The 72089-nt window shown below is 41.8% G+C and overlaps 2 protein-coding genes across 2 annotated transcripts; both read left to right on the top strand.

Annotated features, from left to right (window-relative positions):
* Positions 1-25014: 25014 nt before the first annotated feature.
* Positions 25015-46647, top strand: LOC127444231 (putative uncharacterized protein DDB_G0286901). The gene is made up of 13 exons (XM_051703505.1): positions 25015-25055; positions 37641-38287; positions 39516-39652; positions 39864-39952; positions 40044-40318; positions 40416-40507; positions 41054-41476; positions 41571-41659; positions 41751-42214; positions 42507-42645; positions 43734-44497; positions 44970-45165; positions 45969-46647. The coding sequence occupies exons 1-13, from the start codon at positions 25015-25017 to the stop codon at positions 46645-46647; spliced, it is 4035 nt and encodes a 1344-aa protein (XP_051559465.1).
* Positions 46648-46903: 256 nt separating this feature from the next.
* Positions 46904-62944, top strand: LOC127444230 (mucin-17-like). Its single transcript, XM_051703504.1, has 18 exons — positions 46904-47025; positions 47250-47488; positions 47553-47888; positions 48136-48292; positions 48367-48830; positions 49023-49286; positions 49411-49463; positions 50246-51047; positions 51094-51173; positions 53468-53666; positions 53758-53956; positions 54064-54635; positions 55450-55708; positions 56209-56645; positions 56779-60269; positions 60379-60443; positions 60538-60734; positions 62588-62944. Exons 1-18 carry the CDS (start codon positions 46904-46906, stop codon positions 62743-62745), a joined length of 8094 nt encoding a protein of 2697 aa, XP_051559464.1. The 3' UTR covers positions 62746-62944.
* The last annotated feature ends 9145 nt before the right edge of the window (positions 62945-72089 follow it).

The raw sequence follows: 72089 nt of genomic DNA, 5'->3' as shown, positions 1-72089 counted from the left end.
ATATAAAATATAAGTAACTGTATTCCACTACAGTTACAATTTAAATAATTGGTAATTAGAATAGTTACATTCAAAAAGTATTTTGATTACGGAAGAGATTACTTTGTGTTTTATTGTCATTTGTTTCATTTAATATTTAGTCCATTCAGATGGAAAACATTTATACATATAAATGATACGATCCAAAGTGCATTTGAACAGCGGTGAAACACTTTCTTATGATGTGTTACATTCATACGAGCAGACAGAGAAGTAAGTTTGAAGTAAGTTTGGAGCAGAAGAAATAAACCTTGTGTAAATTGCCAGCTTTATTTCTAGCTTTATTTCTTTATTTCAATGTTATTTCTAGCCATATTACATGCACATGTTACCAGACACGATCATATTTTTTTATCAAGAAAATTAATATTAGATCATAATTTCTTTTTTCTAGTAAGATCTTTGATATTAGGGCAAAAATCATATTCTTGATAATTTTTGGATTGTTTTCCTGTAAAAATATCTAAAAATCCTTAAAACAAGATCAGTTAGATTTATCTTGTTTTAGAAACAACACTGCATGAGATATTTCGGTTTTTCAGAGAATGTATTTTTAACGTGTATTTTGTCTTACTGTACTGGCAGAGTTTTTATAGTCAAAACAAGTGAAAAAATCTACCAGTGCTGAAGAAGTAATCCAAAGTATTTAGATTACATTACTGACCTTGAGTAATCTAAAGGATTACATTAAAAACTACATTTTACAGCATGTATTCTGTAATCTGTAATGGAATACATTTCAAAAGTAACCCTCCCAACCCTGTACACACACACTCACACATACACACTCTCAAACACACACTCTCTCTCTCTCACACACACATGTTGGTGCAGCTATCATTATGAGGACTCTCCATAGACATAATGATTTCTATACTGTATGAACTATAGATTCTATCCCCTAACCCTAACCCTACCCCTAAACCTAACCCTCACAAAAACCTTCTGTATTTTTACATTTTCAAAAAACATTTAGTATGATTTATAAGCTTTTTAACTCATGGGGACCGACTGATTGTCCCCATAACATCAAACATTTCCCACAATGTAGGGAACACCTGGACACACACTCACACACACTGCACGCACTGACACCATCACACAAACTTCCTGCACAACAAGATTTCAAAATAAAAGTTGGATTTATGAAGTGAGAAACATCCAGCTTTAATAACATGCTATTTCACTTTACTATTTTGTTCAAATACAATATAAAAACAAATTTTACTCAAGTAGTGAGTCATTTGTTTAAATCTTGTAACATGATTATTCAAGAGTTTTATCCATCACATATTAATGTTAAAGAGGATCCATAAAAATAGCAGAAATGTATGAGGTGAGACACATTATATGGCTGATAAACGTTTAATTGAAAACCCTTTAATGTTTTAATATTACATTTTTCAGCCTTTGCAGACAATGCAAGTAAACATTAGTAAAATAGCAGGCTACAATACAATTATAAAGTAAAAACACAAAGAATGAGGACTAAAGGTGGGACTGTTTTTTGTGTGACAAATTGCATGTTCACAAAATTTCAGATACATACCAGTAGAAAAGACCTTCTTTTAAAGGTTGGACTGTTGTCTGTCAACAGGTTTCATGATGATGTAATAAATATATAAAACCAGGTATTATCTGTTCAGTGATACTGAGATCTTATATCTAACTTTTTATTATTAGTAATTGTTTACAGTTTACAATTTTACCTGGTAAGTTTATACTTTGAACTTTGACATTATTTGGTGGGAAATAAATTCATGTTATTCAATGAAATACTTTTTAAATGTACAATATATAAATATTAATTTTGTAATGGACCTATATATATTAGAAATACTTTATGTCTGATAACATCAGTTTTTGTAAGGTTACTGAACTAATGTTGGGCAAATTAGTTGTTCCTAATGAGTTATAGTTAAATCAAAGATTAGTAGCTGACATCACCTCAGTTAAATAACCACTTTGGCCAAATTAATATGTTTGTAGTCTTGTAGTACATTGCTTGATTATAAGCTACATTTAGGCTGACATTTTAAACATTATTATAAATATTTTCAGATGCAAACGCATGCACAAAATAACTAAATTTTTCAGAAAACAGATAGTAAATCAGGAGGAGATTTAGCGCTGAAGAGATCTGACATGACACATAATACACCAGTAAATGAGAAGAAGATTAATTTATGCAGACATTATTATTAAGGATGTGATCAGTATCCAGAAGGTAGTTCACAATTAATTCAGTACACTAAATAATGCCATCTTTTTTTCCTGTTAAAATGATTATTCCAGAGAGTGAGAAAAAAACAGTTCAGCATCACATTGTTTATTTAATTGTGTGATTGCATTAAAATGAAGAAATATTCAGAATATCAGGTGAATCTACAGAATAATCATACCTAAAGCAATAAATGCTTGTCATAACTCATTTAATTACATGATCTGATTGAACATGTTAACGAATCAAACTGAATGTCTAACTTCAGGATGAGTTCAGTTTTTCTCTTCTGAATCCTGCAGACATATTAATGGATACCAGAGTTCAGTATCGTTTAAATTTACACATGGTGGAGAACTTGTCTGTGAATTTAGAGAAGTAGAACATTGATTGAATTCACTAACATGAACTGCAGCTGGTAAAAGCGGCGGTTATTTATACACACTGTGTAATATCTTTGACGAACTAACTGGTAGGTATGGGCGGATCGATTCTAAAGTATCGAAACTTCCAATACTGGTGTTGTATCAAAAATATCGATCCTCACACAAAAATATTGATTCTAACCATTTTTTTAAACTAGAGATGTTAATATTTGGTTACCATGAACATGAACAATAATAATAAGCTTCAAATTGAAATAAAAAGGATTAGGCTTATTAGCAAATACTTGTGCAGGATGGGAACTATTTCTTCTTCCACTCATCTTAACATGCTGAAAGACACAAGCAGACAAGTGCTTGCACTGTCACAAGACTCAAAAAAGAGGGATCAGTGTCTTATAGAAGTGATGATAGAAAATCAGAGAAACAGCTTCTGGAGTAAATTTACACTAAAATAACTTATCTAAAGGTGACATTTCTTATAACGAGTTTGTGGGTAAATGTTGTCAATAAATAATTAAATAAAATAGATAACCATGGTTCTTCTAAAGTAATATTGTAGTAAGGGTAAACAAAATAGAAGTCTAATAATTTTCTGTTTAGGCTCACAAATGTAAAAAAAATAAAAATGACGAATTATGACTAAAAATAATATTTTAAATTATCCATTAAATCCCAAGAAATAAAAAATAAATAAAGAAATTTAAGAAAAGTATCGGTATGGGTATCGGTATTGACGATATTGGACTTGAAATTATTGGTATCGGATTGAAAAGAAAATAAGTGGTATCGCCCGTCCCTACTAACTGGAACATGCTGGTCTGTAACACATCCTGGCTAACAAGCCTTCATCAGCCAACTAACAAAGGACAATGCGAACTTCTGCAGTTAATCCAGGATGAACTTCAAAGACATTAGTCATTAATCTTACAGTTAAAAAAAAAAAAAAAATATATATATATATATATATATATATATATATATATATATATATATATATATTTAACACTGTCCCTTAACACACTTAATTTACTAATTGTAAACCATGACTTGCACTGCATATAAATAACTAATATTGGCATTATATTCATGTTGTTTAGTCAGAGGGGAACTGGCCCCCACAGTGAGTCTGGTTTCTCCCAAGGTTATTTTTCTCCATTAACCAACAGTCACCTTCAGCTTGCTCACAGGGGTTCTAAATACAATTATTATTTTATTAATTAATTTTTATACACAATTTACAATCATATTTAATCAAACTGCACAATGATCACTCTAAGACTTTATAAATATTACAGTTTCATTTTTTGTTAATGCATGATTTTCTGTAAAGCTGCTTTGAAACAATGTGTGTTGTGAAAAGTGCTATACAAATAAAAATGACTTGACTTGGGGCACTTCCCACTAAACTAAGTATAGTCTCTCATATAGGCTGTAGGTTTTTTGCTTCTTGAGGACTTCCGTAACTCAGGTGTTGTTGTTACCTCTGCTGACACTGATCCACTCTGATCTGGTACCTCTGTTTTCTTGGGGCTGAAGTTCTCTGAAGGTGTAATGACAGAGCCTTCTGGTAGAATTGGCATAAACTTATTCTCCACAGGTAAGGAATCAGAGCAGTTCACGGGTACTGAATCACAACCAGCATCTGATCAAGATGTCTCCTCACCACCTTTTGATTCCCTACCATCACAGTCCAGGATACCGGACTAGTCCTCTACTCCACTTTTGCAGGGATCCATGGAGGACCCTGGCCAAAGTTGCGAGTGTAAACCAGGTCACCTTCCAAAACACCCCTTGCCTTGGCATGTTGATCATGATAGTGTTTCTGTTGTAGTTGTTTGGCTTTTACATGACCTCCCAAATCTGGGTGAAGAGATCAAGGGTGAATCTTAATTTCCTGCCACACAGCAGCTCAGCTGGAGATTTGCCTGTGGTTGACAGAGAGGTGATTCTGTAACTGAACAAATACCTGACAACCTTGATCTCCAAACTCTCACCTGTACTCTTTTTCATGAGTCCTTTAAACATCTGAACCACCCACTCAGTCAGTCCGTTCGAAGACGCATGGCAAGGTACAGTGTTGATGTGTGTATTGCCATTCTTGGACATAAACTCTGCAAACTCACTGCTCATGAAACAGGTTCCGTTATCCGACACGACCATCTCTGGTATTCCATGCTGACTGAAACTTTTCCTCAAGCATTCAATCGTGATGGCAGAAGTGGAGCTATTTAGTGGATAAGCATGAATCCATTTTGAGTGGGCATCCACTAAGATGAAAAACATCTTTCCATTAAACACTCTGGACACTTTTGTCCATACCGAGTGTAAACGCGAGATAACGGGGTGTAACTTCTCCAATTAGTTTGATAGAAAGACTTTGCAATGGCGAAATAGGGGCAAGAACTTCCTGTTCAATACAAAACCAGGGAGGGGCTCTCTCAGGTGGAAGCGACCAATGAGCCAAATGTCTGAGATGAATGCATAATAATAAAACAAAATCTTGGGTAGGCCTAGCCCACCTATATCAATCGGCCTATGCAGCTTTCTGAAATGTAATCTGGGACGTTTCCCATTCCAAATGAAGGACTTTGCTATGCTATCAAATTGCTTGAAATAAGGAGGGGGAAATCTATAGGGAGTGACTGTAGCAGGTAGTTGAATTTTGGAATACAATTCATTTTAATAACATTAACCTTCCCAATCATCAATAAATGTAATGAGGCCCACCTGTCCACATGGCTCGAAAATCTTTTTATTAAGGGGTCAAAATTAACTGACAAAATCACACAAATATGCTGGAAATAAAATACCAAAATACTGAATGCCCTGTTTGGGCCACTGGAAGTTGCCTGGCTGAAAAGCCATTTTCGGGCAGTATGCTGTCAGAGCCAAAGCTTCGGATTTAGACCAATTAACTCTGTATCCCAAGAATTTAGAAAAGGAATGAATAATTCTGTGGAGGAAAGGCATAGATCTAGTAGAGTCAGAGACGAATAATAAAATATCATATGCGTAAAGCAGAAGCTTATGCGCCACATCTCCCACCATCACATGGAAAATCATCCTCCTTTCTTATCACGCCTGCTAATGGTTCCAGGGCAGGGAACCCTGACGGGTGCCCCGTCCAGAGTAAAATAATCAGAAATTAATCAATTTGTTTGTACCGCCACTACCGGGTGTCTATAAAGTAACAATCCATCCAATAGATGTAATCCCAAACCCGTACATTTCCAAAATAATCCCATTCTACCATATCAAAAGCCTTTTCGGCATCAAATTAGATGGCCGTGACCTGAGTCTGATCATTCGCTACTGACCACATGATATTGATGAAACGCCTAATGTTATCAGAAGAGCTGCAGCCCTGAATAAACCCTACCTGATCTGTATGTATGAGATGTCATAACTTAATCGATTAGCCAGAATGTTTGACAATAGTTTTACATCTAGCTGGATTAGGGAAATTGGACGCTAACTGTTATGCTCACTTGGATCTTTGTCCTTTCTAAGTATCAGACTGATCCGGGCTTGTGTCATGGTTGGTGGAAGCTTTCCGTTCTTTAATGAACTTCTAACAAAAGTGGGGCCAATTCTGTAGCATAAGATCTAAAAAATTCAGCGGCAAAGCCATCTGGCCCTGGAGACTTGCCTGTAGGCAAGGCCTTAATTACCTCATGAAGCTCTTCCAAGGTTATCTCAGAATCAAGAGAATGTTTTTGCTCAGTCGTCAGCTTAGGGAGTTCTAATGATTCCACAAAGTTTCTAATATCTTCATCGGTAGACGAAGATGTGGAACTATAGAGATCAAGATAGAATTCTTTAAAAGCATTATTAATATCAATGGCTGAGGTAAATATTTCACCACTAGCAGAGTTCACTGAGCGAATGGTAGAAAAGACTCTCTCTGCTTTATATATCTAGCCAAAAGCTTCCCTGCTTTATCCCCGACTCAAAGTATGACTGTCTTGCCCTGAATAGCCAAAACTCCACCCTCCGTGACAAAATAGTATTATATCTGTATTTAAATTGGGTAAATTCTCTGAGGCCATCAGACGACATTCAGTGCTTCAGCTCTGCCTCTGCACTTTTAATATTCCCTTCCAACTCCACGAGTTCTCGTGCTTTGGATTTTTTGATGAATGAGGCATACTGTATGATCCGACCCCTAAGAACCGCCTTAAGTGCCTCCCAAGCCACGCCCACAGAGGATACTGAGGACCAGTTGGTCTCCATATAAACATTGATTTCAGCCTTTATTTGTTGGAAATCAGGATTTTGCAAAAGGGATACATTAAAGTGCCAACTATATGATTTATTTTACTCCGTATGTGGCAACACCTCTAAACTCACCAGAGCTTGATCTGAGACTAAGATGTTTCCAATCGAGCAATCAACAACAGATGAAATGAGGGACTTGGATATTAAAATAAAAATCTATTATATAATAAATCTTATGGACTGATGAAAAAAATTATAGTCCCTCCCAGATGGGTTTAAAAGTCTCCAAATATCTGTAAAACCAAGATTTTTACACATCCTGTGTAGCGTCACTGTTGCTCTAGGGGGCTTACAACTTTTGCTTCACTATGATCAAATAATGAGTCCATCAAAAGATTAAAGTCTCCTCTCAATATTATATCATGAGGGGTGCCAGCGGCTTGCAACATCCCTTCAAGATCTACAAAAAAGCCCTGATCATCAGAGTTAGGTGTGTAAATAATTGCCAAAAATCAACCTTTGCCCCCGAATTTCTGCTAAAACAATAATAACTCTTCCTAATTTATCTTTAATCTGTTTGAGACATTTGAATTGTAAATGTTTACTTATCAATGTAATGACTGCCCTGCTCTTACTTGAGCCAGCACTAAAGAAAACATGTCCACCCCATATCTTCCCAAATTTTTCAGCTTCCTGCGGGGAAAGATACGTTTTTTGAAGAAACACTATATCATATTTCTTACGTTTAAGAAAATAAATAACCTTCCTTCTTTTTATGGGGTGCCCCAACCCATTCACATTCCATGTGGAGAAAGACAATCCACTCATATTAACATTTGACATAGATTGTTTTTTTTTGACAAAAAATAGATTGTGTCTTAAAAATAAAATTATGAAGAACACATTCCAACATTAGTGCAACAATCAAACCCCAAACTTCCCCCGAACCAAACAAACAGAAAAAAGAAAAATGTGTGCATTAACCCTACGCATGACAGTGCCAACCGGCATCCATCACTCTAAACTCAGAAAGTCCATGTACGCCTATGAGAGCCCCCGCGACAACTTTGCCGTCGGATTGCTCAAGTCCGGTGCTTCTATACAAATTTTGTGAAACAGAATTACATAAAAGAAAATAATCTATAAAACAAACTCCAGCCAATAGGCAGAATAAACACAAAGAATGTGTAGATTAATTCACAAAACTGTATCGAAGGTGTGTTCCTCCACAAAACAAACTCCAGCTGTTAGCAGAACCAGCAAAAAAATAAAAATAAATAAACGTTCAGTTTCCTCGTATAGTCAAATGATTGTTCAGTGAGCTAGCTGTTCATGAACGCAGCAGATGACCTAATCCTTCCAATGCCCTGCAAAAAATACTCCACTAAACAAACTCCAGCCAATAGGAGGCATAAGCACAAAGAATGAGCATATTCATCCACAACTTTCCCGAAGGAGTGTTATTCCACAAAACTAACTCCAGCCGCTAGGCGGAACCAGCACAAAAAGGAACAAGAAAGGTGCCCAGCTTCCTCGGACGATCAAGTGTATGTTCAGTGAGACAAGCTCACTTGGGAGCAATGTAAGAAAGACACCATGACTTCCTCAGTCCACTGATTTTATGAAAGACATCACTTGTTGTGGGCATGTAAATATTTTGTGGCCATCCTTAGGATCTATTCTCAGCGATCTTCCGTTGATGTAAGAGTTGCTTGCATTCCTTGAATCAATCACATTTCTCTCATCGAATCTGCAAAGTCTGGGAACAAGAAAATGCTGTGGAAAACCTTCCTTTACACCTTGCCTCGCGTAACACAAGATCTTTATCGGATGATCTCAGAAATTTGGTCAGAACTGATTGGGGCCTGTCTCCCTCAGCGGATCTGCGAGCTGGGACTTTGGAAGCTCACTCGATTTCTAGCTTATGGCCTGTTATGTCAAGCAGACTCAGGAAGAGCTTGTCTAGGAACTTAATATCTCAGCCTTCCTCATTCTCAGGAATTCCAACAATTCAGACATTGTTTTGCCGATTACGATTCTCAAGGTCTTCCAGCTTTTCCCAAACGCGTTCCAAATCTACTTTGGTCGCTAACATATTAGCAGCTAATTCCCTCTCTGATGACTCCAGATAATCGATCTGTTTCTCGACGTCCCTGATTCTTGTAACCAACTCAGAGAATTTCGCCTCCATCACCATAATCGATCAACGTATTACAGCAAGATCCTCCAGGTCCGCTACGACTTCCGTCAGCAACACTGACATGCTGGACAGTTGACATTGAATTTCTCCTGCCACACCATCCAAACCAAGTCCCTGGTCTGTGGCCCTGTCTGAGGTATCAGCTTGAGCACGTAAGTGTCTTTTAATATCTCCAGAACCTGAGGATTTTGAATTCTTTGACATGTTGACTTCTTAGAACAGTTATGTAGCAGGCTGTATCAAATCTCACTGGTTTATGATACAAAAAAATTTAAAAACTAGCAAAGTGCACAGAGCTTGTCGTTCATACGTTCGACACTTGCATGGCACCACGCAACTCCCTGATATGTGAGTTTTTTCACACAGCTGGGAATATTTCTCTTGGCTGATTACTGTCACGCCACAGCCTGTATCAATCTCAAAATCTACATCAGTCCCATAAACGTTTACTGATTTCACAAAAGGCAAAACTTTGGGCAGGCCTTTTTGGTTTAACTTGTAAATTGTGTGGATTTATTTTAACGTTTCATCCTCTCTTTCATCCTCCTCCTTTAAGAGGTGAGCTTGTCTGCTTTTTGTAAACAAAGCTCTCTTACTTTGTTGTCCTTCTTGTGCCACTTTTTCATCATGCCTGAAGTGACTTTAATTTTACAAGCCCTCTTTATGTGCCCAATTGTCTCACATTTGTGACACAGTTCAGTGGCAAATCTGCAATCAGCAGCAGCAAGATGTCCTTTGCATCTGTAGCACACCAGTGCCCTCTGCTGGAACTTTCTCCACAAACTCGCCTGCCACAGGGCTAAGGAGGAAAGTCATCCAGGGATCACAACTTGTGAACATGACTGGGAGTCAAAAGTGCACGTCTTCACCTCAGGGGCGGGGAAAGGCTCTATGTGCAAGTGGTACACCCGGCCAGCTGTCCTGGAACTCACCTGCTCGTACCTGACAATATACGGGATGAGACCGGCTCAACCCAGAGATTGTAGAACCTCACAAAGGTGTTGGGTGTTGCCCAGCCCGCTGCTCTGCAGATGTCTGTCAAAGAGGTGCCATTGGTCAGGGCCCAGGAGGCCGCCACATTCCTAGTAGAGTGGGCTCGTAGCCCCATGGGGGGCGGCACGTCCTGAGCATGATATGCCATCACGATGGTGTCAATGACCCAATGGACGATCCTCTGTTTGGAGACAGCGCTCCCTTTCCGCTGTCCGCCAAAGCAGACAAAGCGGACATGCACTGGACACAGCAATGCCAAGGCTGGGTCTGCCTCCTCCCGGGGCAGCGCTTGCAGGTTCACCACCTGATCCCAAAAAGGGGTAGTGGGAACCTTGGGCACATAGCCCGGTCGGGGTCTCAGGATCATGTGAGAGTAGCCCGGACCAAACTCCAGGCACGATTCGCTGACAGAGAACGCCTGCAGGTCCCCTACCCTCTTGATGGAAGTGAGCGCAGTCAGGAGGGCAGTCTTCAAAGAGAGTGCCTTAAGCTCAACTGGCTCCAGGGGCTCGAAGGGAGCTCCCCGTAGACTCCAAAGGACTACAGAGAGGTCCCACAAGGGGATGAGGCACGGTCTGGAGGGATTCAATCTCTTAGTGCCTCTCAGAAACCTGATGATCAAGTCGTGCTTCCCCAAATACTTACCATCTACTCCATCGTGATGTGCCGAAATGGCGGCTACATACACCTTCAAGGTGGAGGGGGACGCCACCCCTCCAGCCTCTCCTGCAGGAAGGAAAGCACCAATCCGACTGCGCATCTCTGGGGTATTCGCGTCGGGAAGAACACCACTTAGCGAACAGACGCCACTTCAAGGCATACAGGCACCTCGTAGAGGGAGCCCTAGCCTGAGTGATCATGTCTACCACCACGGGTGGTAGGCCACTTAGGTCTTCCGCATCCCGTCCAAGGGCCAGACGTGGAGATTCCAGAGGTCTGGTCGCGGGTGCCAGATGGTGCCCCGTCCCTGAGAAAGAAGGTCCTTCCTCAGGGGAATTTCAGGGGGGGCTGTCACAAGGAGTGTGAGGTCCGAGAACCATGTCTGGGTGGGCCAGTAGGGTGCTAATAGGATGACCTGCTCCTCATCCTCCCTGACCTTGCACAGGGTCTGTGCAAGTAGGCTCACTGGGGGGAAGGCATATTTGCGTAGTCCTGGGGGCCGGCTGTGTGCCAGCGTGTCTATACCGAGGGGTGCCTCGGTCAGGGCGTACCAAAGCGGGCAGTGGGAAGATTCCTGGGAAACAAGCAGGTCTACCAGTGCTTGACCGAATTGACTCCAAATCAGCTGGACCACCTGGGGGTGGAGTCTCACTCTCCCCTGAGTGTAACCTGTCATGACAGTGCATCCGCTGCGGTGTTGAGATCGCCCGGGATGTGAGTGGCTTGCAGTGACTTGAGGCGCTGCTGACTCCAGAGGAGGAGACGGCGGGCGAGTTGTGACATGCAACGGGAGCGTAGGCCACCTTGGCGGTTTATGTACGCTACCGTCACCATGTTTTCTGTCTGGAAAAACATATGCTTGCCCTGGATCAACAGCAGGAGCCTCCACAGGGCAAGCAGTACTGCCAACAACTCGAGGCAGTTGGTGTGCCAATGCAGCCGTGGGCCAGTCCAAGAGCCGGCGGCTGCATGCCCGTTGCATACGGTGCCCCAGCCCATCTTGGAGGCATCCGTCGTAACCACGATGTTCCTGGAGACCTGCTCTAGGGGAACCCCTGCCTGTAGAAATGCTAGGTCGGTCCAAAGGCTGAAAATGTGGCGACAGATCGGCATGATGACCACGCGATGCGTCCCATGGCACTATGCCCATTTCGGGACTCGAGTCTGAAACCAGTGCTGAAGCGGTCTCATATGCATCAACCCAAGCGGTGTGGCCACCGCTGAGGATGCCATATGCCCCAGGAGCCTCTGAAAAAGTTTCAGTGGAACCGCTGTCCTCTGTCTGAACGCCTTCAAACAGTTCAGCACCGACTGTGTGTGCTCGTTCGTGAGGCGCGCCGTCATCGAGACTGAGTCCAACTCCAAGCCGAGAAAAGAGATGATCTGAACTGGGGAGAGCTTGCTATTTTCCCAGTTGACCTGAAGCCCCAGCCGGCTGAGGTGCATGAGCACCAGGTCCCTATGCGCACACAACACATCCTGAGAGTGAACTAGGATTAGCCAGTTGTTGAGATAGTTGAGGATGCAGATGCCCACTTCCCTTAGCGGGGCAAGGACTGCCTCTGCGACCTTCATGAAGACGTGAGGGGACAAGGACAGGCCAAAGGGGAGGACCTTGTACTGGTATGCACGGCCCTCGAAAGCAAACCACAGGAAGGGTCTGTGTCGAGGTAAAACCAAGATGTGGAAGTACGTGTCCTTCAGGTCTACCTCCGCGAACCAATCTTGATGCCGGACACTTGCTAGAATGCATTTTTGCGTCAGCATCTTGAATGGTTCAGTACTTCAAATCCAAAATTGGCCGCAACCCACCACCTTTCTTCGGTACGATGAAGTAGGGGCTGTAAAACACCTTCTTCATCTCGCCAGAGGGACAGGCTCTATCGCACCATTCCGTAGAAGGGTAGCGATCTCCGCACGCAAGGTAGCGGCGTTCTCGGACGTCGCTGAACCTGGGCGGGCGCCTGGCGAACTTAATCGCGTAGCCGAGTCGGACGGTCTGGGTCAGCTATCGCGACGGGTTGGGAAGCGCAAGCCACGCGTCCAAGCTCCGGGGGAGGAGGACCAAGGGGACAATCTCGTCTGATGTACCGGCAGGTGGGGCCTCGCGGAGGGGCGGAGCCTGAGGCGCCACGTCGAGAGGGCTCAAGCCCCGTGGCCTTGCTGAGTCCAGGGACATTGAAGCACTTACCTGGCTCCTGATACCCACCCATAGGATGGGCCGGGGAAGGGGGAGGGGGTATATCGTCGCTGTAGTCTGTCGGAACCAACCTGGTGTGGGTGTGTTTTTGCCACAGCTGGGCGCGCAGGGACGGGGGGCCGCCCCTGGAGTGCCATACCTGCCATAAAGGAATGGTGGCCAGTGGTCGTGATAATGACGGCTGTGAGCACCGGATATGTAACCCAGGGAATGAGGAAACTGCTCCTTTTCTTAGCGTGTAGGTGCCGCAGCCACTCAGGCATGCGACGAATCAACAAAAAGGCAATGGATTCTCCTCCCTGCCCTCCACTGGGGGATGGAGTGGTCTGCTTACCATCTCAAGGCCTGCAACAGGTCTCCACATGCCTGGGTTGCCCATCTCAGGGGCGCTTCGAAGCCTTCCTTAGATTCTTGGTGGCCAGCTGTGAGAAGGGTGGCATCTGCTTCCTGCGAATGGCTCCACGCTGGGGCCGGGCCGTGGGGGCGGGCTGTGTCGGAGACAGGGGCTGCGGCAGAGCCGGTGTTGTTGTGGCAGGAGGATGCCCTTGGCGATGAGCAGACGAGGTGCAAGGTCTTGAATCGTGCTGATGCAGGATGTGCTGAATAGCCTCCGTCTGCTGTTTCACCGCCGAGAACTGCTGGGCAAAGTCCTCGATGGTGTCGCCGAACAGGCTGCCCTGGGAGAAGGTGGCGTCAAGGAACCGTACCTTGTCAGCTTCCCACTTCTCGACCAAGTTGAGCCATAGGTGGCGCTCCTGGACCACCAGGGTGGACATCGCCTGCCCGAGAGTCCGCGCTGTGACCTTCATTGCCCGGAGAGCAAGGTCGGTCGATGAGCGCAGCTCCTGCATCTATCCCGGGTCAGAACTACCCTCGTGCAGTTCTCTTAGCACCTTGACTTGGTGCACTTGCAGGGAGAGCCATAGCATGCAGGGAGGAGGCGGCCTGTCCAGCGGCACCGCAGGCCTTAGTCACCAGAGACGATGTAACCCTAAGGGTCCTGGACGGGGGTCTCAGCACAGGTGCACCGCAACTGCCTTATCCACCTGGGGAATTGCCGAGTACCCCCTGGCAGCCCCACCGTAGAGGGTAGTGAGAGCGGAGGAGCTCAGAGACCGGGTCTGGGCAGTGAAAGGTGCCCGCCATGACCTCGTGGGCTCCTCATGCACCTCCAGGAAGAAAGGGACTGGGGCGGGGCACGGCCGTGAGTGGCACTCCAGGCCCAGGAACCAATTGTCAGGCTGCGAGGGTTCAGGGGGGTGTGGAGGGTTCCACTCCAGCCCGACACACTCAGCCACCCGGGCAAGCATGGCTGCCAGCTGTGTTTCAGGCTGTGACTGGGTGACCGCATCTGAAGGTGGGAGCCCAGTCGAGTCCTCCGCGTCAGACTGGACAGCCTGCTCTCCGATGCTTCAATCGAGAGCTCATCCACTTCACGAGCACTGAAACGAGATCACAAACTCACCCTGAGACGAGCCGGCAGTCTCATCCCAGCGGGGCAAACGAGCGTACTGGGGAATGGGAGGTCCGTGGGGAGTTACCCGGCGGAGTGGCTCCCATTGAGGTCCCCAAATTGCCCCCAGTGCTAACCCTCTAACGAAGGAAAAACCATGACCGCAACGTTGCCATGGTCACGCTCTCACAGTGAGAACATGACCCGTCCATGAATGCTGTCTCCGCGTGGACAGCGCCCAAGCACATAAGACCGCGATCGTGGCCATCAGAAGTGGAGAGGTAACGACCGCAACCAGGAAATACACACAAAAGGAGAGGTACATTTAAAAAGATGCTCTCCATTAATGCCACTCTTTTAGAAGGGAAAATATACTCTTACAGTAGGAAGAATATACTCTTTTAGCTGCTGAAGCACCCAGGGGCGTTCTCTGCACTTCACCAGTGCAAGAGGGGGAGAAGCCGCTGTAATGCACCTTAAATCTAACAGCTTTTCGAGGTGAATGGATCGGCAGAGTAATTCAGCTCGCTGAACACAACCGCTCAGCTCCGTAGAGAAAATCTGAATGAGTGGTTGCGAGCCAGCTCCTTTTATACATGTATGTCCAGGGAAGTGGCATGCAGATTCCACTCGCCAATTCCCATTGGCCTTTTTTCAAAATCAGAGGTGTTTGGGGCTCCCAAGAGTGACCCCTAGTGTCACTCCATCGACACAACTTCGAGTGAGTGACAGATAGGGTACTACACAATATACTTCACACTGTCTGCGCTGATTTACAGCAGATTCACTAAAGAATGATGCAGATCAGGAGACGGCACAAATGTGCCCACAAAATCTGTGCTGAACGCAATTTACATGCGCAATTCTGATCTCACTGATTTCACAGGTTGTTTCTGAGTGCTATATAGTGGAGGATGACTAATATATTTATATATATATATATATATATATATATAGATAGATAGATAGATAGATAGATAGATAGATAGATAGACAGATAGATAGATAGATAGATACAGTTGTGCTCAAAAGTTTGCATACCCTGGCAGAAATGGTGACATTTTGGCATTGATTTTGAAAATAGGACTGATCATGCAAAAAAACTGTCTTTTATTTAAGGATAGTGATCATATGAAGCCATTTATTATCACATAGTTGTTTGGCTCCTTTTTAAATCATAATGATAACAGAAATCACCCAAATGGCCCTGATCAAAAGTTTACATACCCTTGAATATTTGGCCTTGTTACAGACACACAAGGTGACACACGCACAGGTTTAAATGGCAATTAAAGGTTAATTTCCCACACTTGTGGCTTTTTAAATTGCAATTAGTGTCTGTGTATAAACAGTCAATGAGTTTGTTAGCTCTCACGTGGATGCACTGAGCAGGCTAGATACTGAGCCATGGGGAGCAGAAAAGAACTGTCAAAAGACCTGCGTAACAAGGTAATGGAACTTTATAAAGATGAAAAAGGATATAAAAAGATATCCAAAGCCTTGAAAATGCCAGTCAGTACTGTTCAATCACTTTTAAGAAGTGGAAAATTCAGGATCTCTTGATACCAAGCCAAGGTCAGGTAGACCAAGAAAGACTTCAGCCACAACTGCCAGAAGAATTGTTCAGGATACAAAGAAAAACCCACAGGTAACCTCAAGAGAAATACAGGCTGCTCTGGAAAAAGATGGTGTGGTTGTTTCAAGGAACACTACCTGCAAATTCTGTATTACAGGGCGAAATGTCATTTCAGACACAACTGTTCTTCAATAGACATTTCTTCCTGAGAAAAAGGAGATAACACAGCTAAATATATAAAAACATCAAATCACAATACATACTGAATCAGCATGAAAATATCATTGCAATATTGAATCGGGAGGTCTGTGGCAATTCCCAGCCCTTATATATATGACTGTTCAGAATCACAACACTACTGTGATTAAGACACCTGAATCATCTCTTTAAAATGATGCAAATGCCCTTGAATACACAGCACATCTGAATATATACAGGTTATAATGCTCAACATCATTTGATCATTATTTGATGAATTACTGCTGATATGATCGATTAAAAAATGTACACCTCTTTTTGAAAAGAATCAAAATAAAGTACCATGTAACATTTGCAGGAATGAGACGAAAGTAAGAGGATCTAAGTGCAGGCTATTTAATATAAACTCAGACAGATATACGCCTGAAACTAAGACACACAAAAACAGATCAAACAACTACAGCCATGAAGAACTGACAATGAACAGAGGAAGACAGAGGGATTAAATACACAAGGACCTAATAAGAAAACAAGGAACACCTGGGACTAATAATCATAAGAACCAATGAAACAAAGACAATGAAGAGAACTACAAAACCCATAATCAAACACAAGACAGAGAACAATAAACATACATAAGGACCACTAATCATTACATACCATATGCTTTTCGTGGGCAATGATAGCGTGATCTACGAGTCCAATTTACACAGAAATAAGGCGTGTTTGTGCGGAAAAGAATTAAAATGACGATTAAATTCCTCAAGATGCAGCGCTATTTCAGTGCTGATTACATCTGTTAACACAATAATAAGACGTCAAGGAGAATTTGCTCCTGTATGTGTCAAAAGAGAAAAATGAGCTGCATATGATTGCTCAAGAATGATCGTTCCCTCAGATTACTGTCTAATGAGAAAAATAGTGACTTAATGTGGATTTAAATAGTTGTTAAAATTATTGTGGACATTTCTAATCATAATGTTAATGAGCAAATACTTTCATAGACTCTCCATCTATCAAAACTGTAAAAGATCCTGTTAAAGTATGTGTGCATAACCTTATCAATATTCATGAGCCAAGCCTTCACATAGCACATCTGTAACCCCAAGAGTCAAAGAAGGAAGATGGCATACAGGCTGACATCACATCAACATGCTCAACTGAAAGAACTTCTGAGATTTTTTATTTCGTGTGTCAATTGAACATTTCAAAGTTTTTCACATCAGACTCACAGCCAATAAACATTAACTTAATTAAAATCACCTGAATCATATAAAGCATAAGCATATGCTGTATATCTGCATTACTTTGTGCAATCTTTTGTATATTTTTGCACGGTTACAAAGCAGAGAAAAAAAATAGTTTTCTGTCATTTAAACTTAATATAAAAATAATTCCACTTAGTTATTATAGTTTAAGAGCCTTAACTAATAACCATTAAACAAACACATTTAGTACCATGTGACAAAACTCTCAATCTATAAGTAAAGACTTTTTTATTGATTAGTTGATGAGTTTATTTTTAATTCTTTACTGGAACAAAGTGCAACTAATGTTAATTATGGGCTTTTCACATGTTCCTCCCAAATGGCATCTGAACTATTTGTATTTATGAAAATAATATAACCAGTTTGTCAGGTGTTAGTTAGGTTTAGAGCACATCATAACACAGAAACAATGTGCTTAGATGAATAATGCCTATAGGCAATAGAAGCAGAGGTCATATACTCAAACCCATTGACTATACAACTGAAACTATTACATCAGGAAAGAGCTCTTTTGTTACTCGTCACTCAGAAGCTTTTGCCAAACTGGTTAAGTGTGTCTACTAACAGCATATGCTTTATATCTGCATTACTTTGGGCAATCTTTTGTATATTTTAGCACAGTACTTGCACAAATCCCCTCAGGAACTTTTGTACAATGTCCAGTTCTTGTATTCTTGGTTTTATTCCTAATATTTTTATTATGTACAATCCAATTTTAAGATTGTTTCAAGAATTATGTATTTCTTTCAAATTTCCAACAAACGTAATTATGTAATCTTTAATAATAATAATAATAATAATAATAATAATAATAATAATAATAATTTATATATATATATATATATATATATATAAAATACAATTCAATTCTTCAGGTCTATGCTCCAACTCGCTCACTGCGGTCTATGAATGAGCAAAGCCTGGTGGTCCCATCACAAAGAGGCTCAAAGTCTATTTCACAATCGTTCACTTTCTCTGATCCTCTGTGGTGGCATGAACTTCCAAACTCCAACTGTTCCGCAAGCACTTAACCAACCCACACTAATCGCACTTAGTGCACTTAATGTACAAAAAAATAAAAAAATAAAAAATACTTGTCTGTCTCTTTCTTCTGTGCCAGCATCTTTACTACTCCAGCCACTGTGAGAAATTGGCAGTCTTATACTGCAGATGTTGTTAAACTTTTTATGACAAATTGCTTGCTATGTGTCTCATTTGTAAGTTGCTTTGGATAAAAGCGTCTGCTAAATGACTAAATGTAAATATATATATATTTAAGTTTTATTTATAAATTTTGTTCAACTTTACACAATTCAATTTGATGGAATTTTGATATGAAATTGAAATGTGTAAATCTTAAAAATAAGCTAAATGTTTTTTTAATGTATCTAATTCAGATTTCACATGTACACTGAAGTCAACAAATGATTCACACAAACAGCGTCAGCCTCTTCAGACATCACAGAGTAAATGTTTATATGATTCTGTGTATTTAAAGAAACATTCCTTCACTTCAAAGGGAAAGTCTGGTGCAAAAATTCAAGCTTGTCAGACCTCTAAACTGATCGTTCTCTTCTCTTTAAAGCTCATATAGGACAAAACCCCCTGCAGGTTAATTCAAGCATTAACACTTTAGACATGAATACGCAAGAGGAAAGAACAATAAGCAATAAATTCAACACAATATGTACATATTGAGAGAACACAAGTAAAAATAAAAAAATAGCTGTAGTGTGAAAATTAATTATTTAGAAAAGCAGGGTACGATGAGTGGCATGGTGGCTTAGTCGTTAGCACTGTTGCCTCACAGCAAAAGGTCCCGGATTTGAGTCCCACATGTCCAAAAACCTGCAGGTTAAGTGATTTAGAGACTCTAAATTGCCCAGTATGTGTGAGTGAGAGTCCCCCAGGCACTAGGTGTTGTGTCAGAAAGTGCATCCGGTGTAAAACCTGTGCCAGGTCAAATATGTGGATCACAGATGGTCTGCTGTGGAGACCCCTAATATGAGCAGCCAAAAGAAGAAGGAAAGTAGGGTACAATGGGATTAAAAGAACTTCTGATTTTATTTTCTTCTAAAACACTAAACAGAAACCTACAGTACTTTCATAAATACCTGTTTATATCTATACACTGCAAAATATTCCTTATCCATGAAATCACTGTGTTTGATTTTTAAAGTTTGATTTTGAGATTATATAGGTTATTGCAAATTTTTTAAAGTTTTTTAAATAGCTATCCAATAAGTGAAAGGATAATATTTGGGGTAAAAAGCCTCTCACCCCCTTTAAAAAAAAATTTTTTAATCAAAACAACCTTCTGTTATTAATTCTTTTCACACAAATTATGTTGTTTCATCAATATTCAATAAAAATAAATGGATTTCTTGAATCTTGATACACTCTGTGACCAGAAAAAAGCAGGTGTGTCTTTAGCCCCGTTGTACCCTACATTGAACAAATGTGCCAAATGGAAAGGTGCTTTGTAAAAATCATGACCAAAAGAGCAGATGATTTAAAACAAGTCCATGTAATAATTATTATAATAATATAAGGCCTTTAATCTATGTGAATTCATTGAAGTTGAAAATGAGCTGTAATATTTAAACTGGCACATTTACAGAAATGTTTATTGATGGGCACTGTGACTGTAAATCTAAACTGAATAAAGAACTTAACTTGTAAATTGGTCATTATACTGTTTAATTTCTTAATATTTCAAGCACTACAGCTAATGTAAGCTTTATTCACATTTCTTAGATAATCTTCTATGATCCTGAAACCCTGAATAACTTCACTGTGACCAGATTTAATTCTTTGATGATTCCACATTAATTTCTTTTGTGTGCTGAAAAGAAGTCAAATACATTATTACTGTAAATCATTCTGTAAAATGGTTAGGTCTGTTGTTTCATAACAAAAGCACATGTACAGTGTTGTATTAGTGTTCTGCATGATCAGTCACATTTGCGTCAGTAGTGATATTTTGGGTTCTTGTCATACAGGATTCTTCACATTCTTGGCATTGGATCAGTATCTCATGAAAAAGAGTCAAAATCTCCCTGTGAAATCACACTGTATCATGTTTCCTGAACAGTTCTTTAGTAATGTCAGTGAACAGGGCATCCGCTTTATTTGATAAAGTTATTTTTTATCTGTTCTCCTGGATTGGAGGCACAAATTTACATATATAATAATACATAATACACATAATATACACATACAATAATATGATTTAGTTGCTGTGTAATTCACTTATCATTTAAAAGTAAAACCAAACAATGTCCTCTACAACAACAACATCTTTGATTTTTTTTACAGTAGTATAGTAAAGCTTTATTTATATAGCACCTTTAAAAACGGTATTTACATACATAGAATAAATACAGAGTAAAAATAAAATAGAATTTAAAAATAAAATAGAGAATAAAATGGAATTAAAAGAGTAGGAAAATGAAATACATACAAACACAGTAATAAAAACAATTAAAGAGATAATGGCATATTTTAGTGAAACAATGCAGTTTGCTACAGTCAGATGTACGGTTTAATGTGTATAATTCAGGTTCACTTCACAGAAATATTTATAAAAATAGTTTTGGATGATTCATTCTTTTTGCCAATAATTATAGTACTGTAAAACAAACTGTAAAACTCTCACCTCAACTCACTAGATATGAAAATGTGCCTTTGAATGAATATGATGATGTTTAAAAAGGTTTTAGCTGTAGGATATTTAAGTGCACTGGTTGAGCCAGTTAATTATATAAATAAAAGAATGTCTTCTGAAAGAGGGGTGTGGAGGACATGAACAATAGTTAAAATGTTCTTCTCCACTTTTCCTCTTAACCTAACACTTACTCATTATCATCTTATTATAAATAGAACAGCTGTTCTTTATTACTATTGTTTTCTTTTAATAAGAATATTATACTACAGGTTTAGTTGTTTTCTTTGTTTTAAATTGATCCAGAGATATGAATTTTTTGATGTATCAAATTCTTTTATAGTCTTTTTAAGTGGCTTTTACTTCTTATGTCAATAATTTACATTTAAACATAAAACCAACATTTGATAGAAAATAATCTCTTCCAAACTACCTGTGTTGAGAGCATAACCTCTTTTAAAGACAAACACAAAGCCTCTATTAACATTCAATAGCAAATGATGATAAATATTCATCTTATTGTTCATCCTTTTGTGTCAAGGACACCAAAACAAAGGTCACACTTGCATAGCAGAAAAAAACAGCTTTGAGCAAGTATTTTTTCAACTCCACCCTGAGAGGAATAAAATGGATGTGTTGACTCTTAAACCACAAACTCCAGCAGAAGCACCAGAAGAACTTCTGATGCTCTTCTGCGGGACCCTTGAGATTTAAACACACACAAGCTAAGGTAAGAATCTCTCAATATAACTGGAATTAAGGCCGACCCATGGGTTAGTGGGATGAAATCATGTAAATGGGGTGAATATTGTCATAATTTTAAAATATTTATAGAAAAACTGCAAACGTGATGAATAATTTATTTTATAGAGAGAAAGCATTAAAAATATAATCACTCTGTATCACAGTAGATGACAAATAACTTTTTTAACTTTTATTCTCCAACATGAAGATGTTTGATTAGAATGTACATGAATGGAATGGAAAGTGTTTTTATTAATCTTGGTTAAAGTTAACTAATAAAAATACAATTGATCATCGTTCATGTTGGTTCATATTGCATGAATTAACATTAACTTAACATTTACAACTTATAATGTTAAAAATGCATTAGAATGTAGAAATTAAAAGTAACCAATATTATTAAACTTTTTCATTGTTAGATCATGTTAAATAATGTAGTTTATGCTAACATATGCAACTGTAAAGTGTTAACAATTACACTAAGATGCTGTTTAAAACCATTTTAGATAAATAATGTCACACCGCAAGACACTGCTGGCAATGCTTGAAATTTTATGTCAGTTATGTAAATAACTGCATTAATGTTTATTTTGTAAAAAATATAATAATAAATTAAAACATCAGTGAAAAACAAGTAGCTACAGCAATGTGGAACAAATAATGAATAAATAAATTCTTCTTAAAATGTTGTTTTTGGTGATCACCAGCATTGTGATTTGTATGCTAAATGATGAGGTCTACATGCAGTGATTGCACTGATTGCATGAATTATAGCATACTTAAAGCCACAAGGAACTTCAAAATAAAAGTACCAGATGTTTCTTATAAATTACTATGGAATGTAATGAACTCTGCACTTTTCTGTGGGGGCCCCTGGGCACGTTGGTGTCCTCAGCGGCTGTCTATATCGCGGGCTGGCCCTGAATTGAATAAACTGAAGTCGCTCTGATGCAGGAAAACAAATTCAATGTGATAGATAGAAGTGAGCTTTCAATCTGATGCTACAACAGCTGCAAAACTTTTAGATGAGCAGCTGCTGTAGTCTGTAAAACGTCCTGGTTATTTTCGTAACCTCCGTTCCCTGATGGAGGAAATGAGACGTTGTTTTGATGTAGTGACACTAGGGGTCACTCTTGGGAGCCCCAAACACCTCTGCTTTTTTGAAAAAAGGCCAATAAGAATTGGCGAGTGGAATTTGCATGCCACTCCCCCGGACATACGGGTATAAAAGGAGCTGGTATGCAACCACTCATTCAGATTTTGTGCTGAGGAGCCGAGACGAGGCCATTTCAGCGGGTAGTTCAGCGTTGTGGCAAGAGGGACACAACGTCTCGTTCCCTCATCAGGGAACGGAGGTTACGAAAGTAACCAGGACGTTCCCTATCTGTCACTCACTCGACGTTGTGTCGATGTAGTGACACTAGGGGTCCCTATAAAAACTGCCACAACTATCTGAACTATGTTACGTGAACTGGTAGTGTGTGACAGGCAGACCGCTGTGTGCCTCGTAGCCAGCACACCAGGCCATCACGTAACCTCCCCCAACGCTCTTATGAGCGTCGGACGGTCCATCAGGAACAAGTCGACTGCCCAACAATAGGGACAGGCTAGCCCAGCCAAGGCCTCTTTCCCTCTCTTTTCTCCCCAGAAAGAGTGGAATTTGTTAACCAATTGGGGGCCAAAAGTGTCTACGTCGGGGGGTGTCCCTCCCAAGGGGGGGGGTATTTTGCGGAGACCACACCCCGCCCGGGGGGGGGGGGGGGGGTATTTTGAGTGGAATACGTCACATGGTTTTACCGAGTCTAGTCGGAAGTATGTCATGTGGAGAGGTCCCATGGTAGGTCCTACCCCCAAAGGGTTTCTACAGAGCATGGCGACCGGGGGCAGAGGGGCCTCTGCCCAAGGAAGACGCAGTTTGCCAACAGGGAAACGATTTTGCGGAAGATATCACATGGGGTCGCCTTTGGGGGACCAGCACATGTGGAGCACCTACCTCAGTACAGGAGCTCATTAGTGCACGTACTGTGCCGGCAGCAAGTTTCTTTCCAAACTCAACTGCCAGAGGGCTAAGGAGGAAAGTCATCCAGGGATCACAGTCTGTGAACACGTCTGGTAGTCAAGAGTGCACCTCAATGGAGAGGAAAGGTGCTATGTGCAAGCGGTACACCTGGCCAGCTGTCCCAGAACTTACCTGCTCGTGCCTGCCAATACACGGGACGAGACCGGCTCAACCCGGAGATTGTAGAACCTCGCAAAGGTATTGGGTGTTGCCCAGCCAGCGGTGCCATGCCCATCTCGGGACTCGAGTCTGAAGCCAGTGTTGAAGCAGTCTCGTATGCATCAACCCGAGCAGTGTGGCCGCCACTGAGAATGCCATATGCCCCAGGAGCCTCTGAAAAAGTTTCATTGGAAACGCTGTCCTCCATCTGAATGCCTTCAGACAGTTCAGCACCGACTGCGTGTGCTCATTCTTGAGGCGCGCTGTCATCGAGACTGAGTCCAACTCCAAACTGAGAAAAGAAATGCTCTGAACCGCAGAGAGCTTGCTCTTTTCCCAGTTGACCCGAAGCCCCAGTCGGCTGAGGTGCTGGAGAGCGAGGTCCTTGTGTGCGCACAGCAACTCTCGAGAATGAGCTAGGATTAGCCAGTCATCGAAATAGTTGAGGATGCGGATGTCCACTTCCCTTAGCAGGGCAAGGGCTGCCTCTGTGACCTTCGTGAAGACGCGAGGGGACAAGGACAGGCCGAAGAGGAGGAACTTGTACTGGTACACATGGCCTTCGAAGGCAAACCGCAGGAAGGGACTGTGTTGAGGTAAGACTGAGACGTGGAAGTATGCGTCCTTCAGGTCACCCGCTGAGAACCAATGTTGATGCCGGATGCTCGCTAGAATGCGTTTTTGTGTCAGCATCTTGAACAGGGTCTGTGCAAAGCCCAGTTCAGTACTCGCAGGTCCTGGATTGGTCGCAACCCACCACCTTTCTTCGGTACGATGAAGTAAGGGCTGAACCCTTTCTTCATCTCGGCTGGAGGGATAGGCTCTATCGCGCCCTTGCGCAGAAGGGTAGCGATCTCAACATGCAAGGTAGGGGCGTTCTCGCCCTTCACCGAGGTGAAGCGGACGCCGCTGAACCTGGGTGGGTGCCTGGCGAACTGAATCGCATAGCCGAGTCGGATGGTCCGGGTAAGCCATCATGACGGGTTGGAAAGCGCGTACCACGTGCTCAAACTCCGGGTGAGGGGGACCAAGGGAATGATCATGTTGGACGTACCAGCGGGTGGGGCAGAGCTCAAGGTGCCACGTCGAGGGGATTTGAGCCCTGTGGCCATGCTGAGTCCAGGGACATCAAAGCACTTACCTGGCTCCTGCCGCCCACCATAAGATTGGCCGAGGAGGGGGGAGGAGGAGTCTCATCCCCATAGTCCACTGGAACCAATCCCATGTGGGCATGTTTGTGCCACAGCTGGGCACACGGTGGTCATGACGATGGCCATGTGCACTGGACATGTGACCCAGGGAACAAGAAAACTGCTCTTTTGTTGAATTTTTGGGTACTGCAGCCTCTTGGACATGCAGCAAAATTAAATGAAAACGAAAAACAAAAGATTCTCCTCCTGGCCCTCTACCAAGGGATGGAGTGGTCTGCTCACCAGCTCCAGAGAAGCGGGTCTCCTCGCCCCTGGGTCGCCCATCTCAGGGGTGCTTCGAAGCCTTCCTTGGGTTCTTAGCGGCCGGCTGTGAGATGGGTGGCGTCTGCTTCCTGCATTGGGCTCCACGCTGGGGCCGGGCCAAGGGGGCGGGCTGCAGCGAAGCCAGTGTTGTTGCTGCAGGAGGACACCCTTGGCGACGAGCAGACGGGGTGTGGGGCCTTGAGCCGCGCCAGGGCAGGATGTGTTGTATGGCCTCCGTCAGCTGCTTCACCGCCGAGAACTGTTGGGCAAAGTCCTCGACGGTATTGCTGAACAGGGCAGCCTGGGAGATGGGGGCATCAAGGAACCGTGCCTTGTCATCCCCTCACATCTCAACCAAGTTGAGCCAAAGGTGGAGCTCCTGGACCACCAGGGTGGACATTGCCTGCCTGAGAAACCGCGCCATGACCTTCGTTGCCCGGAGAGCGAGGTCGGTCACCGAGTGCAGTTCCTGCATCAATCCCGGGTCAGAACCACCCTTGTGCAGTTCTTTTAGAGCAATGGCGTGCAGGGCAGAGGCGGCTTGTCCAGTGGCACCATAGGCCTTAGCCGTCAGGGACGACGTAAACCTACAGGCCATGGACAGGAGCTTTGGGCACCCGCGCCAGGTGGCGGTGCTCTGCGGACACAAGTGCACCGCGAGCGCCTTATCCACCTGGGGGATCACTGAATACCCCCTGGCCGCCATCGAGGGTAGTGAGAGCGGGGGAGCTGAAAGACCGGGGCCGGGCAGTAAAAGGTGTCTCCCATGATCCTGTCAGCTCCTCATGCACTTCCAGGAAGAAAGGAACGGGGGTGGGGCGTAGCCATGGGCGGCGCCCTGAGCCCAGGAACCAATCGTCGAGCAGCGAGGGTTCAGGGGAGAGTGGAGGGGTCCACTCTAGCCCAACGCACGTGGCCGCCCGAGAAAGCATGTCTGTCATTTCCGCATCGGCCTGGGAATGGGCGACCATTCCCAAAGGAGGAAGCCCAGTCAAAGCCTCTGCATCTGACTGGATGAGCCCGCTCTCCGATGCTGCGCTCGATAACTCATCTTCTTCCCGGGCTCCGAACAAGAGGTCGAACGAGCTGGCGATCTCGTCTGAGCACCCGACCGGGGAAGGCGAGCATGCTGGGGAATGGGAGGTCCTTGGGGGGATACCCGGTGGAGGTGGTCCCATTGATGTCCCCAAATTGCCCCCAGTGCTGACCGGCATGGCCTCATACCCGTAGGTAGAAGGACCGAGGTGGGAGCCGCTGGAGTGGCTTGCTTTCTTATGAATGCAAGCCGTGACCGCAACGTTGCCATGGTCATGTTCTCGCAATGAGGACAAGACCCATCCACGAACAATGTCTCCACGTGGCTAGTGCCCAGACACATAAGACAGCAATCGTGGCCGTCAGAAGCGGAGAGATAACGACCGCAACCAGGAATAACACACAAACGGAAAGACATCTTTAAAAAGACGTTCCATGTGTGGCGCTCATTTAGAAAGAAAATATACTCTTTTAAAATATACTCTTTTTGTTGTTCTGCCGAAGCGCCCAGGGACATTCTCTGCACTCCACGGGTGCAGAGGGGGAGAAGCCACTGAAATGCGCCGTAGAATCCAGCAGATGAGGTAAATGAACTTCACGAATGAATTCAGCTTCAATGAATAGAACCGCTCGGCTCCGAAGAGAATATCCAAATGAGTGGTTGCATACCAGCTCCTTTTTTACCCGTATGTCTGGGGGAGTGGCATGCAAATTCCACTCGCCAATTCTCATTGGCCTTTTTTAAAAAAAGCAGAGGTGTTTGGGGCTCCCAAGAGTGACCCCTAGTGTCACTACATTGACACAACATCGAGTGAGTGACAGATAGGGAACTACAGCGGTAAACATTCAATCCATGAATTCAACACTAAACCTCAGATTACTGCAGAATGATTTAAATAAATGCACTGTAAGCTCTCAGATAAATGACACAATAGCAGTTCATTTTTTCTAGATTAAATAGTTGAGGAACATATTATATTTTTAAAAAATTATTATGTTCTAAAACATATTCTGGATGACTTGTAAAATCGTTTTTGTCTCATGCAGATTTATTGAATGATGAGCTGGAACTGAGAACAACATGAGACAAAACAACATGGCCATCAGACTGATATTACTGTCTGTTCTCTGTATCGGTAAGACACACACGTCACACATCAAGGAATCTAAAACACTTCAGAAAGAGAGAAAGAGAGAGAGAGAAATCACAAGAATGTTGTGTATCATAGAATATATAAAAGGTGCTATGCAATGCTAAATGCTACACCTGCTATCAATAATATATTTAATGCCTCATTCTATTAAGAAAATCCACATAAGATCAAAAAGTTGTTTTATACACAATGTTACACGCAGTACAGATTGTGTAGTTTGAGAATCTACTTCTTTTTTAAAGAGCTGTTGATTAAAATTTGCATTAATTTCCCAATAGTTGTTATTCAGTCAAATAATTGCTAGATTAGTCGATTATCAAAATAATTGTTAGTTGTTGTCCGGAGAACAAATTTTCCATGGACCTTTGGAATACCTCACTGCCAGTGGAGATTCCATAAGGTATTCTTAAGCAGTGTTGGGTAATGTTACTTTTAAAAGTAACTCATTAGAATATTGCGTTACTCTTTAAAAAAGTAACTTAATTAAAAAGCTATTTTTTATGGAAAGTAAAGCATTACTTTACTTTTGCGTTCCTTTTGCATTACTTTTTTCTCACAGCCACTTTCTCTTCTGCTATGCATTCCATACAAATAAGCCATGCATTGCATACAAGAGACATTACAGGTCATGCTAGCTACTGTACAACACTCATGTCAAAATAACATAGTAAACAAACAGATATTTAGAAAGTAGTTCTTCACATCATATTTATAATAAACAATCAATAACATGAATATGCATGATTTGTTTTTCCATCAACATGGCAACCAATATGAATGATGAAGAATAACCACTGTATTACTTAAAGCAGCAAAGTCCAACACTTGAACCTGCATCATATGTGTCATCATGTGCTGTGCCATCTACAATGTCAGAGTCAACTTAAGATGTTTTTCAGAAGTCATGATACAATTCAGTGGGGAATGCCAGTCTAACATGTTCAAGGAATAAGTGTGATGAATAAATGAATATTTTTCACTTAAGTCATCTCAGTGCAGGCTTGTTTTGAGTTGATCCACGGTGCATACAGACGCCACAACTTCAAAGGCGCATTTTGATACAACTTGAATGGAATAGTTTTTAATGCTACCAAAATGTTATAAAAACGGTTTGTTTCATGAATCAAACTACTTGTTTACTATAAAACAAAAATGTTGAATTGTTTTAGAAACTAAGAAATTTTCTCAGCATACACAATCAATGTAGAACATTGCTCGGAGCCGCTGATCCAGAGTCTTTTTTCATCCAATTCTCCCAGTTACAGGGAGCTGTAACACTGAGCAGTTTGGCTGCATAAGTCCATGAATTGTGCGAGTATTTCACCCTGCGTATCATGTCGTGGCCAGTGGAAGACTAGTCTCATAATCCCTCTGCCTAAACACGTTTACTGATTTTTTTAATGCAGTGTGTATTAACACATGAATCAACCTTGTTTTACTCAACCGCATGTTGACCTCATATTACTCTAATACATGAAATGCACATGGGCGTTAATGAATTGACTGACAGGTGATGTCTGTATCTAAAAGGTGATTGGCTCTTTTATCTGTAAGGCGGAACTTCCTTTTTACATTCATTGACTGTTGGGTGCTAGAGCTTCTTGGTTGGGCGTTCCAATTTCTTACATTCATTTAAAATAAGTGACTCATCTCTCTCTGCTAAATAGTCTCTGGCCTCACACTCTATAGAACACTAATGCCAATCATTACATCTCCTCCCCAAAATTTACACACTTTTACTCCTGATTTCTCACAATACAGGGACAGTAGAGGTATACAAAAGCAACAAGTTACTTTATTTAAAAAGTAACTCAGATATTATAGTTTAAAATAAAAGATATTGTGTTACTTTACTCATTACTTGAAAAAGTAATCTGATTATGTAACACGCGTTACTTTTATCGCGTTACCCCCAACACTATTCGCAAGAATCTGTACCTGCCATATGGTGTAATGAATGTGGTCAGCTAAGAGTATGTAAGGTTGATGCCAAGCTGTCTGATAGCCCAACACACATCAATTCATGGAATAACAAAGAACTTTCGACATCAGACAACATTTGAACTCTCTCACAAAAGCTGAAATCTACAGCTAAATATCACCATGTGTGATAAATTGCAAATTGCCTTTGCATTGTTTTTCAAAGCTGAAATCTTCACCTGAATATCACCACAGTGTGATAAGTTCATTTGGTACACAATGTTTTCTGTCTGGATATTTAAGTAAGGTTTGCAAGAAACTCACAATTGCTGTGTGTCGTTTTCTCTACCAGGTATGCAATTCTTATTTCTTATGTTTTGATAAATGTTTAAATTTGACTTATTATTGTCTAATTGGAATTGATGAATGTATTATTTTACCTGGTAAATAAATTGTTACATTTGAGTTTATTCTGATTTACTCTGAAATTATTGTCTTTAGTAGATTACGTTAGTCCATGTTTTCCACAAATCTATGACCAGGTTAGTAGCGGACTAAAGATCAGTTCTGAGTGGAGCATGGGGCACACCCACTGAGACTTTAGAGCTCCGACTAACAGATTAGCATTAGTTCAAGTGTACTTAGAGTGTACAGGCTCGATATGGAATTTCCATTTAGGACAACATGAAGTTGATCGATCAAGCCTAAATAGGGTGTAGTCTAAACCTCTGGTTATTGTAATATTTTTTTAGCTAAGTGTGCATAGGAAACTATGTCATGATTATATAAAGCTATTTTTAACTTAGGTTTTGTCTATCTTTGTAAAGTTTAGTGTTCATGACCTCTGGGTAGAAATAATGTTACTCTAATTAAGTGTTTACTATCTAAGGGGACTAAACACAATACTTTTAGATAAAAGGTTAAGCATGTGTAGCCATCTAATTAGTATTTAGTCAATTAGCTCTGTCTAATGACCAAGACTGGCTAATTTGTGACCGTGAGATCCGCATACACGGCCGGTGCGAGACTCTCTAAGCGACATAGGAATCCGAATGAATGAGTACAATATAAAATAGAGTTAAATACGATGATCGAATGTTAAACCAAATTTAATAATAATAATTAAGATTGGAACATTAATATATCCTTGGAAACTTTTATAATTGGAGTCCAATAAAATAAACGGGGATCATAAAACGAATAATATAGTTATTTAATTGGAATGAAATAAACTTAATGTGCATAACAAGACAGAACGTGCAGGAGACCTTCAGCTACACCATTGGATACCGTCCTTGGGCCATTGGGTGGCCTCCCCCTTACAAGTATTTGTCAAAATCCGCACTTTGCATCGATAGTACAAAAAACCTTGGTACCTGGCATATCAGCAATGACTTGTTCCATGATTTTCAAAGGATGATGAGGCCTGAGCAGTGCTTTGTTGAGATGTACTGGGTCAATCAAATTCTTACCGAGCCATCTTTCTTTTTGGCTGCAACCATAGCTGACACCCATTCTGTGTCCTTTGATTCAGGGGTGATAATGACTAGTTCAGTCATTCTGTGAAGCTCTACTTTAATCAGTTGTCCCTGCTGTATGTCCACTTAAGAAAGTACACATTGCTATGAAGTAAAAAGTCAATCTAATCTCATGAGATAAACAACAGGCAGTTTGCCAATGACTGTGCAGTCAAACCGGACTTTGAATTCCTGTACCTCTGGTGCCTGGTTTTGTAGTGTATGAACATCTGGGTCTAAGTGTATTAGTTCCATCGCTATGCTGTCCTGCAAAACAAGCAGTGGTCTGACATTTCATTTAACAACATGGAATTTGAGTTGACCTTGTTTGCAGTCCAATAATGTGGTTCCTTCTGGGCTGATGGTTTGTCCTCCATATGCAGTAAGATTAACCTTTTCAGCAGTGTTGATATGAGCCATGGGTGCTATGAGGTGCAGCTGCAGGGCCGATATAACATTGCACTTGGCTCCTGTGTCCACCTTCAGTTTTAAATGACCAGACCCATTTTTGAGTTGTAGAGTTGCAAAGATTTTGCATTTTTGAGTGACATCATCCACTGCTTCACAATAGAAAGTGTCATCAGGTGTATCAACAGTTGTTTCCAGTTAATTTACTCAAGAAATTACAAAGAAATTTGTAATTTCTGGCATATTTGTAAGAAATTACAAAGAAATTTGTAATTTCTGGGTTGGATAGTTTTGGTTTTCTTTATGGGATGATTGAGACTTTGAACATAGGGTTAAGGCTTGTTCAATTGTGCGGATCTGAAACACTTCGCAAAGTGGTTAAATTTTCCACAATTGTTACACTGTTTGTTGAAGGCAAAATATGTATATTTTTCAGGAGAATGCTGTCTGTTGCAATTGGTACAGTGCTGATTTTGCAGGGGACACACATCAGCATCATGTTTCAGTTCGCTCCTACTCCTTTTGGATTGCTCATATGACAAACATATACTGATTGCAGTATCAAGTATGAGTTTTTTTCTCATGAAGCAGCTGATTCTGCACACCATCGCGTATCTGTTCGTCGGTTAGATTTCCAAACCCACATTTTTTTGCGAGTATTTTCAGTGTGGATACATACATTTGGATAGACTCAATGGGTTTTTGATTTGTCAAGTTGAAAACGTTTCTGTCCATTATCATATTTTTTTGTGGGCAAGCAGAGTTCAGCAAATTTTTGAAGTAATATGTCAGGATCCTCTTAGTCTTCTCCCTCCGTGAAAGTGAAAGCCTCAGATTTTTCCACCGCATCCAGGCCAGACAATTTCAATAATGTGTAGGCTTGCACCTTCTTTGACTTGTCCGATAGATTGGCATTGCAGTATATTCACCATTCGTTTTCAAACTTTCTCCAGTTATCAGCAATGTGCTCGTCAAAGACTAGTGGGTCAATGCGCTGAAGACCTTCTGCCATGTTATCCCGCTTCTGACACCATGTAGATGTTGATTAATGAAGCCAGCAGTAGAAATGAACTTGAACTCTTTTTTTATTGTGTCTGTAGGGCTTTACTGGTTGTTTAGATCAGTGTTACTATCAGAAATAATTAATAATTATTTCTGATAGTAACACTGATCTAAGTGATTATTTCTGTAGTTATTAATTCATATTTAAATTAATCAATTGAATCTAACTCATTAAAACCTCATATGGGGCTCCAGTAAATGTAGTGTGCTACGTTTAGAAGCAAGTTTGGTTATTAGCAATAATGAATAATTATCAAAGATAATTACTAATTATTAAAATCAATAGAACATTGATGAGAATCAATGTTAGCTTTTTTAATCCTTTAAAATCAACAATTATCAAAGATAATCGTTAATTGTTAACATCGATGAAACATTAATTAAAATTAACACTAGCTTATTGATCATTCAAATTCAACAATCATCAAAGATAATTATCAATTATCAAAAATCAATAGAATATTAATAAGGATTAACATTGACGGGGAACCACCCTGGAATCAGGGACTAATAACCAAATAGTAAAACAGTCTCAATATTAGATTGTTTTCTTAGGAAAATCGACATCCAAAGAATATCGATTTTCGGGAAAAAAAACAATGAATGAAGGTTTGAATCCGAGCACTGACATCCCGTCAGCATGACACAGGCATATGCAAAACAAACCAAAACACTTCTCTTTGTAATATAAACAAAGTTTATTTATGCAGTAATATCAATTAATAATTAATACAATGCAGTCAAGAAACTTCTGACTTACAACTACAAACTAAACAGTGATATGATTAGATATGGAAATAAATATAATCCTATAACACATAAGGTGTGTGTGTGTGTGTGTGTGTGTGTGTGTGTGGGTGTGTGGTTAATACGAGAGAGAGAGAGAGAGAGAGAGAGAGAGAGATGATTAAGTGACAGCCCTAAAGCCGATTTCGCGATAGTGGGAGAGAAAACAGCTGTCAGTTTATCACTCAGAGACGCGGTGGATGGCTCGTAAAAGTCCCGCAGTATTTGACTCTTTAATGGATGAACTCAGTTGCTGTCTCACCCGCGATGGCGAAATTGCATAACGATCTAATTTGGTTGGACCACAATACAGCAAAACAAATGTGATAATTAATACCCTGAGTATTAATAATGAGCGGACATGGCGGTCCGTAAACTGTACAAGCAAAAACCTTGAAACACAAGAATAACACACTATAATATTCTATCTCTGCCCAGACATAAACCTCTTACTTGAATCACATGAGGACACAGGTAGAATGTGTTTTCCTCCATCCTTTAACTCTGACCCGGTTCCTTGAGGCTCGGGTGATGACGGGAGGCCATTTCCTCACTCTGTCAGTGGGCGGTACGGCTGTTGATTCTTTGCGGGCTGGTGGAGAACTCAGAAATGTTGACTTGATTGAAGATGGAAGAGAAATCTTTACTCTCTTCACTTCTGTAGGCAAACGGATGAAGATGCTAATTGCTCGGCGGTCTCCATCGTATCCGTTAGAGTGTTCGGTTGCACACAGAGTAATCTCAACTCGTCCAGCGAGATGGAAATTGTATGGCCACAGTTTCAAGTCGGACGTTACTTCCTTGTGCCACGAGGTTGCACCGGAGAGCAGCGAAGAGCTGCATCCACACGTTGCAAACAAAGTCTCTGGAAGCAAATCCCGAAAGCATTTCAGAGGTATTTCAACTCCTGATGATGTCATGTTTGAGGGACGTTCTGTTGTGTGCCTCATCCAATAGGAGTTGAGAGTTCGATCCTTTAGTGAGCAAGGCTTCATGGGATTTGTAGTCATTTTTGGACTCCCTTTGTTTGATTTTGGCGCGATTTTTATCAGTAAGATTTACGACTTTGAATGTGGGGGCTTGAGTTAGGTTTTTACGACTGTGTTAGGCCTGCCTTTGTCTTCTATCTGAATACATGAGGCCCAACATGTCCAACTCACATGTAGTGTACACATACTTCCCTGTTCCGTCGCAGGGTAATGACGAATATCCCATACAGGATGTTGTATTACACAGTATTATGAACACTACATTACCTTGCTTATATTTAAAGGATCTGCCATAATTTTTTTGGAACTTTGTTAATAATGATATTCCTAATAAATCTTAAGACAAGGTGCACTTTTGAAGGTCAGCTCTGGAAAAAATTAAGAGACCACTGCAAAATGATCAGTTTCTCTGGATTTACTATTTATAGGTATGTGTTTGAGTAAAATTATCATTTATGCTTTATTCTATAAAGTACTGACATCATTTCTCCCAAATTACAAATAAAAATATAGAACATTTATTTGCAGAAAATAACAACTGGTCAAAATAACAAAAAAGATGCAGTGTAATCAGACCTCGAATAATGCAAAGAAAACAAGTTCATATTCATTTTTAAACAACACAATACTTATGTTTTAACTTAGGAAGAGTTCAGAAATCAATATGTGGTGGAATAACCCTGATTTTCAATCATAGCTTTCATGCGTCTTGACATGCTCTCTACCAGTCTTTCACATTGCTGTTGGGTGACTTTATGCCACTCCTGGTGCAAAAATTCAAGCTGCTTGGATTTGTTTGATAGCTTGTGGCCTCCTCTTGATCAGGATGGATGGCCACAATCCTTGATTATTTTGACCAGTTGTCATTTTCTGCAAATAAATGCTCTAAATTGCAATATTTATATTTGGAATTTGGGAGAAATTTTGTCAATACTTACAGAATAAAACAAAAATGTTCATTTTACTCAAACACATACCTATAAATAGTAAATCCAGAGAAACTGACCATTTTTCAGTGGTCTCTTAATTTTTTTCCAGATCTGTATGTGTAAATGTGTGGTTTCTTTAAAAAATGTAAGCACTTTTTAAAATAAATGTATTTAATTACTGTCAGTAACAGGACCCAAAAACAAACGTGTGATGGTTGCGTGTGCCTTAAGTGTTTTTTAACCAACAAAACTTCTGTATAGGATGCACCTGTGTTTTCTTAATAGGAAGCATCAATTATGGGGGCTTCTTATTTCATAAACTGTGCATCCTCATTTCCTCGATCCTTGTGCCTGTGACAGTCAAAGACTGCATTCATTAAGGATGTATCAATTCTCTAAATGCACCGTGAGGAGGCGAGTATGGAAAAAGCTTCCATAGGATGCTTGAGCAAAGAAACATAGGAGCATCCTATGCAAAATACTTTTTTAAGCAACTGATGCACGTACAAATTCTCCTACCCTTTCTCATCTGACACAACAGTTTTAATTTATGTTCCACAAAATAAACCATAATTGTCACATACTCTAAAAGTACATCTTGAATTATTATGTTTTATTATGAAACTACAGTATCAGTAAATAAAATTTAAACAACAGACAAGCGCTCTGAGGTATGCTGCTGGTTAGGTTTAGGGTTAGGATGGTGCTCTGAATTGATACTCATGTGAGCAGAACATTTCATATTACAAATACATCTGGCTTTGTTTTGAAAATCTTGTTTTCGTTCCTCATTTCCTAAGAGGGAGCAAAAAAGAAAACGAGAATGCAAAATTTGAGAAATGAAAAGTCAAAAGATTTGATCAATGTTAGTTCAATGTCACTGTCACCACCCATACATGCTGTTTTCTTTCATCAATATTTCAGTGTTGATCAAACATACATTTAATATTAAAATTTCTGTCTCAACCAAAATGATAGTTTGTATGAAAAAACAAACAAACAAACAAACAAAAAAATGTATCAATGCCACCTTGGAATCTGGGTTTTAACAAAATGTAGTTATTAATGAGGAATAAAGCAAAAGCAATTTACAATTTTTTAGGAGGCAAAAATATGAGTGCTTCAATACAAAGTTTAAAATTGCACAGAGATGCACAAGTAGAGAGGAAGGTGAGAGACAGTGGTGAAAGAAAAGACTGTTTTTTTTAAAAGATGAAAGAAAATAGTTCTTGCATTAGTAGGATTAGATCAAGTTCAAACGCAGTGGATCTCAACCTTGTTCCTGGAGCCCTCCCCCCAACACTACACATTTTGATCTCCCTAATCAAACACACCTGCTTCAACTCATCAGCTCATTAGTAGAGATTCCAAAACCTGAACTGGGTGTGTTAGAAAAGGGAGTCTATGAGAAGAATGGCACAGTTTCTCATAGATTAATTAGACCTAACAGGATGTTACCATACACCACAGTAAACAGTTTACTTATGCACCTCAAACTTTTCTCTTAGCAGCAGTGACACAATTTTCAACAACTTCAGCACAAACATCTACTACAACTACAGCTGCACCAACACCTACAATGTCAACAACAGTAGAAAAAAAAGATTCTGTGCCAACAGCAGTAGAACTAACATCTACTGCTCCAACAACAGTAGAAAAAACATCTACTGTGCCAACAACAACAGCACAACCAACATATATTGTGGCAACAACAGCAACAGCAGCAGCAGCAGCACTAACATCTACTGCTCAAACAACAGCAGAACCAACATCTACTGCTCAAACAACAGTAGAACCAACATCTACTGTTCCAACAACATCACAACCAACATCTACAGTGGCAACAACAGCACAACCAACATCTACTGCCACAACAACTGTAGCACCAACATCTACTTTGCCAACAACAGTTGCTCCAACAGCTACTATGCCAACAACAACAGTAGCACAAATATCTACTGCCCCAACAATAGTAGCACAAAAATCTACTGCCCCACCAACAGTAGCACAAACATCAACTGCTCCAACAACAGTAGCACCAACATCCATTGCTCCAACAACAGTATCAGCAAAATCCACTGCAACAACAACAGAAGCACCAACATCCACTGCTCCAACAACAGTATCAGCAAAATCCACTGCGACAACAACAGAAGCACAAACATCCACTACGCCAACAACAGAAGCACCAACATCCACTGCGCCAACAAAAGTAGCACAAACATCAACTGCTCCAACAACAGTAGCAACAAAAACAGTAGCACCAATATCTACAACACCAACAACAGTAGCACCAACATCTACGGCCCCAACAACAGTAGCACCAACATCCACTGCTCCAACAACAGTAGCACCAACATCCACTGCTCCAACAACAGTATCAGCAAAATCCACTGCGCCAACAACAGTAGAACCAACATCAACTGTGCCAACAACAGAAGCAGCAATATCCACTGCACCAACAACAGTAGCACCAACATCTTCTGTGCAAATAACAACACCAGAACCAACATCTACTGCCCCATCAACAACAGCACAACCAACATCTACAGTGGTAACAACAGCACAACCAATATCTACAGTGGAAACAACAGCAGCACAAACATCAACTGCTCCAACAACAACAGCAGAACTGACATCCACTGTGGCAACAACAGTAGCACAAATTTCTACTGTGCCAACATCAACAGCAAAACCAACATCTACTGCACCAACTACAGTTGCTCCAACATCTACTATGCCAACAACAACAGTAGTACCAACATCTACTGCCCCAAAAACAGTAGCACCAACATCTACTGCCCCAACAACTGTAGCACCAACATCTACTGCTACAACTACAGTTGCTCCAACATCTACAATACCAACAACAACAGTAGTACCAACATCTGCTGCCCCAACAACAGTAGCACCAACATCGACTGCCCCAACAATAGTAGCAACAACATCTACTGCCCCAACAAAAGTAGCACAAACATCTACTGCCCCAACAACAGTAGCACCAACATCTACTGCTACAACAACAGTAGCACCAACATCTACTGCTACAACAACAGTAGCAACAACAACAGCACAACCAACATCTACAGTGCTAACAACAGCACAACCAATATCTCCTGTGGAAACAACAACAGCACCAACATCAACTGCTCCAACAACAAATGCAGAACTGACATCCACTGTGGCAACAACAGTAGCACAAACTTCTACTGTGCCAACATCAACAGCACAACCAACATCTACTGCACCAACTACAGTTGCTCCAACATCTACTATGCCAACAACAACAGCACAACCAACATCTACAGCCTCAACAACAGGAGCACAAAAATCAACTGCTCCAATAACAGTAGCAACAACATCACAACTAACATCTACAGTGGCAACAACAGCACAGCCAACATCTACTGCCCCAACAAATGTAGCACCAACATCTACTGCACCAACATCTACTGCTCCAACAACAGTAGCACCAACATCCACTGCTCCAACAACAGTAGCACCAACATCCTCTGCTCCAACAACAGTAGCACCAACATCCACTGCGCCAACAACAGTAGCACCAACATCAACTGCTCCGACAACAGTAGCAACAACAACAGTAGCACCAACATCTACAACACCAACAACAGTAGCACCAACATCCACAGCTCCAACATCTCTAGCACCAAAATCTACTGCTACAACAATAGCAACACAAACATCCACTGCTCCAACAACAGTTGCACCAACATCTACTGCTCCAACAACAGTAGCACCAACATCCACTGCTCCAACAACAGTAGCACCAACATCCACTGCTCCAACAACAGTAGCACCAACATCCACTGCACCAACAACAGAAGCACCAACATCCACTGCACCAACAACAGAAGCACCAACATCCACTGCGCCAACAACAACAGTACAACCAACATATACAGTGGCAACAACAGCACAGCCAACATCTACTGCCCCAACAAATGTAGCACCAACATCTACTGCACCAACATCTACTGCTCCAACAACAGTAGCACCAACATCCACTGCTCCAACAACAGTAGCACCAACATCCTCTGCTCCAACAACAGTAGCACCAACATCCACTGCGCCAACAACAGAAGCACCAACATCCACTGCGCCAACAACAGAAGCACCAACATCCACTGCGCCAATAACAGTAGCAACAATATCCACTTTGCCAAAAACAGTAACACAAACATCTACTGTGCCAACAACAACAGCACAACCAACATCTACAGTGGCAACAACAGCACAACCAACATCTACTGCCCCAACAACAGTAGCACCAATATCTACTGCCGCAACAACAGTAGCACCAACATCAACTGCTCCGACAACAGTAGCAACAACAACAGTAGCACCAACATCTACAACACCAACAACAGTAGCACCAACATCCACAGCTCCAACATCTCTAGCACCAAAATCTACTGCTACAACAATAGCAACACAAACATCCACTGCTCCAACAACAGTTGCACCAACATCTACTGCTCCAACAACAGTAGCACCAACATCCACTGCTCCAACAACAGTAGCACCAACATCCTCTGCTCCAACAACAATAGCACCAACATCCACTGCACCAACAACAGAAGCACCAACATCCACTGCACCAACAACAGAAGCACCAACATCCACTGCGCCAACAACAACAGTACAACCAACATCTACAGTGGCAACAACAGCACAACCAACATCTACTGCCCCAACAACAGTAGCACCAACATCTACTTCTCCAACAACAGTAGCACCAACATCCACTGCTCCAACAACTCTAGCACCAAAATCTACTGCTACAACAATAGTAGCACAAACATCTACTGCCCCAACAACAGTAGCACCAACATCTACTGCGCCAACTACAGTTGCTCCAACATCTACTATGCCAACAACAACAGTAGCACCAACATCTACAGTGGTAACAACAGCACAACCAATATCTACAGTAGAAACAACAGCAGCACAAACATCAACTGCTCCAACAACAACAGCAGAACTGACATCCACTGTGGCAACAACAGTAATACAAACTTCTACTGTGTCAACATCAACAGCACAACCAACATCTACTGCACCAAATACAGTTGCTCCAACATCTACTATGCCAACAACAACAGCACAGCCAACATCTACTGCCCCAACAACTGTAGCACCAACATCTACTGCGCCAACTACAGTTGCTCCAACATCTACTATGCCAACAACAACAGTAGCACCAACATCTACTGCCCCAACAACAGTAGCACCAACATCTACTGCTACAACAACAGTAGCACCAACATCTACTGCTATAACAACAGTAGCAACAACAACAGCACAACCAACATCTACAGTGGTAACAACAGCACAACCAATATCTACAGTGGAAACAACAACAGCACCAACATCAACTGCTCCAACAACAAACGCAGAACTGACATCCACTGTGGCAACAACAGTAGCACAAACTTCTACTGTGCCAACATCAACAGCACAACCAACATCTACTGCACCAACTACAGTTGCTCCAACATCTACTATGCCAACAACAACAGCACAACCAACATCTACAGCCTCAACAACAGGAGCACAAAAATCAACTGCTCCAATAACAGTAGCAACAACATCACAACTAACATCTACAGTGGCAACAACAGCACAGCCAACATCTACTGCCCCAACAAATGTAGCACCAACATCTACTGCACAAACATCTACTGCTCCAACAACAGTAGCACCAACATCCACTGCTCCAACAACAGTAGCACCAACATCCTCTGCTCCAACAACAGTAGCACCAACATCCACTGCGCCAACAACAGAAGCACCAACATCCACTGCGCCAACAACAGAAGCACCAACATCCACTGCGCCAATAACAGTAGCAACAATATCCACTTTGCCAAAAACAGTAACACAAACATCTACTGTGCCAACAACAACAGCACAACCAACATCTACAGTGGCAACAACAGCACAACCAACATCTACTGCCCCAACAACAGTAGCACCAATATCTACTGCCGCAACAACAGTAGCACCAACATCAACTGCTCCGACAACAGTAGCAACAACAACAGTAGCACCAACATCTACAACACCAACAACAGTAGCACCAACATCCACAGCTCCAACATCTCTAGCACCAAAATCTACTGCTACAACAATAGCAACACAAACATCCACTGCTCCAACAACAGTTGCACCAACATCTACTGCTCCAACAACAGTAGCACCAACATCCACTGCTCCAACAACAGTAGCACCAACATCCTCTGCTCCAACAACAATAGCACCAACATCCACTGCACCAACAACAGAAGCACCAACATCCACTGCACCAACAACAGAAGCACCAACATCCACTGCGCCAACAACAACAGTACAACCAACATCTACAGTGGCAACAACAGCACAACCAACATCTACTGCCCCAACAACAGTAGCACCAACATCTACTTCTCCAACAACAGTAGCACCAACATCCACTGCTCCAACAACTCTAGCACCAAAATCTACTGCTACAACAATAGTAGCACAAACATCTACTGCCCCAACAACAGTAGCACCAACATCTACTGCGCCAACTACAGTTGCTCCAACATCTACTATGCCAACAACAACAGTAGCACCAACATCTACAGTGGTAACAACAGCACAACCAATATCTACAGTAGAAACAACAGCAGCACAAACATCAACTGCTCCAACAACAACAGCAGAACTGACATCCACTGTGGCAACAACAGTAATACAAACTTCTACTGTGTCAACATCAACAGCACAACCAACATCTACTGCACCAAATACAGTTGCTCCAACATCTACTATGCCAACAACAACAGCACAGCCAACATCTACTGCCCCAACAACTGTAGCACCAACATCTACTGCGCCAACTACAGTTGCTCCAACATCTACTATGCCAACAACAACAGTAGCACCAACATCTACTGCCCCAACAACAGTAGCACCAACATCTACTGCCACAACAACAGTAGCACCAACATCTACTGCTATAACAACAGTAGCAACAACAACAGCACAACCAACATCTACAGTGGTAACAACAGCACAACCAATATCTACAGTGGAAACAACAACAGCACCAACATCAACTGCTCCAACAACAAACGCAGAACTGACATCCACTGTGGCAACAACAGTAGCACAAACTTCTACTGTGCCAACATCAACAGCACAACCAACATCTACTGCGCCAACTGCAGTTGCTCCAACATCTACTATGCCAACAACAACAGCACAACCAACATCTACAGCCTCAACAACAGGAGCACAAATATCAACTGCTCCAATAACAGTAGCAACAACATCACAACCAACATCTACAGTGGCAACAACAGCACAGCCAACATCTTCTGCCCCAACAAATGTAGCACCAAAATCTACTGTGCCAAATACAGTTGCTCCAACATCTACTATGCCAACAACAACAGTAGCACCAACATCTACTGCTCCAACAACAGTAGCACCAACATCTACTGCTCCAACAACAGTAGCACCAACATCCACTGCTCCAACAAGAGTAGCACCAACATCCTTTGCGCCAACAACAGAAGCACCAACATCCACTGCGCCAACAACAGAAGCACCAACATCCACTGCGCCAACAAAAGTAGCACCAACATCCACTTTGCCAAAAACAGTAACACAAACATCTACTGTGCCAACAACAACAGAACAACCAACATCTACAGTGGCAACAACAGCACAAACAACATCTACTGCCCCAACAACAGTAGCACCAATATCTACTGCCGCAACAACAGTAGCACCAACATCAACTGCTCCGACAACAGTAGCAACAACAACAGTAGCACCAACATCTACAACACCAACAGTAGTACCAACATCTACTGCCCCAACAACATTAGCACCAACATCTACTGCTCCAACAACAGTAGCACCAACATCAACTGCTCCAACAACTGTAGCACCAACATCCACTGCTCCAACAACAGTAGCACCAACATCCACTGCTCCAACAACAGTAGCACCAACATCCTCTGCTCCAACAACAGTAGCACCAACATCCACTGCTCCAACAACAGAAGCACCAAAATCTACTGCTACAACAACTCTAGCACCAAAATCTACTGCTACAACAACAGTAGCACCAACATCTACTGCTACAACAACAGTAGCACCAACATCTACTTCTCCAACAACAGTAGCACCAACATCCACTGCTCCAACAACTCTAGCACCAAAATCTACTGCTACAACAACAGTAGCACCAACATCTACTGCTACAACAACAGTAGCAACAACAACAACAACACAACGAACATCTATAGTGGTAACAACAGCACAACCAATATCTACAGTGGAAAAAACAGAAGCACCAACATCAACTGCTCCAACAACAACAGCAGAACTGACATCCACTGTGGCAACAACAGTAGCACAAACATCTACTGTGCCAACATCAACAGCACAACCAACATCTACTGCGCCAACTACAGTTGCTCCAACATCTACTATGCCAACAACAACAGCACAACCAACATCTACAGCCTCAACAACAGGAGCACAAAAAACAACTGCTCCAATAACAGTAGCAACAACATCACAACCAACATCTACAGAGGCAACAACAGCACAGCCAACATCTATTGCCCCAACAACTGTAGCACCAACATCTACTGCGCCAACTACAGTTGCTCCAACATCTACTATGCCAACAACAACAGTAGCACCAACATCTACAGTGGTAACAACAGCACAACCAATATCTACAGTAGAAACAACAGCAGCACAAACATCAACTGCTCCAACAACAACAGCAGAACTGACATCCACTGTGGCAACAACAGTAATACAAACTTCTACTGTGCCAACATCAACAGCACAACCAACATCTACTGCACCAAATACAGTTGCTCCAACATCTACTATGCCAACAACAACAGTAGCACCAACATTTACGGCCCCAACAACTGTAGCACCAACATCTACTGCTCCAACAACAGTAGCACCAACATCCTCTGCTCCAACAACAGCAGCACCAACATCCACTGCTCCAACAACAGAAGCACCAAAATCCACTGTGCCAACAACAACATCACAACCAACATCTACAGTGGCAACAACAGCACAAACAATATCTACTGCCCCAACAACAGTAGCGCCAATATCTACTGCCGCAACAACAGTAGCACCAACATCAACTGCTCCGACAACAGTAGCAACAACAACAGTAGCACCAACATCTACAACACCAACAACAGTAGCACCAACATCCACTGCGCCAACAACAGAAGCACCAACAGCCACTGCACCAACAACAGAAGCACCAACATCCACTGCGCCAATAACAGTAGCACCAATATCCACTTTGCCAAAAACAGTAACACAAACATCTTCTGTGTCAACAACAACAGCACAACCAACATCTACAGTGACAACAACAGCACAAACAATATCTACTGCCCCAACAACAGTAGCACCAATATCTACTGCCGCAACAACAGTAGCACCAACATCAACTGCTCCGACAACAGTAGCAACAACAACAGTAGCACCAACATCTACAACACCAACAACAGTAGCACCAACATCCACAGCTCCAACATCTCTAGCACCAAAATCTACTGCTACAACAATAGCAACACAAACATCCACTGCTCCAACAACAGTTGCACCAACATCCTCTGCTCCAACAACTGTAGCACCAACATCTACTGCTCCAACAACAGTAGCACCAACATCCTCTGCTCCAACAACAATAGCACCAACATCCACTGCACCAACAACTGAAGCACCAACATCCACTGCACCAACAACAGAAGCACCAACATCCACTGCACCAATAACAGTAGCACCAATATCCACTTTGCCAAAAACAGTAACACAAACATCTTCTGTGTCAACAACAACAGCACAACCAACATCTACAGTGACAACAACAGCACAAACAATATCTACTGCCCCAACAACAGTAGCGCCAATATCTACTGCCGCAACAACAGTAGCACCAACATCAACTGCTCCGACAACAGTAGCAACAACAACAGTAGCACCAACATCTACAACACCAACAACAGTAGCACCAACATCTACTGCCCCAACAACAGTAGCACCAACATCCACTGCTCCAACAACAGTAGCACCAACATCCTCTGCTCCAACAACAGTAGCACCAACATCCACTGCACCAACAACAGAAGCACCAACATCCACTGCACCAACAACAGGAGCACCAAAATCCAATGTGCCAACAACAACAGCACAACCAACATCTACAGTGGCAACAACAGCACAACCAACATCTACTGCCCCAACAACAGTAGCACCAACATCTACTTCTCCAACAACAGTAGCACCAACATCCACTGCTCCAACAACAGTAGCACCAACATCCACTGCTCCAACAACTCTAGCACCAAAATCTACTGCTACAACAATAGCAGCACAAACATCTACTGCCCCAACAACAGTAGCACCAACATCTACTGCTAAAACAACAGTAGCACCAACATCTACTGCTACAAGAACAGTAGCAAAAACAACAGCACAACCAACATCTATAGTGGTAACAACAGCACAACCAATATCTACAGTGGAAACAACAGCAGCACCAACATCAACTGCTCCAACAACAACAGCAGAACTGACATCCACTGTGGCAACAACAGTAGCACAAACATCTACTGTGCCAACATCAACAGCACAACCAACATCTACTGCGCCAACTACAGTTGCTCCAACATCTACTATGCCAACAACAACAGCACAACCAACATCTACAGCCTCAACAACAGGAGCACAAAAATCAACTGCTCCAATAACAGTAGCAACAACATCACAACCAACATCTACAGTGGCAACAACAGCACAGCCAACATCTATTGCCCCAACAACTGTAGCACCAACATCTACTGCGCCAACTACAGTTGCTCCAACATCTACTATGCCAACAACAACAGTAGCACCAACATCTACAGTGGTAACAACAGCACAACCAATATCTACAGTAGAAAAAACAGCAGCACAAACATCAACTGCTCCAACAACAACAGCAGAACTGACATCCACTGTGGCAACAACAGTAATACAAACTTCTACTGTGCCAACATCAACAGCACAACCAACATCTACTGCACCAACTACAGTTGCTCCAACATCTACTATGCCAACAACAACAGCACAGCCAACATCTACTGCCCCAACAACTGTAGCACCAACATCTACTGCAACAACTACAGTTGCTCCAACATCTACTATGCCAACAACAACAGTAGCACCAACATCTACTGCCCCAACTACAGTAGCACCAACATCTACTGCCCCAACATTAGCAGCACAAACATCTACTGCCCCAAAAACAGTAGCACCAACATCTACTGATACAACAACAGTAGCACCAACATCTACTGCTACAACAACAGTAGCAACAACAACAGCACAACCAACATCTACAGTGCTAACAACAGCACAACCAATATCTACAGTGGAAACAAGAGCAGCACCAACATCAACTGCTCCAACAACAGCAGAACTGACATCCACTGTGGCAACAACAGTAGCACAAACTTCTACTGTGCCAACATCAACAGTACAACTAACATCTACTGGGCCAACTACAGTTGCTCCAACATCTATTATGCCAACTACAACAGCACAACCAACATCTACAGCCTCAACAACAGGAGCACAAAAATCAACTGCTCCAATAACAGTAGCAACAACATCACAACCAACATCTACAGTAGCAACAACAGCACAGCCAACATCTACTGCCCCAACAACTGCAGCACAAAAATCTACTGCTCCACCAACAGTAGCACAAACATCAACTGCTCTAACAACAGTAGCAACAACAACAGTAGCACCAACATCTACAACACCAACAACAGTAGCACCAACATCTACTACCCCAACAACAGTAGCACCAACATCTACTGCTCCAACAACAGTAGCACCAACATCCATTGCTCCAACAACTGTAGCACCAACATCCACTGCTCCAACAACAGTAGCACTAACATCTTCTACTCCAACAACAGTAGCACCAACATCCACTGTGCCAACAACAGAAGCACCAACATCCACTGCGCCAACAACAGTAGCACCAACATCCACTTTGCCGAAAACAGTAGCACAAACATCTACTGTGCCAACAACAACAGCACAACCAACATCTACAGTGGCAACAACAGCACAACCAACATCTACTGCCCCAACAACAGTAGCACCAACATCTACTGCCCCAACAACAGTAGCATCAACATCTACTGTGCAAATAAAAACAGCAGAAACCATCATCTACTGCCCCATCAACAACAGCACAACCAACATCTACAGTGGCAACAACAGCACAACCAATATCTACAGTGGAAACAACAGCAGAACCAACATCAACTGCTCCAAAAACTGTAGCACAAACTTCTACTATGCCAACAACAACAGCACAACCAACATCTACAGTGGCAACAACAGCACAGCCAAAATCTACTGCCCCAACAACTGTAGCAACAACATCTACTGCGCCAACTACAGTTGCTCCAACATCTACAATGCCAACAACATTAGCAACAACATCTACTGCCCCAACAACAGAAGCACAAACATCTACTGCCACAACTACAGTTGCTTCAAAATCTACTGCTAAAACAACAGTAGCACAAACATCTACTGTGCCAACAACAACAGCACAACCAACATCTACAGTGGCAACAACAGCACAACCAACATCCACTGCCCCAACAACAGTAGCACCAACATCTACTTCCCCAACAACAGTAGCACCAACATCTACTGCTACAATAACAGTAGCAAAAACAACAGCACAACCAACATCTACAGTGGTAACAACAGCACAACCAATATCTACAGTGGAAACAACAGCAGCACCAACATCAACTGCTCCAACAACAACAGCAGAACTGACGTCCACTGTGTCAACAACAGTAGCACAAACTTCTACTGGGCCAACATCAACAGCACAACCAACATCTAATACGCCAACTACAGTTGCTCCAACATCTACTATGCCAACAACAACAGCACAACCAACATCTACAGCCTCAACAACAGGAGCACAAAAATCAACTGCTCCAATAACAGTAGCAACAACATCACAACCAACATCTACAGTAGCAACAACAGCACAGCCAACATCTACTGCCCCAACAACTGTAGCACCAAGATCTACTGCGCCAACTACAGTTGCTCCAACATCTACTATGCCAACAAAAACAGTAGCACCAACATCTACTGCCCCAACAACAGTAGTACAAAAATCTACTGCCTCACCAACAGTAGCACAAACATCAACTGCTCCAACAACAGTAGCAACAACAACAGTAGCACCAACATCTATTACCGCAACAACAGTAGCACCAACATCCACTGCTCCATCAACTGTAGCACCAACAACAGTAGCACTAACATCCTCTGCTCCAACAACAGTAGCACCAACATCCACTGCGCCAACAACAGAAGCACCAACATCCACTGTGCGAACAACAGAAGCACCAACATCCACTGCGCCAAAAACAGTAGCACCAACATCAACTTTTACAAAAAAAGTAGCACAAACATCTACTGCGCCAACAACAACAGCACAACCAACATCTACAGTAACAACAACAGCACAACCAATATCTACAGTGGAAACAACAGCAGCACCAACAACAACTGCTCCAAATACTGTAGCACAAACTTCTATTATGCCAACAACAAAAGCAAAACAAACATCTACAGTGGCAACAACAGCACAGCCAAAATCTACTGCCCCAACAACTGTAGCAACAACATCTACTGCGCCAACTACAGTTGCGCCAACATCTACAATGCCAACAACAGTAGCACCAACATCTACTGCCCCAACAACAGTAGCACAAACATCTACTGCCCCAACAACAGTAGCACCAACATCCACTGCACCAACAACAGAAGCACCAACAAACACTGCACCAACAACAGAAGCACCAACATCTACTGCCCCAACTACAGTTGCTCCAATATCTACTGCTACAACAACAGTAGGACAAACATCTACTGTGCCAACAACAGGACAACCAACATCTACTGCCCCAAAAACAGTAGCACCAACATCTACTGCTCCAACAACAATAGCACCAACATCTTCTGTGCAAATAACAACAGCAGAACCAACATCTACTGCCCCATCAACAACAGCACAACCAACATCTTCAGTGGTAACAACAGCACAACAAATATCTACAGTGGAAAAAACAGCAGCACCAACATCAACTGCTCCAAATACTGTAGCGCAAACTTCTACTATGCCAACAACAACAGCACAACCAACATCTACTGCCCCAACAACAGTAGCACCAACATCTACTGCCCCAACAACTGTAGCACCAACATTTTCTGTGCAAATAACAACAGCAGAACCAACATCTACTGCCCCATCAACAAAAGCACAACCAACATCTTCAGTGGTAACAACAGCACAACCAATATCTACAGTGGAAACAAAAGCAGCACCAACATCATCTGCTCCAAAAACTGTAGCACAAACTTCTACTATGCCAACAACAACAGCACAACCAACATCTACAGTGGCAACAACAGCACAGCCAACATCTACTACCCCAACAACTGTAGCACCAACATCTAATGTGCCAACTACAGTTGCTCCAACATCTACAATGCCAACAACAGTAGCACCAACATCTACTGCGCCAACAACAGAAGCACAAACATCTACTGCCCCAACAACAGTAGCACCAAAATCTACTGCTACAACAACAGTAGCACCAACATCAAATGCTCCAACAAGAGTAGCACCAACATCTACTGTCCCAACTACAGTTGCTCCAAAATCTACTGCTACAACAACAGTAGCACAAATATCAACTGCTTCAACAACAGTAGCAACAACATCACAACCAACATCTACAGTGGGAACAACAGCACAACCAACATTTACTGCTCCAACAACAATAGCACAAACATCTACTGTGCCAACTAGAGTTGCTCCAACATCTACTATTCCAACAACAAAAGCAGTAGTACTAACATCTACTATGCCAACAACAGTAGTAAAAACATCTACTGCTCCAACAACAGCAGAAACGTCATCCACTGTGGCAACAACAGTAGCACAAACTTCTACTGTGCCAACAACAGTAGGAATAACATCTACTGCGCCGAATACAGTTGCTCCAACATCTACTATGTCAACAACAAAAGCAGCAGTACTAACATCTACTATGCTAACAACAGTAGTAAAAACATCTACTGCGCCAACAAAAGTAGCACCAACATCCACTGTGCCAAAAACAGTAGCACCAACATCTACTGTGCCAACAACAACAGCACAATCAACATCTACATTGGCAAAAACAGCACAACTAACATCCACTGCTCCAAAAACAGTAGCACCAACATCTACTGCACCATCTACAGTTGCTCCATCATCTATTGTGCCAACAATAACAGTAGCATCAACATCTACTTTGCCACCAACAGCGGCACCAACATCTACTCTGGCAACAGCAGTGGCACCAACATTAACTGCACCAACAACAGTACCACCAACATCTACTTTGCCACCAACAGTGGCACCAACATCTACTTTGGCATCAACAGCAGCACCAACATCTACTGTCCCACCAACAGCAGCACCAACATCTACATTGGCAACAACAGTAGCACCAAAATCTACAGTGGCAACAACAGTAGGACCAACAATTACTGTACCAACAACAACAGCAGAACCAAGATCCACTGTGGCAACAACAGCAGCACAAATATCTACTGCCCCAACAACAGTAGCATCAACAACAGCACAACTAACATCTACCACGGCAACAACAGCACAACCAATATCTACTGCTCCAACAACAGTAGCACAAACATCTACTGTGCCAACAACAACAGCAGAACTGACATCCACTGTGGGAACAACAGTAGCACAAACTTCTACTGTGCCAACAACAACAGCACAACCAACATCTACTGCTCCAACAACAGTAGCACCAACATTTTCTTCCTCAACAACAGTAGCACCAACATCTACTGCACCATCAACAGTAGCACCAACAACAGCACAACGAACATCTAAAGTGACAAAAGCAGCACAAACAACATCTACTGGTCCAACAACAGTAGCACCAACATATACTGCACCAACAACAACTGTAGTAGCACCAACAACAGTTGCACCAACATCTACTGTGCCAACAACAGTAGCACCAACATCAACCGTGCCAAAAACAGTTGCACCCACATCAACTGTGCCAACAACAGTAGCACCAACATCTACTGTGCCAACATCAACAGTAGCACAAACATCTACAGTGGTAACAACAGCAGCACAATCATCTACTGTGCCAACAATAGTAGCACCAACACCAACTGTTCCAACAAAAGTGGCACCCACATCTACTGCGCCAACAATAGTGGCACCAACATCTACTGCGCCAACAACAGTGGCAGATACATCTACTGTGCCAAAAACAGTGGCACCCACAACTACTGAACCAACAATAGTGGCACCCACAACTACTGCGCCAACAACAGTGGCACACACATCTACTGTGCCAACAACAGTGGCACCCACATCTACTGCGCCAACAACAGTGGCACCCACATCTACTACACCAACAATAGTGGCACCCACATCTACAGTGCCAACAACAGTGGCACCAACATCTACTGTGCCAACAACATTGGCACCAAAAACTACTGTGCCAACAACAACTGCAGAATCAATATCCACTGTAGCAACAACAGCAGCACCAATATCTTCTGCTTCAACAACAGTAGCACCAACAATTACTGCACCAACAACAGTAGCACCAACATCAGCACAACTAACATCTAAAATGGCAACAACAGCACAACCAACATCTACTGCTCCAACAACAGTAGCACCAACATCTACTGTGCCAACATCAACAGTAGCACAAACATCTACAGTGGTAACAACAGCAGCACAATCATCTACTGTGCCAACAATAGTAGCACCAACACCAACTGTTCCAACAAAAGTGGCACCCACATCTACTGCGCCAACAATAGTGGCACCAACATCTACTGCGCCAACAACAGTGGCAGATACATCTACTGTGCCAAAAACAGTGGCACCCACAACTACTGAACCAACAATAGTGGCACCCACAACTACTGCGCCAACAACAGTGGCACACACATCTACTGTGCCAACAACAGTGGCACCCACATCTACTGCGCCAACAACAGTGGCACCCACATCTACTACACCAACAATAGTGGCACCCACATCTACAGTGCCAACAACAGTGGCACCAACATCTACTGTGCCAACAACATTGGCACCAAAAACTACTGTGCCAACAACAACTGCAGAATCAATATCCACTGTAGCAACAACAGCAGCACCAATATCTTCTGCTTCAACAACAGTAGCACCAACAATTACTGCACCAACAACAGTAGCACCAACATCAGCACAACTAACATCTAAAATGGCAACAACAGCACAACCAACATCTACTGCTCCAACAAAAGTAGCACCAACATCTACTGCACCAACAATAACTGCAGTAGCACCAACAACAGTTGCACCAACATCAACTGTGCCAACAACAGTTGCACCCACATCAACCGTGCCAACAACAGTAGCACCAACATCTACTGTGCCAACATCAACAGTAGCACAAACATCTACAGTGGTAACAAAGGCAGCACAAACATCTACTGTGCCAACAATAGTAGAACCAGCATCTACTGCTCCAAAAACAGTGGCATCCACATCAACTGTGCCAACAACAATGTCATCCACATATACTTTGCCTACATCTAATTTGCCAACAACAGTGGCAGCAACATCTACTGCCCCAACAACTGTAGCACCAACATCTACTGCCCCAACAACCGTAGCACAAAAATCTAATGCTCCAACAAAAGTAGCAACAACATCTACTGCCCCAACAGCAGTAGCACTTGCATCAACTGCCCTTACAACAACAGTAGCAACAACATCTACTGCTGCAACAACAGTACGGCCAACATCTATTGCTCCAACAAAAGTAGCTCAAACATCTACTGCGCCAACAACAACAGCAGAAGCACCAACATCTACTGCGCCAACAGCAGAAGCACAAACATCTACTGTGCCAACAACAACAGCAAAACCGACATCCACTGTGGCAAAAACAGTAGCACAAACTTCTACTGTGCCAAAAACAACAACACAACCAACATCTAGAGTGGCAACAAAAGCACAACCAACATCTACTGCTCCAACAACAGATGCTCCAACATCTACTATGCCAACAACAAAAGGAGTAGCACTAACATCTACTGTGTCAACAACGGTAGTAACAACATCTACTGCTCCAACAACAGCAGAAAAAATATCCACTGTGTCAAAAACAGTAGCACCAACATCTACTGTGCTAACAACAGTGACACCCACATCAACTGTGCCAACAACAGTGGCACGAATATCTACTGCGCCAACAACAGTGGCACCAACATCTACTGCGCCAACAACAGTTGCACCGAAATCTACTGCTCCAACAACAATGGAATCCACATCTACTTTGCCAACAACAATGGCACCCACATCATCTGCGCCAACAACATCGGCACCAACATCTACTGCCCCAACAACCATAGCACACACTTCAACTGCTCCAACAACAGTAGCACCAACATCTACTGTGACATCTACAGTTGCTCCAACATCTACTATGCAAACAACAAAAGCAGTAGTACTAACATCTACTGTGCCAACAAAAGTAGCAACAGTATCTATTGCTCCAACAACAGTAGCATCAACATCCACCGTGTCAAAAACAGTAGCAGCAACATCTACCATGCCAGCAACAGTGGCACCCGCATCAACTGTGCCAATAACAGTGGCACCAACACCAACTGCACCAACAACATTGGCACCCACATCTATTGCGCCAACAACAGTGGCACCCACATCTACTCTGCCAACAACAGTGGCAGCCGCATCAACTGTGTCAACAACAGTGGGACCCACATCAACTGCCCCAACAAAAGTGGCAACCACATCAACTGCGCCAACAACAGTGGCACCCGCATCTTCTACGCCAACAACAGTGGCACCCACATCTACTGTGCCAACAACAGTGGCACCCACATCTACTGCACCAACAACAGTGGCACCAAAGTCAGCTGCACCAACAACAGTAGCACCAACATCTACTGCGCCAACAACAGTGGCACCAAAAACTACTGTGCCAACAACAACTGCAGAACAAAGATCCACTGTGGCAACAACAGCAGCACCAATATCTACTTCCACAACTACAGAAACAGCAATATCTTCTGCCCAAACAACAGTAGCACCTACATCTTCTGCCTCAACAACAGTAGCACCAACATCTACTGCCCCAAGAACAGTAGCACCAACAGCACAACTAACATCTAAAGTGGCAACAACAGCACAACAAACATCTGCTCCAACAACAGTATTACCAACATCTACTGCACCAACAACAACAGCAGTAGCACCAACAACAGTAGCACCAACATCTACTGTACCAACAACAGTAGCACCAACATCAACCTTGCCAACAACAGCCGCACCCACATCAACCGTGCCAACAACAGTAGCACCAACATCTACTGTGCCAACATCAACAGTAGAACAAATATCTACAGTGGTAACAACAGCAGCACAAACATCTACTGTGCCAACAACATTAACACCAACATCTACTGTAACAACAACAGTAGCACCAACATCTACTTTGCCAACAACTGTCACACCAACATCTAATGTGCCTAAAACAGTAGCACTAACATCTGCTGTGCCAACAACAGTAGTAACAACATCTACTGCTCCAACAACAGCAGAAAAAATATCCACTGTGTCAAAAACTGTTGCACGAACATCTACTGCGCCAACAACAGTGGCACCAACATCTACTGCACCAACAACAGTTGCACCGAAATCTACTGCTCCAACAACAATAACATCCACATCTACTTTGCCATCAACAGTGTCACCCACATCAGCTGCACCAACAACATCGGCACCAACATCTACTGTTCCAACAACAACAGCACAAACATCAACTGCTCCAACAACAGTAGCACCAATATCTACTGCTCCAACAACAGTAGCACCAACATCTACTGCGACAACTACAGTTGCTCCAACATCTACTGTGCCAACAACAGTAGTAACAGTATATTCTGCTCCAACAACAGTAGCATCAACATCCACCGTGTCAAAAACAGTAGCAACAACATCTACTGTGCCAGCAACGGTGGCACCTACATCTACTGTGCCAACAACAGTGGCACCGGCATCAATCGTGCCATCAACAGTGGCACCCACATCAACTGCCTCAACAAAAGCGCCACCCACATCTACTGTGCCAACAACAGTGGCACCAACATCAACTGCGCCAACAACAGTGGCACCCACATCTACTCTGCCAACAACAGTGGCACCCGCATCAAATGTGTCAACAACAGTGGGACCCTCATCAACTGCCCCAACAACAGCGGCACCAACATCAACTGCACCAACAAAAGAGGCACCCACATCTACTGCGCCAAAAACTGCTGCACCCACATCTACTGCACCAACAACAGTGGCACCAACATTTACTGCACCAACAACAGTGGCACCCACATCTACTGCGCCAACTACAGTGGCACCCACATCTACTGCACCAACAACAGTGGCACCAACATCAACTGCACCAACAACAGTGGCACCAACATCAACTGCTTCAACAACAGTGGCACCAAAAACTACTGTGCCAACAACAACTGCAGAACCAAGATCCACTGTGACAACAAAAGCAGCATCAATATCTACTGCCACAACTACAGAAACAGCAATATCTACTGCCCAAACAACAGTAGCACCAACATCTACTGCCCCAACAACAGTAGCACCAACAACACAACTAACATCTAAAGTGACAACAACAGCACAACCAACATCTGCTCCAACAGCAGTAACACCAACATCAACTGCACCAACAACAACAGCAGTAGCACCAACAACAGTAACACCAACATCTACTGTGCCAACAACAGTAGCACCAACATCAACCACGCCAACAACAGTTGCACCCACATCAACCGTGCCAACAACATTAGCACCAACATCTACTGTGCCAACATCAACAGTAGCACAAATATCTACAGTGGTAACAACAGCAGCACAATCATCTACTGTGCCAAGAACAGTAGCACCAATATCTACTGTACCAACAACAGTGGCACCAACATCAACTGCCCCAACAACAGTAGAACCAAAATCTACTGTGCCAACAACAGTGGCACAAACATCTACTGCGCCACCAACAGTAGCACCAACATCTACTTTGCTACCAACAGTGGTGCCAACATCTACTGTTCCAACAACAATGGCAGAACCAACATCTACTGTGCCAACAACAGTAGCACCAACATCTACTGTGCCAAAAACAGTGGCACAAATATCAACTGTGCCAACAACAGTGGCACCAGCATCAACTGTGCCAACAACAGTGGCTTCAACATTTACTTTGCCACCAACAGTGGCAACAACATCAACTGCCCCAACAACAGTAGCACCAACAACTTCTTTGCCAACAACAACTGCAGAACCAAGATCCACTGTGGCAACAACAGCAACACCAATATCTACTGCTCCAACAACAGTAGCACCAACAACAGCACAACTAACACCTATAGTGTCAACAACAGCACAACCAACATCTACTGCTCCAACAACAGTAGTACAAACATCTACTTTACCCACAACAACAGCAAAACCGACATCCACTTTGGCAACAACAGTAGCACAAACTTCTACTGTGCCAAAAACAATAGCACAACCAACATCTACTGATCCAACAACAGCAGAAATAATATCCACTGTGTCAAAAACAGTAGCACCAACATCTACTGTGCCAAAAACAGTGACACCCACATCAACTGTGCCAACAACAGCACAACCAACATCTACTGCCCCAACAAAAGTAACACCAACATATACTGCCCCAACTACAGTAGCAAAAACATCTACTTTGCTAACGACATTGGTACCAACATCTACTGTGCCAACATCAACAGTAGCACAAACATCTACAGTGGTAACAATAGCAGCACAAACATCTACAGTGCCAACAACAGTAGCACCAACATCTACTGTGCCAACAACAGTAGCATCAACATCTACTGTGCCAACAACAGCAGCACCAACATCTACTGTGCCAACAACTGTAGCACCAACATCTACTGTGCCAACAACAGTAGCATCAACATCTACTGTGCCAACAACAGCAGCACCAACATCTAATGTGCCAACAACAGTGGTGCCAACAAAATTTACACCAACATCAATTGTGCAAACAACAGTAGAACCAACATCTACTTTGCCAACAACAGTGGCACAAACATCAACTGCCCGAACAACAGTAGTACCAACATCTACTTTGCCACCAACAGTGGTGCCAACATCTACTGTGCCAACAACAATAGCAGAACCAACATCTACTGTGCCATCAACAGTAGCACCAGCATCTACTGTGCCAACATCAACAGTAGCACAAACATCTACAGTGGCAACTACAGCAGCACCAACATTAACTGCTCCAACAATAGCTTCACCAACATCTACAGTGCCATCAACAGTACCAGCAACATCTACTGTGCCAACAACAGTAGCACCATCATCTGATACACCAACAACAGTAGCACCAATATCTACTGCACCAACAACAGTAGCACCAACATCCACTATGCCAACAACAACAGCAGAACCAACATCAACTGTGCCAACAACAGCAGCACCAACATCAACTGTGCCAACAACAGTGGCACCAACATATACTGTGCCAACAACAGTGTCACCAACATCTAATGTGCCAAGAACAGCGGAACCAACATCTGCTGTGACAACAACAGCAGAATCAACATCTTCTCTGTCAGCAACAAAAGTAGTACCAACATCTACTGTTCAAAAAACAACAATAGTAGCACCAACATCTACTTTATCAAGAACAACAACTACAACAACATCTAGTGTGCCAATTACAGTAGAACCAACATCTACTGTGTCAGCAACAACAGTAGTACCAACATCTACTGTGCAAAAAACAACAACAAAAGTAGTACCAATACCTACTGCACCAACATCAGGTGCACAAACATCTGCTTTGCCAACAACAACAGCACCAACATCTGCTGAACAAATAACAACAGTGGCAACATTACCTACTGTGCCAACAACAGCGGCAACAACATCTACCTTGCTAAAATCGACAGTAACACCCACATCTTCTTTGCCAAAAACAGCTACAGCAGCACCAACATCTGCAGCACCAACATCTACAGTGTCAACAACAACAGCAGCACCAACATCTACTGTGCCAACAACAGCAGCTTCAACATCTACTGTGCCAACAACAAAAGCACCAACATCTATTGTGCCAACAACAGTGGCACCAACATCTCCAGTGGCAACACCAACAGTAGCAGCTCCATCATCTACTGTGCCATCAGCAACAGCGGCAATAACCTCTGCTGTGCCAACAACAACAGCAGCACCAACATCAACTGTGCCAACAACAGTGGCATCAACATATACTGTGCCAACAACAGTGTCACCAACATCTAATGTGCCAAGAACAGCGGAACCAACATCTGCTGTGACAACAACAGCAGAATCAACAACTGCTCTGTCAGCAAGAACAGTAGTACCAACTTCTACTGTTCAAAAAACAACAACAACAGTAGCACCAACATCTACTTTATCAACAACAACAACAACAACAACAACAACAACATCTAGTGTGCCAACAACAGTAGTAACAACATCTACTGTGCAAAAAACAACAACAAAAGTAGTACCAATATCTACTGCACCAACATCAGGTGCACAAACATCTGCTTTGCCAACAACAACAGCACCAACATCTGCTGTACAAATAACAACAGTGGCAACATTATCTACTGTGCCAACAACAGCGGCAACAACATCTACCTTGCTAAAAGCGACAGTAACACCCACATCTTCTTTGCAAAAAACAACTACAGCAGCACCAACATCTGCAGCACCAACATCTACAGTGTCAACAACAACAGCAGCACCAACATCTACAGTGTCAACAACAACAGCAGCACCAACATCTACTGTGCCAACAACAAAAGCACCAACATCTATAGTGCAAACAACAACAGCGGCACCAATATATTCTGTGCAAATAACTACATCAACACGAACATATACTGTGCCAATAACAACTTCAACACCAATGTCTAGTTTGCCGATAATAAATTCAGCACCAACATTAACTCAGAAAACAACCACAACAGCAGCACCAACGTCTACTGTGCCAAGAACAACATTGGCACCAACATCTACTGTTCCAACAACAACAGCACCAACATCTTCTGTGCCAACAACAGCAGTAGCACCATCTTCTGTGCTAACAATAGCACCACCAACATCTACTGTGTCAAACACAACAATAGGTCCATTAATATCTACAACACCAGAAACTACTCCAGCTATAACAACAGCAGCACCAAAATCTACTGTATCGACAAAAACATTAACACTATCATCTATTGTTTCAACAACACCTATAGCACCAGCAGCTACTATGCGAACAACAACTAGAGCACCAACATCTACTGTGGCAACACCAACATCTTCCTTGCATGCAATCCTTACAGCTGCACAAACTTCTAAGGCCAATTCAACGACAGCCAAGTTCAATTCCTCCACTCAGTTAACTGCTAAAACAACAGCACTGAAAACCGATTTTGTCCCTGTGACAAAATCATCTACAAGAATACCCACTACAACTAGAAAAGCTACAACTAAAACTACTTTAACCACTACTTCAACCACCACAACAACCCGGCCAACCATCAAAACCACCACTGTATCCAAAGATCCTCCTGGGCGTTTAGAAGGCTTCTTGTTTTTGAACATCCAAGTCAGACGTAATTTCACTGTAGCACTCTCTGATTCAGCAACAACTGAGTATCAAAGTCTTGCAAGAAACATCACAATAGAGGTATTTGTCAAATCAAGATATATTGCATTTTCCTTTTGTAAGGCATGAAATCAAATTGAACCGTAGTTCTTGTCAATTCACAGATTTTTTTTATTTCTGTTTTCTACAGCTGAATCGTGGATATTTGATTTTATATCCATTCACTTTCCTGAGGTGTATTATTATTCGATTCATGTAAGTTTGCAATATGAAGTGTGTAATACCATGTTTATTATTTGTTTTCTTTTACTATTTTATTTTATTAAATTTTGATTACTTTTTTCTCCAGGCCTGGTGTATCACGCATAAATCGTAGAGACCTGAGAAATGACACCATTCTCTCTAATATAGTAAATGTTGAAACACAGCTGATCTTTAAAAATCAGTCAGTTGTACCAAATATAACCAATGCTGTGGAATCGCTAAGATCAGCCCTAAATGCCTCTCAAGTTTTCCTTGATATCATCCCCTCAAGCATCACGGCAGGTGAGTTTCACCCACTGAGGATAGAAAAGCTCAAAGTTTTTCCTTTGTGAATACATTTATTAGTGTTTTTAATCATAATTTTTAATGGAATGTATCTATACAGCAACCTAAGCACTTTGGAATTTTAGTCATAAGTGCTGATTGGGAAGGCCAAGCATGCATAGAAAAGTGTGATTTTTCTAAAACAACATTTTTTCTGTGCTTTTGATGATCTATGTAATTACTGTAGCTGTTAATTCTAGACACATGTTTCTGATCTCAATGGGACAGCCCATGTGTTTTTTTTATTTTATATATAATTTAATATGTACACTACCAGTCAAAATTGTACACATCTACTTCCTAATTATTAAGAGTTTTCCACATTTTAGAATAACATAGGTTAAGAATTTTATTTAATAATACAAATTGAAAGTATGGGAATTATGTAGTGACCTCAAAAATGTGAAACAAATCAAAACTATCTTATATTTGAGCTCATGTGTCTAGATTTCAGCTCTGCACACTCTGTTTATTCTTTCAAGCAACATTATGTGGTGCATCATCCTGAAATGCTTTTTAAACTGTATTGAAGGAGTTTACATATATGCTGCACACTTGCTTGTGGCTTCTTCACCATCCAGTTCAAACCTATTTTAAAAGAAACAAAAGAAAAAATAAATGAAATGTGCATGAACAATTTATATTTGTCTACAAGTTTAAATTCAGTCAAATGCGTACAATGCTACATGAAAGCTTAACTAATATGTTGCTCTGACCCCACTCACCCTAGTATCAGAGCTACGATACAGTTTTTTTCCTCGTGAATTAAATTCTAATCCCACCTAAAGGTTGTTTTCATGACAATGAACCATCTTGTTTACTGCCAGCTGTGCACAAGAATCAATCAACTTTTGAGTGTGTGACACTCTTTTCCCCAATATTGTGACTCCTGTGTTAGTAGATTTATACCAACAAAAACAAAAATAGAAAAATATCTGCATATACACCTTATAAAATTGCATAGTGGTATTTACAGTACAGTGCAAAAGTCTAACCACACTGAAAATATTAGATTCCAAATCTAATTTAAACCTGGAAATAGGATTTTCCACTGTTTAGGATTTTGAAACATTTTAAACCAAATTACGTTATGACATGTTATGAAACATCAAGAAAACATATTTAAGATTCTTCACTATTTCTAAGTCACTAATCAAATGCAAGTCAATTAGTGATATTTGTTTATGAGAACTCTGATTTCTTTGTTTTCATTGAAGCACACGAGATTCTTTTTGGTACATTCTCAGATCATGGTAGGGAAAATGATCATCAGGTTTTGTTCAGGCAGTCGCTAAAGCAAAAGAAACAAACCAAATACTGAGACATTCTCGAATTCAAGTTAATTTTTTCAATACAAATTTTCACTCAAATGGTTATGCTGATAATATAATTTGCAAAAAGTAAAAAAGAAAAAAGTAGAATAGTATAATTTTCATATTTGGACTTCCAGACTTCACTGTAAATGTCACTTTAAATGTGGCTCCTCTACTTCATGGTGTTAAGATACCTCTGGATTCCTTGAAGCTACAGTTTGTTTTCTCATGATCAAAGTCTTGTGGGTTCTGGTTATAGTAGGATGTTGGGAGCAGTATAGTCAATTATTTAGGGCACACACTGGAAGAAACATTATTAGCTACCTGAGATTTTAGCCATTCTGTGTATGAATTCATAAGAAAATGTGACTTGATCAGAAGACTTGGTCATAGGAGAAGCCACAAGTGCCAGCACATTATGAAAGTGTTACCCATGCAACAAATTATGATTATTAATAAGTTAATGGGTTTATGTCCTAATTATTTAACTTTTCACAGTGGCAAGAAATGATACTGCAACAACATCTGCACCAAATACAACTATCATGACAACAAACATCCCTACTGCTCTCACAACATCCAGCACATCTTTTCTGAAGACCAGTGTAATGCAAATTATCTGCTTCATGTTTCCTGTTCTTCTCATTTACTTATAAACAGCTGAATAAATCATGACACTGAGCAGAATTCAGTTCAACTACACCCAGCACCTTAAGGAATGATGATTTCTAAAAACTAATTTATAAAATAAATACTTTTACTCACAATGATCTTCAAATGCTTTTTTTGGTTAAATTTTTTTAATGTAAATTATTTTAAAAGTGTTTTAAGTGTGAAGTGCCAACAGCCATTGTACAAACTATAATGATTGTATACTGTATAAAATAAATTATTTACTGTATAATATATATAAAAAGATATATATATATATATATATATATATATATATATATATATATATATATATATATATATATATATATTAATGTGTGTGTGTGTGTGTGTGTGTGTGTGTGTGTGTGTGTGTGTGTGTGTGTGTGTGGGTAGTGGTTAAATCCATATGATTGGATTGGACTGAGAATGTATGACATTACCCAAAATAAAAAATATAATGTTCAAGAAAAGTGCAGAAATGTATTAACATTTTTATTTTAAAAATAATTAAAAAAGGCTGATATTATTCCTTTAAGAATATCTTATATACTCAAAAATGATGATTCTGTCATCATTTGCTCATCATCCTTACGTCATTCAAAAAATCCTTGATGCAGTATTTAAAATGTATTGTTTTTATATTTATTTATTTGCATGTATATAATTGTGTCATTGTATATTTTTGATTGATTTTGTAAAGCACTTTTGGAAGGTCTTTAAAGCCCTCTTCTACAGTGGGGGGAAAAGGCAGACTCACTCCCAGAGAAGACCTTCCATTTAGTAAAAGACTCTTTTTGACCACTAAAATGCAACTAGCATTCTCACTGGTTGAGATACAGAGTTTTACGGAAACAGACAAATAGCATAGAAAGAAACTAGAAGAAACCTTAAATATTTCAACAGTTATCTACATGATGGTGACAAAAATGGTCAATCTATAATTTATATCTGTTTATTTATCTCGCCACTAAACCGCAAAAATGGCGCTGTTGTGTCACATTATTAGGTTCAAATTTTTAAACATCGTTTTTTTTTTTATTAGAATCGTCTTCCTCTGAACTGGATAATTATTGATTTGTTTCAGCTTTTGTGATTGGTCAGGACTTCATTGCTCGTGTCAGCCTGGTCAATCACAGCCCTCCTCTGTCTTATAACATTTAAAAGCACTGGAGTAACACCTACATGCAATTTAGGCGGGAACATTTCAAATTGCAGCTTGAAAGGTGAGAGGTTGAAAGCAATGGTGGGTAAGTCTTTCCATAAAATAATACACAACAGTTTTCTAATTTCCTCTCTAAAAAGTGATTTAGGCTTATTTTCTGTTTGTGGTTGCTGAGGTATTCTGTGTTTGTTTTTGTTTTTTTGTTTTTGTTGCATGTTCTACAGTTGCTAGTCTTTTCTGGGTGGCCGTCAATGTGTTGCTATGCAGTTGCTGGGGTGTTCTGGATGGTTGTATACCTGCCTAAGTAAATGATGATGATGATGATGATTATTATTATCATCATTATTATGACAATGACCAGCTTCAAGTGTTGTATTCTGGCCTATAGCTTTGGCTCTGGTTCCTCCAGTTTTCTGATATTTTAAGGTTATTTGTTGTATTTTGGCTTAAACAGCTAGTTAACAAAAATGCTAACTGTCATTTACTCACTATCTTAATATTCCTATCCCCATATGATTTTTCATGGAACACAAAAGGAAAGGGTTAGACCAAGTGTTGGCTGCTTTAAGTCACCATTCACTTTCATTGTATGTAAAAATAAAAGCAATGTCGAAGAAGATTCTGTCTAACATCTGTGTTCCAATGAACCACGTCAAACAGGTTTGGAACAAAAGGGTAAATCTAATAAATGATAAAATTAAAGTTTTGGTTTAACTATCCCATTAATTCCTTTTGTGCACTTCTGGGCCACTGTAGTTGGACATTTATTCTTGCAGAATAAGTCAGAGTGGTTCTTGAGTTAACACCTACATATAAAAACACACTCCAGTATGTTATCGCCGTGCCACTCAACACCAATCAGATGTGCCATTATTTATACCATTTACTTGTACTTTTGATCCTTCGTTATTAAAATAATTGTTTTTCATGTGAGCTACTTTAACTTTGACACCTTTCCATAAAGGTATCTTCACTTTTACTTAAATATGTAGGGCTCTGCAAGCTTGGCCCACTGGCCTGGGGTCAGTATGTCTTTTGGGTCAGTTAATGGAACTGTCTTGCCCAATCAAGCCGATGCTCCATTGTGTCTTTTCATTTGTTGATCTTTTACCTTTAGTAGGTAAAACATTTCTTTTCTGTGATGTACATGGTGATTTTATCTAGTTGTAGAGTTTAATTGTTATTTAAGAAGCAGTTTTGAGGCTGCTTTAATGCAGAGCTCTGATGCACATTTGTTCAGACTCCTCTAAAGCGACTGTTCTGGGTGTCTTTTTAAAATATCAAAGCTTTGAGTTTTGAGGGACAATCTTTTCTCTCGGCAGTGTCTGGGTGGTGTTTGTAGCCACCGCTCTTGTGTGGTTATTATTTATTTTATTTTTATTTATTTTTTCATTTGTACTCTACTCAGACTGCATCAGTTTAGAAATCTCCTCCTGCTGCACAATGCTCTTTGTAACCGCTGTCCTTGGGGTTTGCACCCAGAGTGGTACTTTATTTTCAGAGGATGTTTTTGTTACTTTAAGATCTTACAGGTTGAGGCCAATTGTTGGGTTATTGTTTTGCCAAAAGGGCAATTTCTTTTCAGCTGTGTTGAAATGGATCTTCTAGAGCAGAGGGGTTTAATATTTCTCCAAACTGTAGTTTTAGATTTTCAAATTTTCAATAATTATTTTAAGGTGACATTTGTTTTGAGATTGCATTATCTGAAAACATTTATCGCACAGAACAGAAGTTCAATATAGACTGTATCAGTAAAATCTGAGATGTTTATGGGTTGTAATACTTTTCCAAGGCAGTATGTTGTATGTAGGCTTTTTAGTTAACACTGGGACTGCAAGTGCAAATTTAAACTTGCAAATATTTATTGTACATGCCCTTGAGTTTTGCTGCATTTGCATCCAGATGCAGCATACTGGTGCCATCTTGTGGCTTATTATGTGGGTTTATTGTTTTTTACTTGTGGAATTCCATGGCGACCACAATATTCCAAAATGTGGATCTGTATGATACCTATTCATCATTTTTATAATCACACTTTCACTGTAATTTTTCCAAAGTAGTCCTCTAAATACCCAAAGGAAACCAATAAACTGGCTTTGCTTTCCTAATGCTAGCTAATGCTCCTTTGGCTCCTTATCAAACTGCTCTTTTCAACAGAAATACACCATTGGTTTTTGCTCTTGCATCAGATCTTACAGTGGACTTCTGGTTAAGTTGCTTCAATGACTGACCACACATGTTCAGTGAAATTTAAATGTACATGTGTGACTTCTATTTAAGCGCTTTTGTTTTAATGATTTCGCAGCAAGTGTTTGTTTCTATTCATGATATCGCAGAGACCTTGTGGCAAGTTTTAAATTATGGTTTCACTGTGAGCTCTTAATTCATTATTTCATGGTGCGCTTGTATACAACGATTTTGCAGTAAACCCTTATTTTAATTCTTCATGATTTTGCCGCAAGTTCGTGTTCTGTCTTTTTTTTTTTTTTTGGAGCACCCTTTTGGTAAGCTTTTTAATTTTCACTGCAAGCTCTTGTTTTAGAGATTTTACTGCAAGCTGTAATCATTTCATGGCAAGCTCTTGTTTTAACTGAGGATTATACAGTGAGCTATTTAAGGTTTACTGTGAGCTCTTATTAATTTGACATCTGTGTGATCATTTCACTGTGGGGTCTGGTTTCCATTTCTTTTAAATTCACTGCGAGTATTTTTTCACTGAGCATTTTTAATTCATTATTTCACTGCAAGCTTTTTTTATTTTTTTTATTTGACATCTCCGTGATTTTTCACAATCAATTTAATCTTTTATTGAGCTCTTGTTTTAATTTTGTCACTGCATGTTCCTTAATTGATTAACTGTTTATTTATTTTCCGATTAGGCTCAAACCATGGAATAGCCTTTCTAGCATTATTTAGGACTCCGACACTTTCAGTTTAAGTTCAGACTAAAGACTTCTCTTCAACCAGGCATACAGGTGCATCTCAATAAATTATAATGTCGTGGAGAAGTTCATTTATTTCAGTAATTCAACTCAAATTGTGAAACTCGGGTATTAAATAAATTCAATGCACACAGACTGAAGTAGTTTAAGTCTTTGGTTCTTTTAATTGTGATGATTTTGGCTCACATTTAACAAAAACCCACCAATTCACTATCTCAAAAAATTAGAATACATCATAAGACCAATAAAAAAAACATTTTTAGTGAATTGTTGGCCTTCTGGAAAGTATGTTCATTTACTGTATATGTACTCAATACTTGGTAGGGGCTCCTTTTGCTTTAATTACTGCCTCAATTCGGCATGGCATGGAGGTGATCAGTTTGTGGCACTGCGGAGGTGGTATGGAAGCCCAAGTTTCTTTGACAGTGGCCTTCAGCTCATCTGCATTTTTTGGTCTCTTGTTTCTCATTTTCCTCTTGACAATACCCCATAGATTCTCTATGGGGTTCAGGTCTGGTGAGTTTGCTGGCCAGTCAAGCACACCAACACCATGGTCATTTAACCAACTTTTGGTGCTTTTGGCAGTGTGGGCAGGTGCCAAATCCTGCTGGAAAATGAAATCGGCATCTTTTAAAAAGCTGGTCAGCAGAAGGAAGCATGAAGTGCTCCAACATTTCTTGGTAAATGGGTGCAGTGACTTTGGTTTTCAAAAAACACAATGGACCAACACCAGCAGATGACATTGCACCCCAAATCATCACAGACTGTGGAAACTTAACACTGGACTTCAAGCAACTTGGGCTATGAGCTTCTTCACCCTTCCTCCAGACTCTAGGACCTTGGTTTCCAAATGAAATACAAAACTTGCTCTCATCTGAAAAGAGGACTTTGGACCACTGGGCAACAGTCCAGTTCTTCTCCTTAGCCCAGGTAAGACGCCTCTGACGTTGTCTGTGGTTCAGGAGTGGCTTAACAAGAGGAATACAACAACTGTAGCCAGATTCCTTGACATGTCTGTGTGTGGTGGCTCTTGATGCCTTGACCCCAGCCTCAGTCCATTCCTTGTGAAGTTCACCCAAATTCTTGAATCGATTTTGCTTGACAATCCTCATAAGGCTGCGGTTCTCTCGGTTGGTTGTGCATCTTTTTCTTCCACACTTTTTTCTTCCACTCAACTTTCTGTTAACATGCTTGGATACAGCACTCTGTGAACAGCCAGCTTCTTTGGCAATGAATGTTTGTGGCTTACCCTCCTTGTGAAGGGTGTCAGTGATTGTCTTCTGGACAACTGTCAGATCAGCAGTCTTCCCCATGATTGTGGAGCCTAGTGAACCAAACTGAGAGACCATTTTGAAGGCTCAGGAAACCTTTGCAGGTGTATTGAGTTGATTATCTGATTGGCATGTCACCATATTCTAATTTTTTGAGATAGTGAATTGGTGGGTTTTTGTTAAATGTGAGCCAAAATCATCACAACTAAAAGAACCAAAGACTTAAACTACTTCAGTCTGTGTGCACTGAATTTATTTAATACACAAGTTTCACAATTTGAGTTGAATTACTGAAATAAATGAACTTTTCCACGACATTCTAATTTGAGATGCACCTGTATACCCAATTTATCCCACAACCCGTAGTTAAGTTGCACTTCTATCTGCACTTTACATGGTCTATCACTGATCAATCCCCCCCATTCTGATGGTTGATGTGAACATTAACTGAAGCTCTTGACATATCTGCATAATTTTATACATTGCACTGATGCCACATGGTTGGCTGATTAGATGCTTGCATGAATAAGCAGGTGTACAGGTGTTTCTAAAAGTGCTTGGTGAGTGTACATTTTAGTCAGGTCAGCTGGAACTTAACAGTTGTTCTATTCTTAAGCTCTGCTTTTAAAATGAATGGCATATGCTAATCATTTTATTTACCAGTCTCCTTCTCAGGATGCATGTCTCTGATACCAGATGCCTGTTTCATGAAGATGTTTTCCATGGCTACCCAGTAAGTTTGAGCAGACTCTGTTTTTTCTGGTTGTTAAAGGTGGGTCTTTTTTTTTGTTTTTTTTTTGTTTTGTTTTTTTTTACCAGTGTTCATTGCTATAGCTACTTGCACTACATGGCTAACCTGCTCCAGAGCAGGTTTTATTTTGGGTTACAGATCGCAAACTGATACTGAACCAATCATTTGTGTGAAGTGACATCTCTGATGTAGTGAAGTCACTTCCCCTGTATCTCTCGCTTCAAATTAGAGAGCCATTCACAGGGAAGTGTTTCATGAATTTATATTTAAGATGTTATATACTATTTAGACCTGTAAAAAGAGTAAGATGGGGTTTCTATTAATTTATGTATTTTTCATATTGATGATTGCATTGATCTCAAACCCCTGCTGATCAAAAACCACCACAACAATTGCAGTAAGTCATGGCATCTGCTCAATATAGCTTTGTGCATTACATGCCACAAGTTTACTATGGCTTGTTCTGTCAGCAGTGAGGGATTTACATGTGATAAATGTAAGGAATTAGTCAGCGAGCAACACCCACACTTTGGTCTCCTGCAGCAGGGCGTGTGGTGACGTCTCGGCAGCATACTTGTAGGGCAAAGCAACACCACTGTCCTATTAGAATTTCCTTTCGAAGTTAGGGTTAGGGAATTGTAAGATCCTGAGCCTAGGCCCCGTTGTGCACAGGCCTTCTCTCAACTGGTCGCTTCCAGTGGGCCTAAAGCTCTGGTGAGAGGACCAAGCAGAGAGCCCCAGCCACCCAGTCTGTGTTGACTCCAACACATAAGCTAATAATATTTTTTTGTGGGTTGAAATAAGTAGGGCTGCATCAGGTGGGGTTCAAAAATCTAGGTTTCCATTAGAAAGGGTTAGAGGTGTAAGTTTCGAGTGTGTTTAGGTGTAAAGGTAGGTTTTAAGTGGGTTAAGGTTAGGGTAGGTTTTGAGTGGGTGTAGGTGTAAAGTTTTAGGTGTAAGGGTTAGGTTAGGGTTAGGGATGAAAACCACCATGCTCATGCCGGATTGCCATAACTTTCACCAGCAAGGTGATAGAGGCATGAGAGCAAACCCTACCCCCCCATTTTCGAGGGTGCTCTTTCCAGTGGTGCCACCGCCGAGTCTCTATGAGGTCAGCAAGTGCCTCAACCCAATTGGCCCTCCTGCAAAGTGCCGTTTACATTTTAGAGACTCATTGGCCACAACACACTACAAAGGCACTGCTGGGATTTGAACCCATGACCTCCTGTTTACTAAACAGGCACTTTAACCAACTGAGCCGCAGCACCTTCTGCTGCAAAGTCTCCATGGGAGGTCATCAGATCAAGGAATAGGCCATGCTATTGAGAGGATGAAAGTGTTTGTTTGAGAAAAGAGTTTTGGTGGTCAGATAGACTTGTTCGTTGGCCAAATGAGCTTAGCAAAATGACTAAGGCAGTGACTCTGTTGGGACTTGAACCCACACCCTTTGAATGGCCACATTTTGAAATTTAGAAGTCCAATGCGCTATCCATTGCGCAACAGTGCTCACCATGTTGTGTCCTCAACACTCTGAGGTTACACTCTCTGTGGTAAGGAAATCAACTTCCCAAGAATTGAACACACATAGGGTTAGGTTAGTAAGAGTTAGCAGTTAGGATATAGGGATGAAAACCACCACGCTCGTGCCAGATAGGGTTAGGTTAGGGGGGGGGGTTAGGGTTAGCATATAGGGATGAAAACCACCATGCTCATGTCGGATTGCCATAGGTTAGGGTTAGGTTAGTTAGGGTTAGGATTATAGGGATGAAAGGGTTAGGGAATTGTAATATCCTAAGCGTAGGGTAGGTAGGGTTAGGATATAGGGATGAAAACCACCATGCTCAGGGTTAGGTTAGGGTTAGGATATAGGGATGAAAACCACCATGCTCATGCCGGATTGCCATAACATTTGCCATGGAGGTGACAGAGGCACGAAAGCAAGCCCTACCCCCCCCTTTTTGAGGGTGCTCTTTCCAGTGGTGCTACCACCAAGTCTCTATGAGGTCAGCAAGTGCCTCAACCCGATTGGCCCTCTTACAAAGTGCCGTTTACAACTTAGAGACTAGGCAGCCGCAACACACTACAAAGGCACTGCTGGGATTTGAACCCACAACCTCCTGTTTACTAAACAGGCACTTTAACCAACTGAGCCACAGCACCTTCTGCTGCAAAGTCTCCATTGGAGGTCACCAGATCAAGGAATAGGCCATGCTATTGAGAGGATGAAAGAGTTTGTTTGAGAAAAGAGTTTTGGTGGTCAGATAGACTTGTTCGTTGGCCAAGTGAGCTTAGCAAAATGACTAAGGCAGTGACTCTGTTGGGACTTGAACCCACCACCTTTGAATGGCCATAGTTTGAAATTTAGAAGTCCAATGCGCTATCCATTGCACCACAGAGCCCACATTATGTGTAGGGTTAGGTTAGGTTAGGGTTAGGGTTAGGTTAGGGTATAGGGATGAAAACCACCATGCTCATGCCAGATTGCTATAACTTCTGCCAGGAAGGTGATAGAGGCACGAAAGGGTTAGGGTTAGGTTAGGGTTAGGGTTAGGATATAGGGATGAAAACCACCATGCTCATGCCGGATTGCCATAACATTTGCCAGGAAGGTGATAGAGGCACGAAAGCAAGCCCTACCCACCCATTTTCAAGGGTGCTCTTTCCAATGGTGCCACTGCCAAGTCTCTATGAGGTCAGCAAGTGCCCCAACCCGATTGGCCCTCCTACAAAGTGCCGTTTACATTTTAGAGACTAGGTTGCCACAACACACTACAAAGGCTTAGGGTATAGGGATGAAAACCACCATGCTCATGCCAGATTGCTATAACTTCTGCCAGGAAGGTGATAGAGGCACGAAAGCAAGCCCTACCCCCCCATTTTTGAGGGTGCTCTTTCCAGTGGTGCCACCACCGAGTCTCTATGAGGTCAGCAAGTGCCTCAACCCGATTGGCCCTCCTACAAAGTGCCGTTTACATTTTAGAGACTCAGTGGCCACAACACACTACAAAGGCACTGCTAGGATTTGAACCCAGGATCTCCTGTGTATTAGGCAAGCATTTTAACCAACTAAGCCACAGCACCTTTTGCTGCAAAGTCTCCATGGGAGGTCATCAGATCAATGAGTAGGCCATGCTATTGAGAACACGAATGTGTTTGAGAAAAGAGTTTTGGTTAGGGGTTAGGTTAGGATATAGGGATGAAAACCACCATGCTCATGCCG

The sequence above is a fragment of the Myxocyprinus asiaticus genome, chromosome 7, assembly GCF_019703515.2.
Source record: "Myxocyprinus asiaticus isolate MX2 ecotype Aquarium Trade chromosome 7, UBuf_Myxa_2, whole genome shotgun sequence".
Taxonomy (NCBI): domain Eukaryota; kingdom Metazoa; phylum Chordata; class Actinopteri; order Cypriniformes; family Catostomidae; genus Myxocyprinus; species Myxocyprinus asiaticus.
The sequence above is the reverse complement of the archived record's forward strand: the minus strand, read 5'-3'. Positions and strand labels throughout refer to the sequence as shown.

Excerpts from the sequence above, each read along its gene's own strand:
- LOC127444231 (XM_051703505.1), top strand. The coding sequence starts at position 25,015 with ATGACGGGTTGGAAAGCGCGTACCACGTGCTCAAACTCCGG. Across the intron at positions 39,653-39,863 it reads CAGTAGCAACAACAACAGTA|CACCAACATCCACTGCACCA; the intron begins GCACCAACATCT and ends CAACAACAATAG. Across the intron at positions 40,508-41,053 it reads CTACTATGCCAACAACAACA|TCTGCTCCAACAACAGTAGC; the intron begins GTAGCACCAACA and ends GCACCAACATCC.
- LOC127444230 (XM_051703504.1), top strand. The coding sequence starts at position 46,904 with ATGCCAACTACAACAGCACAACCAACATCTACAGCCTCAACAACAGGA. Across the intron at positions 51,048-51,093 it reads TATCTACTGCCCCAACAACA|CACAACCAATATCTACTGCT; the intron begins GTAGCATCAACA and ends CGGCAACAACAG. Across the intron at positions 53,957-54,063 it reads GTTGCTCCAACATCTACTAT|TAGCAGCAACATCTACCATG; the intron begins GCAAACAACAAA and ends TGTCAAAAACAG.